The sequence below is a fragment of the Gambusia affinis genome, linkage group LG23, assembly GCF_019740435.1.
Source record: "Gambusia affinis linkage group LG23, SWU_Gaff_1.0, whole genome shotgun sequence".
Classification (NCBI taxonomy): Eukaryota; Metazoa; Chordata; class Actinopteri; order Cyprinodontiformes; family Poeciliidae; genus Gambusia; species Gambusia affinis.
In genome coordinates, this window is record NC_057890.1 from 16,713,650 (window position 1) to 16,767,075 (window position 53,426).

At 37.2% G+C, this 53,426-nt stretch overlaps 1 protein-coding gene across 1 annotated transcript; it reads left to right on the top strand.

Annotated features, from left to right (window-relative positions):
- Window positions 1-3,922: 3,922 nt before the first annotated feature.
- LOC122826650 (rho GTPase-activating protein 8-like) lies at window positions 3,923-50,261 on the top strand. Its single transcript, XM_044108774.1, has 14 exons — window positions 3,923-4,020; window positions 40,362-40,493; window positions 40,783-40,824; window positions 43,558-43,680; window positions 44,389-44,476; window positions 44,548-44,679; window positions 45,328-45,414; window positions 46,079-46,177; window positions 46,250-46,360; window positions 46,449-46,522; window positions 47,549-47,626; window positions 48,290-48,418; window positions 48,563-48,666; window positions 49,641-50,261. Exons 1-14 carry the CDS (start codon window positions 3,996-3,998, stop codon window positions 49,836-49,838), a joined length of 1,422 nt encoding a protein of 473 aa, XP_043964709.1. The 5' UTR covers window positions 3,923-3,995; the 3' UTR covers window positions 49,839-50,261.
- Window positions 50,262-53,426: the final 3,165 nt, after the last annotated feature.

Sequence of the window (53,426 nt, forward strand, 5' to 3'; positions counted from 1 at the left end):
TCCTTGAACTCTTAAAAAGTCTTAAATTTGAGTTAGTGAAATCTGCAGAAACTTCACTGAACCCAAAACCAATGAGGAATCTGTTAAAGCCAGACGGAAAACCAAAACTGAGAGTTATCGCTGGCTGCTTATTAGCCCCTTTATACCTTTTTGAAACTTCAAGGGAATTTGGGGCAGCAACCTGTCTTCCTGTTTCCAAATCCACTTTAAAGTCTTTCTTACTCATCCTCTCTCCGTGTGTCTGTCTCATTACTCCGAACCAAATCGTTTGACTCATGGCGAAATCTCAACCCCAGCTGGCTGCAGCCACTGCAGCCATACACCAGCTCATTCCCAGCATCCTGTGAGCTCATCGCCTGCAACATCAACACACACTCACACACACACACACACACACACACACACACACACACACACACACACACCTCACACACACCAGCTGGCCGTTTGAAACATTTCCCGCCACACGTTGGTGAAACATCACTCCGGTCCATCATTCCTCATGGACTGCAGCTCAGACAATGTTTCAGGTCGCTGGGAAACGATAAACATCTGGATTAAACCTTAAAGGGGCAACTCTTAACACCAAGTCAAGTTTACTTGTGTCGCACATTTTTGCAGTTCAAAGTGCTATACATCATAAAAACATAAAAATAAAGAGTCATAAAACGTCATACAGTCACCAATCTGAGAAACCTTCATCAAAATCACCATTACACATCAAATATGTTGATCAATGTTCCATTTATTATGGTTCAAAAGCAGCTCTAAACAGGTGGGTGCTCAGTGTTTCAGCTGTTTTGCAGTTATCTGGAAGTTTGTTCCAGATTTGTGGTGCATAGAAGCTGAATGCTGTTTCTCCATGCAGCTTCTTCCAGACCTGAGAGGTCTGGAAGGTTGATAATGTAGTTTGGTGCTAAGCTGTGCTAAGTGATTTATAGAGTAATAACAGTATTTTAAAGTCTAGTGGAAGGTCTCTAAGACTGGGCCGATGTTCTCTGTCGTCCTGGTTTTAGTCAGAACTCCAGCAGCAGGATTTTGGATCTGATTGATTTTTGTAGGCAGACTTGTCACAGTAATCAATGCGACTAACTATAAATGCATGGATGAGTTTCTCTGGATCTTGCTGCAACATTAGTCCTTTAACCCTGGAAATGTTCTTCAAGTGACAGAAGGCTGATTTTGTAACTGTCTTTATGCGTCTGTGAAAGTTCAAACCCAGATTTTGGGCCCGATCTCTAGGTTCTAGCTGTAATAACTGAAGCTGAGCCATGACTCTTGATTATTCTTTGTTCTGTCCAAAGATAAGACCTGAATTCATTTTATTTTTGTTATTTATCATAATTTTGGCCTCTTTAAAGTTCATGGGACACTCCAACACAGTCACCTCGTCTTCAGGTTGTTCCTGGACTGTTTCACCCACCTCTGGGATTAAAATATTAAATCTGCCCCTTTTCATATCCAAACAGAGCAAAGAGGACTTTCCCAGCCTGAAAAAGTTATCCTTGTCACCATAATGGATGTTAGAGAGCCGGAGGTTTGAACTGTGCTGTTCTGGGTCACTTAGAGGAGTTGGGCTTGAAAAATGGTCAGAAGCTTGTTGTGTTTATTCTGCAGATGTAGGATGAAGGCTCAGCTGAGCCACAGCCACATTTTATCAATATTTAGGGAGAATTTGAAGGTTTGTTCATGATTTATCAGAGTAGGTTAAGTGCTGCTTTCTTGTTATTTCATAAAAGCTGCTTTAATTCAAACAGACTTCCAGATTTACTTTAGAAAACGTCGTCAACAGAGATGTTGAGCAATAATTCAGGGGTGTGAGGAGCAGATGCTTACTGGTCCCATACATGAGACTGAATTAGCGTGAAATAGAATTAGGACATGAATGACTTGAACGCTGGACGTAAAGTGGGCCACCTCCCCACTGGTGAAATCCCACACTCCAATGTAAATGAGCCGCCGCAGCTGAGCGGTTTCCCTCGTTTTGGTTTCATTTAAACTCTGCTGACAGACACTGATCTGGGATCAGCTACTTCATAATCAAATCAGGTAAAATTAGAGAAGAAGATTTACTTTGAACAACAGCTTTAAAATCTGTTAATCTGAAATAACCACTTTTACGTAATTTGAAGAATTAAGACTTTCAGGCTTTGTGGTTTGAATTAATCTTCCCCAGGAAAACAAAACTTGTTCTAAGGTCAGACGTTGTTTTTTTAGGGTTTGCATCAAACAATTAAATCATGAAATCAGCACACAAATACGTTTTTTTACATTTACATTACATTTTATAGGATATTATAGTTCTACATTAAACTCCCCATCATTTCATTCTGCTTACTTCCCTTGTTTTTATCCCATTCAAAATATTTTGTCTTTGTTAATTTTCCTGTATGATAGGCAAAATGCATTGATTTTATAGGTCTAAGATAATTTGCAATTATTCATGAGTTAACTATGAATATGTTTTTCCAAATAAGGCAAACATTTATGTTATCAATCTGGCTTTATGATAGTTAAAAAGCTGGAGAGGCTGAATACACGACCCTGTGGAACTCCAGCAATAACAGTTACAACTAAAAATAGTTTATTTTTTATTTACAAACAGAACTTTGTTAGAAACAATAATCACATTAGGGAATCACAATGTTCTCCATTAACAGATGTTTACTCCAAGTTATCTGCTTGTAATCTGTAAAAATAATAAGAGTAATGAAAAAATAATTTAACCGAGATGCAGACAGATTCTGAGTTACATACGGTTCCGGTTTGTTACACTGATACAACATTCAGGGCCCCTGGTCTCTACAACTTCACAAAAATAGTTTTCCTATCATAGGAACCAAATATGTTATTGAAAATGTATATTTTTTCTTTTCAGTATAATCCATACTGAGGTCAGAGTCTGCTGTCCTGTGAAGTTTGAAGTTTCTCTGTTCAGTATCAGTAACTCAGGCCTGCAGGAGGATTTCCTGTTTTCACAGCTGTGTTTAAAAAAGCTTAATCTCTTCTGGTATTAAGGTTCAATTGAAGCCACTGACTGTTGGGTCAGTTGGTCTCTCTAAAGTTGCCCTTAGGTGTGAGTTTGTGCGTATGTGATGAACTGATGACCTTTCCAGGAAGTACCCCGCCTCTCGCCCAATAACTGCTGGAGAGAGTCGCCAGCCCCGCGTGTTCCTGCAGAGGATAAGACGATGGATGGACGGGTGTCTCAACTGCAGTTCCAGATATTTTCAGTTTAGCTTAATAGCAGCAACGAAAATTATAAAACAGGAAGCTGTTAGGATCCTGTGTTGTTTTGAGGTTTGTTTAGTCTATATTCCTTAGTTTCTCTTTATTAGATTAGTTTATTCCCTGCTTGACTTTAGTCCTTCCTTCATGATTCTAGTTTATTATGTTCCTTAGGTTTAGTTATTCTTTAGTGCTTCTCTTTCTCTCTCCTCACACCTGCAACCCGTTTCTAATCAGCCATCTTGTTCAGTAATCAACCTTCCCAGTTTACATTCAACTCATTCTCAGTTACTCCTTGCTGGTTCCTCCTGGGTAAACTGCCTCTCCCCTGGTTTATCCTGCTGATGTTTTCCCTTGGATTTATGTTTTAGTTCTTTGGCTCCCTATGTTCTTCTTTGTTTTTTGTAAGTTCTGATCATTTTTCTGTTAAAATATTCCTCATCTGCCTCATCTACCACATCTGTATTTTATCCACCATCAAACAAAGGCATCAACACAGAAGCATAAACACTTCCAAAAACTAAAAATTGCATTTCCTCTGCTATCTAAGGTTTATTTTAAATTGTGGATGAATCTCAGTTTCAAGCATTTTTTCCTCTCAGCATCTGTGCAGCTGTGGCGCAGCAGTAAACTGGTTTTCCTTGTTTGTTTTCTGGACACATCTACAGGTGAAGGTGACCTCAGCGCTCACCAAGGAATCACTCCTTTCCACTGGGACGCATTAGGAAATTACCCAGGTCACCCACAGACTGTCAGCATGCAGAGAGATGACATATTTTCCTGCTGCATCAGGTAACATTTGAGGTTCAGTTGTGTAGATTTTTCTGCGTTCATGTCTGCATCGTTTTACCAATCGGTCAAAGCTGTTCCGATCAATCTATCCAGTTTTTATCAATGAAAAGGATCATGTTTCCTGTCTGGTCGTCGTCACCTTCAGCCCTGCTGTTTCCGCAAATCCCTGAAATAAATCAGTTTGTGCTGCTGTTATAAAAAGCCTCCTCACATGTGCAGACGTGACCTCTCTCCAGACTCCGTTAGCACGGCCGGTGAAGCCGTCAGACCAGCGCGCGCGCCGGCGTATAAAATCACAACCGGTGGAAACAGCGCTGCGGCGTAACGGCGGGCTCGTTAGAATGGGTGGCAAAGATTGTAATCACACGCTCGATGCGCTCATGATTCACTGTCAGGGCGTCATTACAGTGTTTTTAAAGGGAAGCAGCACAAACAATGACTGCGCCTCAGTTTCCTGCCTTAATGGAGGCGATTATTCATGTGAGGAGCTGCAGGTTTGAAGACGGGTTTGCTAGAGACAAAATAAGACGCGGTCGACCTCAGGAATTGAAGGTTTTCCACACAAACAGACATTTGGATCATGTTTGTTCCTGTTCCTGAAAGGATGAACATAAATTTTGCTTTGGGTTGTTTTTCTTGTTTCAGTTTAAAAACATAAACCTAAGTGGATCTGAGTGGGCCGTGAAAAACCCCAACCTATTTTAATATTAACTGATGAAAACCTTAAAGGGGCGGTAATATGTAATTTCTAGGCACATTTTATAGCATAATAAAGTAACTGTGTTGCCTTCATTTGTTATAAAAATTCTGCATATATCAAATATGACTTAAAAGAAATTTGACATTGTAATTTAACGGCATGAGATTGGGTCTCTGTCTCTTTCTGAAACTCCACCTTCAGGAAGTCATCATAATCGGGCTCCTCTATTAACCCTTTAACAACATTTATACCAGCTTTGTACTGAGATGTAGCTCATATAATGAACTCATCAAATGCTCAGTTCCCCCAGGTCTTTGCTAATTGCTCCTGGCTAGTCTGAAGGAGCTGAGTGGGGGAGGAGCTACGTCTCGAAGGCGGAGCTAAATCCACCCAGACATTTGGCACAACTGAATGGATTAAAGGATTCCTCAAACATGCGTGAAAGAATCAAAACAGCACTCCAGGTTTGTTTTTGATGAGGGAATAACTTAAATAATATGATGTAAAGCTACAAAAATAGATTTTCCATTTTACTGCCCCTTTAAAAGCATCTACATGTCGACCGACCTGCTTCTCCTCTAACCTTGATAATATTTTGCCATTAAAAAAAGATTAGTGAAGACAGTATATTGCAGGCTGTCGGTTGACAATTTTTGGTCAATGACACATAAGAGCAACTCTGAAGTTTTCAGTGTTTCAGCAGTTTTGCAGTTTTCTGGCAGAATTACTTAGAAAATCTCATATTTTCTATGTTGTCATTTTTGTTGTTGGATTTTGCTATCAGGCAAAAGTTTCAGTTGGATACAAATACAGTATATCTGTGACTGGAGGCGGCTAATGCTACTGCTAGCTAGCTGCTAATAAACCCTTGCTAGCTAGCTTACCAGTGGGTTCTGTCTTTTTGCGTCTGTCTTGCCACTGACTCACGTTTGATGCTACATCCATTCTGTGCAAAAAGGCACTACTTATGAAATATGCAATAGTTTTTGGAAATTTCTGACATGATGTAGGTTTTAACTGTCATTCCTAACTAATGGTCTTAAAAAGTCTAAAATCTGAGTAAACACTGATAAAACAGAAAATTAAAATGTAAAAAATAAAGATTTAAGATGTGTTTCTTCATTGAAGTCCCACAAACTTTCAGATTTGTTGTTTGGAAACCGAGCACTTCCTGGTTCCCTCCCTCCGTCGTCACATTGAGCCAAACGTCAATAACCTTCATGCACCGCCGCACGTGCCCGGCTCTAATGTGACTAATATGGGGGGGGTCGCGCGTTGGATCGGTCGGGGGGCTTTGGATTCCTGCTGCTGCTGCACTAAAACAAACAATGAACGTCCTGGAAAGCCAGCTCTTATTTTTAGGGTCTGACTGGGTTTTACGTAACGGGTCACCACAGCAAGAATAGCTCCATCAATCACTGGAGCGGCAGCGTCCGAACGCTCTGGGAACGCTGGGATCAGAAAGACGAGACCAACATGGAGGCCCCTGGGCGAGTAATAAAAAGTTGCATTTACCGTCACAAATTAGTGCAAATATCGCAAATATTTCCAAATTAGTACCACAAAAACTGTGATTTTCATTGCAAAAAATTCACAAAAACAATCGCAAAATTCTGGAGGAACTGAAAAGATGTTCAGTAATATTATTTAATTTTAATAAATGGATTTTAGAAACTGTTTTTAGCAGGTTTTGTCAATATATTCTGGCACAACCGGCCCTTTAAGAGCATTCATGATCTTGATTTTCCCCAAAACGAAAATGAGTTTGACACCCCGTTATAGATTATGGGAAAAATGTCTTCTGCTCATTTACATAATCTGCTTGGCCAACTTGTGCTTTTTCAACAATGTTTTGGATTTATTGACTTAAAACAGCTCCTATGTCTTGCTGTAAAGTTACTTATGAGTTAGTTTTGTCTAGTTTGAAGGGTTCTGATCTATTTGAAATAGAAATAAATAAAAAAAATACATGGTAAGATTTTGTGTTTTTACAGCTCAAGTTGACCAAAAACACCTCTGAGTGAAATCTACAGACCAAAAGAAGAACAGAAGTTGATAATTGACCAATTGAATGATTTGTAGCAGCGTGCGGTGAGCTGCAGGATGGGTTTCTTATCGCTGCGTGTCCTTGTTGGACTCGGTTCTGGTTTTATCTATGGGCTTCAGGCGGGCGCAGCAGGACGCTGCAAGGTGAGCTGAAATAAAGCGCTGCTGCTGACCTGAGTGGTTATTATTCACCCTGCATGGGGGTAAAAGAGCTGCCTGACGCTGCTGCTGCCCTCGTCATCACCCTCACATACATCATCCCTCTTTCACATTAGCGGAGCAGTTAAAGGTAGTTCCAGCGCTGCATCACGGCCGCGGCGGCTAACTGAGGCCGGCTTATCGCCTCCGTCTCCTGCTGCCGAGCAGGAAGAAGAAATAAGGTCCAAAGGAGAATTAATTCTCAGCCTCGCTCCCTCAGGGGGCGAGGAAGAGGAGGAAGATGAGAAGGAGGTATTTTCCTACCGTGCCAGACTGCCGGTATCCGTGGCAACCTGGGGCGGACCTCCCTGGGATGGATGCTGAGCAGCAGAGATTGACCTGTCACATCCCATCACAGCCAGGATGTTTGTGCTTTCAGCTCAGAAACAAACAGAGCGTAAAAACTCGCTGCTCTGGCATTTAACAACTTTAACTTTACATTTGTGATTTCTGTTATATTCCTGTTAAACTGGATGCACCGATTCCTGAGGTTTATTATCGGCCGATGCCGATACAGAAAAACAGTTGAACTGACCTAAAACATTTCATTTTTTAAACTCAGGACCTAAATGTACTGAATTATAAATTTATTTGTTTAACTGTCTTGGGAAAGCAGAGGGTCTTAAGTCAGAGTCCTCTTGAGATCCAATGTAATACAGACTGCTACAGGAGATATTTCCTGCCATCAGCCATCACTATCTACAATGACTTTGATTGGAATATCCTAACTAATTTTCTTTAAACTAATTTAAGGAAATCAGAAGTTTTACATGTTTTAGTCATATTTTACTAGTCTGTGGTTATGGTGAACAAAAGGATTTAATTACTGAAAGAATCATGAATGAGTCAAATATTACCACATTTTAAAAATTAATCTGGCCAATAATTCTCCTTTTATGAGATAAAAGATTAAACATTCTGTTTTTAATTAATGTTTTCTGACAGAAAATATTAGCAACATTTTAATAACTCTTATTTTATTAATAATTATTGTCAATAGTGCAAAATAATCTAAACTAAGCAATGTAAAATAATTTAACTGAAATTGACAAGAACAATAGGACAAAATAAACTGCGACAAACCTTTGAAATGGTTCAGAAAGTGCAATTATAAATTCTAAGAATATAATTTAAAATAGATACTAGCACAAACCGCAGAATCAGACTGAATAGATTGGCCCTTACGGATCAGCTGCGTTGTTTGTGTCTTTTTATTCTGCTGTATGACCACTCTTGGCTTCTCGTTTTGATGAATTTGTTACCGTGGTAACGTAAAATGCCACCGGAGGTAACAGCACGACACGATGCAGCCAAGCAGAGTTTTTATCCGCACTCTGAAATGTTTCAGAGATGAAAAATAACAGTTTCCTCTGCTGCACTGAAAACTTCACCATCCTAACGTTGTTCTGTTGTCTTCGTTTTTAAATCATAAAACATTAATTTTGCTTGTATGCAGTGTTTTTATTTTACTCAAACCTACCAGCTATTAAATAGAAGAAGAAGATATGAATATTCTTCTTTGTTTCTGCTGAAAGTTGGTGCTGAACGAACAGGAAAGAAGGCAATTATTGCAATTACCCGCAGTGAGATGACCCCAGTCAGAGGCAATTATAAAGAGGTAATAGACACATAAACCTCTGATCACAACGGCTCTGAGTTTTTCCTCTGAGACGCAGCGCGCAGGTCCTTTAATGTCACTTCTGAACAGTTTTCCTCATTAACTGTTTTATTTGACCAGATTTTTCCATCTCCTGCTGCATTCATGCTCAAGGAAAAACTGTTGATTTTTACCCTGTTTGTTGCGTTCCTTTTAAATAGTTGGAAAAACAGTTGTGACCTGCTTTTTCACGAGGAAAAATCTCAACCCATTCATCCGTCCGTGTGGCTTTTATTTCCTTCCATTCTCCAGAGTCGGTATTTTCTGGAATCAGATCTACAGCTGCAAATGTTTTGGGTTTTTAACAACTTTACACATTAAGAAACTGAAATTCAGTTCTGTGTTCTTTGCAAAGAAATTCAAACTCAGTCAGATTGAGTGAATAATATATTCACTTAATGTATATAATATATGAAAACCAATTTTACCAATTGTATTATTGGCAGAGTTGGGTTACATTTTCTCCAGGGATGTCAAACTCATTTTTGTTTTTGGCCAAAATGAATTAATAAAACTTGTTCACAAACTGTTAAAATATCAATGTATTCTTAAACTTTATTAATATTTTATCTTTTCAGTCCCTCCAAGATGTTGTGATACTTTTTGATTTTTTCCCAATAAAAATCAAAGTGTCTTTGGTATTAATTTGGAAATATTTGCACTTATTTATGCTGGTAAATGCAGCTTTTTATTACTCGCTGTATAGATCAGTTAAGGCTGAGGCAGCTATTTAATGCAACTAAAGTTCTTTGATAATTTTTGACTCCCAACTTCCAATCCTGATTCACATGCAAATATTTTGAAATTTTGAAATTTATTCCAATCACCTGAGATTAAAAGTTTAACGAAGCAACTTGGTTTATATTCACTAAATCTTTTGCAAACAATCATCCAGGTTTATTCCTCTTCACAATTTTGCAATTTTTTGCGTTGATTCGCCAAAATACTTTTAGGTTTGTAGTCAAAATGTGACAAAATTTTAAAATGTTTTAGAGATGTGAACATCTTTGCACAGCTCTGTGTATTTTGGAGAATCACTATCCAGTATCCAGAGACTCGACTCTGGTGAAAATATTGAGAATGAATCCTGCAGGACCAGAAATCACTTTGAAACTCTCAAGAACTGAAAAGATTTGAAACGTGGCTAAGAGAGAAACATTAAGACAATATTCCAACAAGAAGACAGATGGGGTTAACCAGTGAATATGGGAACCAGAACTCCCATTGAATAGCCTTTTTCTGAATAAAAGTAATCTCTACAGTTCAGACCTGCTCAGGTGGATTAGCTCCCTCCTCTCAGAGGCTGAGCTGCAAGCTGCACTAATTACCTCATAAAGTGTCTCCACACTGAAGCTGGACAGAAGGTCACTCTGACAGGCGGAGCTGGATGAGTGACGACCCAAATGGACCCGGTTAATTAGGATTCATTTGTTCGAAAGAAAAACATCAGATAATCTGCTTAGAAGTTTTAGCTTTTTAAAAAAATGAATTTATTTACTGTCAATAAAGCCAAAGCAGAAAACATTTAAAGTTTCCAGGGTTCAGTGAATGCAGCAGGAAGTGAAGCAGAAGTTGTTTGGAGATGCAGATGGAAACTCTGGTTTAAGTCCAAGATGGCGCACTAACTCTGAGAGCCGTTCAGGCCTGAATGGAAGTTTGATGACAGATTTTCTGAATTGCTTTCTGCTTTTCAAAGTAAGAGGTTGTTTATAAAAACTTTCAGGTACTTTCATGGAACTTAGAGGTTCATTTTCTGAACTTACTCGATGCTTTCTCAGAACTCAGGCTCAAACATTTTAACAGATGTTGTGTAGAAACTGTTGTCCTTGAACTGGTCCAAAACCTGGCTCGGTTTCTTTTTCCTGTACTTCTGAGAACAACGTCACATCTTGTACCTTAAGGTCAGCATCTAGTCTGTTTATAGATGGTCAGGTTGTGCACAGAGGACCTACCAGAGGTGACCTTAGTCCTCCGCAGCGATGCAGCATGTGGAGGAGGAGTGCATCAAACATGTAGTTCGAGGTCTTTAAGGGAGGAATCACTTGGAGCAGAACGACTGCTGACTGCTCCTCAACTATCCCACGTATCCCAATGACAGTTTATCGAGCGGATCATAGAGAAACGTATTGAATGGTCCCCTCAGGTCACAGTTCTTCACCCTTTGTGCTAGCGCTGACGTTCAGGACGTCCTGTGGTCTCCTGCAGCTGAAACTTGCACTATCTGTCCTCTTTTGAGCAGCTTTGGCGTCACCATGTAAGGAATTTTATCCCTGAAATGTTTTCCTTTTCTCACTCAGTAAAATGACCTTGAAGTTCTTTGGCTCCTCACTGAATATATATATATTGCATTTTGCTGCCTGTCATTGAACACAAGATGCCTTTAACAGCTGACTCCAATACACAGGGCATTTGTGCATTATTATCCGACAGATTTTTTGTTTGAACCAATCATTGAAATAAGCTATTTCAATTATTACTATTGAGTTTACATCAGAGTCACAGTTTCTGCTTGGTTTTAGCTAACAAAGTTGATTTATTTGTGGGAAAAAGGAAAACTTAGAAAACCTAATTCATCATGGCATTTCTGCTTGGCATTCTGGGTAATGTAGGCGAGCAGAATGTCTGACTGATGAGCCGTAGCTGCGTCTGGGGATGAGCAGCGTTTGTCTTTCTGTCTTAGCTGCTGCTGATGGACAGCTGGCCAGGCGTCTGCAGCTGAAGAGGAGAGTGACAGATGTGATGAAGGGTTTGTAATAAATGGAGGAGTTTGTGGCCAAACAGAACCTGAAGGTTTATGATGCCGAGTCGGGAGGAAGAGGATGATGTGTGGAGGCTTTCATTGTCACGCAGTCAAATCGTTTTTACGCTGGAGAGGACGGCGAGTCTTCGATGGGGGACTCTGCGTCCTTGTCAAGGACCTAATTACCTGCAGCTGAAGGGGAGGGGGGGTAACACTGAGACCTCATTTTATTTCCTGCACTGATCCTGGGGGACAACTCAGCATTTTGCCTTTTAAAAACAGCCTTTGTCTCTGTTATAGAAAATAAAAACAGAAATTTTTCTGATCTGATCTACTAATTCTCACATCAGCTTTAATTAAACGCTAATGATTCCTCTTTAAATGCTCTCATAAAACACAGACAGATTTAGTTTCTGGTTTTTGTCTCACTTACTTACATTTAATCAACATAAAACACATTTCATGGGCGGAATTCCTGCATAAAAAAATACAACAAGGAATGTTCAGCATCTTGTGAAGTTATACATTGGTAAAACCTTTGCAGATAATATTTAATGAATTAACCTTTTAGGACATCAGCATCAAATTATTAACAAAAGCTGGACTTTGAAACATTCATCCAAACAATTGATTGGAATAACAAACAATTGTTCTTCCATGGAATGAAGTGGTCACATCAGGAGCTTTTTTTTCATTAAAACAATTTAAAAAAAAGATTTTTTCTGGTTAAATTACCAAAGGGATGATTGAAATAGAAGCCAAGTCTCCAAAATATTTTCTTTAATTTGTAATTTCTTTTTTAGAAAAGAAAGCAAGATTTTTTTAAAAAAAACAACTAAAATTGGTAATCTACGACGCAATATTAAGGCGATAATAATAATAATAAAAAAATAAATTATGAGAATAAAGGCAAAATATTAGAAAAATATTATTATGACAATTGTAATATATTATGTAGTTTTTTTCTTGTATTATTCCTCATAATTTTATATATTTTGGTTTTCTTGGCATGGCCCTAATGCTCTGTTGTGGAAATTGGATCTGATATTTTAAAAAACTAATATAATATTTTTAATCCATGAGCAGCTGAAACCAAAAGAACACAAAGGCCCGTCTCACATTTGCCAAAAAAACACCTTGATATTCCTCAGGAAAAATGTTCTGCAGTCTGAAAAGAACGTTTTAGAATGGCCTAGTCAAAGTCTGGACTTGAATTTATCTGAGATTCTGTGGTATTCATGCTGGAAAACCCTCCAATGTGCCTGATAGAAATCAGTCATGCCCACGTTGATGTAAAAACCCGCCTGTAGCTGTTTGTCCCTGTTTCCCTGAGGCTGCAGCTCAGGTGCAGCCAGGTGTCTGCTGCCTTCAAGCGGCGCAGTAATTCACAGCGACATGCTGTCATGCATATGAGCAGAGGGAGGTTAAATAACAGCAGATGTATGACACCAGTAATGGGAAGCCTTTAGCACAACAATTATCATCTAATTTTATCTGTGCTCTGCGCCTCTGGCTGCCTGTTGTTACTACTGAGGCGATCATGACTCAGCGCTGAGCCGCCTAATTGGTTCTGTCACCAAACTTATTGTCAACATTTGTAATGTTTGGCCCAAAATGTGGAGCAAATTCAAACTATTTATATCATCTTAATATGAGCGACTTCATTTCCGCGAAAGTCACACCTGTCAGAAATACACTAATAACTCGTCCTCTAATAGAGCTGCTGCTGTTAATATTTATGATTACAGTCTAACAGGATTTTTTTTATGTAAATTTAATCTTTTCTGAAGTGTAATCAAACAGATTTAACCAAACTGATTTTTCTCATCTGCTTCCCTTCGAGTTACCAAATCTAAGAATGAATATAAAAATACCTGATTAAAAACCTAACTGGTGGTATTAAAGAACAGCTTTAACAGATCAAAGCTATTAAAGGGCTTCTGTTCATTTTAAGTATCATGACTTATACAATAATGTGTTTTGCTGGACAATAAATTGCCCCAGAATTATTGTGATAATCAATAATATTGTTAGTTTGAGGCAATGGGAATCTGCAGACCAATAAATTTTAATTTTACAAAGTTAACTCTAGAAATAGAAGATATTTTACACACCCAAAATAAAACACTACAACAACAAAAACACACACAACAGAAACCATAAATAAAATGCATTATGACATCTTTGTAAACAAAATCGCAATAAAAGATAAAATTGTTATTTTGAAATCATCTTCATGTAATATAATAGTAGTAATGACATAATAATGTTTAGCAGAGATCAATAAATGGAGTCAAACACTGGAAATGGAATACATTTTAAATATCCAAAATTAATAAACAAACCAACAGAAACAACAAATAAAATGCATTTTGAAGAATCTGCAAACAAAATATTCCTTCAACAGAAATTGACATTAAAGCACCAGAAGACTTTTTCATCAGCCAGTTATTGGTAGGAAGAGAGAAAAGAGAAAATTGACGAATGATGCAAATGGAAATTATTGATCTTGTTTTAATCTATCATGTGATTAATTGATTTATTAATTATTGTGACAGGCCTCGATTCACCACTGTGCCTCATTGGAACTTAAAAAGAAATTTAAAAAAAAACAACCGCTGGAGTGAAAACTGGATAAAACAGAAAAGTTTGGCAGTATTTCAAATATTTAAAACAATAATACATAATTATTGCTGTCGACTGATATGAAACATTTATATCATGATAAGTTTTCAGCCGTAGTTTGAGCATCGAGACGATTTATGGTTTGATTGTGAGTTAAAAGTTTCTCAGTTAGTTCAATAAAGCCAGAAGAGTCTGTTTGGGTTGGTGACTGTTGCTGTAACGTCCTACGGCCCACGAACGCCTCATCTGTGGCGAAGCAGCTTCCTCAGCTCTTTGTAGGTGTGACCAGCAGGCTGACGGGTGGAGGACAGGTGCAGCATGCGCTCAGTCCTCTAAGTTTAGACTCCCACAACTCCCAGCAGCACCAGTCCAGCATTCCCGTCGCCGCGGGGAAAACAATGTGGCGGCTCGGATGACAGATCCTGGAAAGCCTCTCCCTCCGCCGTGTGACACCTCCCGCCTGCCGGTTGTTGCAAAACAAAAGTCCTCCTCACTTTCAGCATCACTTTCATGTAAACTTTTGCCGTCATTCGAGCTCAAATCAGAGCCGCTGATGGAGTTCAGTAGAGAAAACTGGATTAAAACAAGAAACGGATCAAATGTGTAGAAATATTCCTGAAGATAAATCTGTCTGACTGACTGACTGAACAGAGCGCTACAGCGCCACCAGCAGGTTAAAGCTGGAAGTGGACTGCTGAATGGTCTTCATGATAATATTCCAATAATAACAACTCCAGATGTTTTTAAATTCTACATTTATTTTCTATAGATGTGAATCATTTAAAATGTTTAAACTATGAAACACAGTGTCAATATTTAATAAAAATAACAACAGTCCATCCATCCATCCATCAGTTAAGCTTTAACAATTTTCAGAAACAATGTAAAAACCTTAAACACTTATTAAACTTTACAAACAAATTTTTAAGTGTAACCTTGATAATAATTTTCTATTTATTCACTTTATGTCTTTCTACATCCATACAGACAAACCTAAATAAATCCAACTTGTTTTTCACATCAGTAAAGTATGTCAGTATTAAACACATTTAATCTCAGCGCTATAGAGACCATAAAATAAAACCTAAGTGATAATAAACATATCTTTAGCCGCCTGTTCCTGCATGAACCTGATACAAAACAGGAAGTGACGGAGTCGCTGCGATCGGACGTTTAGGCCAAACCTGCATGGTCCTCTGCTTTCGGACGTGATTTTATCTACGGAGCTCCATGAGTCACGACCGTCTGAGGTGCTTGTCACGTCTCTTTAGGAGTCTGGCTGACTTAAACAGACAGAGCAGAGCAGAGTGTTTGCATACCAAGCAGGGATCAGGATTTATCCTCCATCCTGACTCCGCTGGAACGTCATCCTTAAACCCCAAACTGCTTCTTTCAAGCAGCTTCCATCATGTTTATGTTCAAACTATATTTCTGCATTTCTTCTTTAACTTGTTTTTTTTTTAGTGTACCATTTTATCTTGCTGTTAGTAAACCGGTGATTTATAAGTCCCTCCAGGAAGGACTATTTATTTACATTTAGCTATTATTCACAGATTTTGCCCAGAATTTTTTATCTTTCTGCAAATCTAATCATTCAGTCACCTTAACATTTTTAGATTTACGTCTTTTTCTGGCCAATCACTGCAACTCGGCTGAATTTTGACCAATCCCTTTTGCCCTCTTCTAATTTAACTTCTAGCACAAATTTGAGTCATGAAAAAGCCAAAACTCCAAGATGAAAGTATTTGTAACGCTAAATGGTAACATTTACCCTTTTTTTTGGCAAAAAACATTTTGAGATGTTTTGTAAAATTTGCACATACAGAATATAAAGTTCAGGTTAACTTCAATGCCCGAGATCGAATTCTTCATCTTTCATCAGAACATGATTTTATTTGTATTAAGGTTGCTACTTTAAGAACTCAAATTCAAATTCAAACACACTTATTTGATCCCAAACAGAAGTTAAATATAGCAAAAATGTGAAAGGTTTTGCCAAAAATCCATCCAGTGACAGTATCCAAAACAAAAAGGCAGAAATGAAAGTTTGAAAAAGAGAAAAAATCTCAGTGAAAGTACAGAGCTGCTCCAACGTGCTGCCTGGAAGCTACTGGAAAATATGATTAACACTTTAAATACTAACCAAAAAATCCTTTGTGTTTAGGAGGAAGGTTATGTGCAGCAACACCAGAGCAAAAATAAAAGTTACAAAATGTGCAACTTTTTCAAAACGGTTCCAGAAAATCAGTAATTTTAAGTTGCAACAATCACTAAGAATATTGCAACACCCTGGAATGACTGATTAAAATCAGGAAAGAAAGAATATATATCGCCATAGAAACATGATCAATATCAATAGATAATGTGTCTGATAGAATATTCAGTAATTTCACCGATCTACAATCAAGAACCGCACAGCATTCTGGGAAGTGAAGGCAGAAGTAAAACTGTAGCGTCAACTAACTCACTCACTCTCTGGTCACCTAGCAACGACTCACTCAATCTCTCTCTCGTTCTTTGGTTACCTAGCAACATCCTGTAAAGCAGGGGTGTCAAACTCCAGTCCTCGAGGGCCGGTGTGTTGCAACTTTTAGATATGCCTCCACTGCACCTCACCTGAATAGAATAATTAGGTCATTAAGGCTCTGAAGTACTGATCTACACAAGGAGGAGGTAATTAAGCCATTTCATTCCAGTGTTTTGAACCTGTGGCACATCTAAAAACTGCAGGACAGCGGCCCTTGAGGACTGGAGTTCGACACCCCTGCTGTAAAGTAACCAGGAGTTTCAGTTTTTGGCATTGCGTCTCAAGTTTCATATTTCAAAAACGTGTTACTGATCCCAAAGGGAAATTAAATGTTGTTGTGACTCATTAATTCAAACTCTTCAGAGTTTTTGTAAATAACTTCTTAATCGGTGTGGAGTGAAAACTGTGGATAAACCAGAAAAGATCATGTCATCAGTTTTTCAGTATTTAAAAGTATTTCATATTTAAAGCAAATAAACTAATCAATAATTATTGATATCGACTGATATGAAACAGTTATGTTGTGATAAATGTACCTCTTGTTTGCGTCTTGTCAGTTTAGGAGTCTCTGCTGGTTTATTGCTCTTTCCATTTTTAGCTGATGGATTTGAGTTGATTGTGACTTTGAGTCGTCAGGATTCCTGATCCTCAGTCGCCTCCTCAGGACGGCTGTGAAACGTTACACGCATTGATCTGCAGCCTGATGGAGCTGCTTATAGACGCCTGGGTCCGACCGGCTGACGGTCAGCAGGGATGCAGCTGAAGGTCTCACCCTGTTAGTCAGGAGAACCGTCCATGATGCTCCCTCACAGCGGACCGGCCGAGTTAATTAAAGCTACTTAAAGCTTTGATTGGCCCTGAGGGGACGATCAGCGATAAGAGCCAAAGCTTTCAACCATGTCATGATGTTTATGTTCTTAATTAACGTTTGTCTTTTGAACACTAATGTGAAATAATATTATTTTAAAAAGCAGTTTTATGTTGGACCTTTTTATAAGCGATTATGTTAGAATGGAAATCATTGGCCTAAAACTGTTTCAACTGTGGAGGCTCCAGTATGAAATCTGGATATCTGATATTAATGTTGCCCATCAGTGGTGGGCACAATTTCATAAATGTTTTGTTTAGCACTTTAGCATGTTTGCTAAGTTAACATTCCCCTAAATTAATATTTTCAGGTACATTTTAAAGCTCCCATTTACTGGGCTGTTTTGTTGACTTTCAGTTGAATAAAGTTGAACTTTTGTGTTGAAGTTGGTTTGTGACAGTTAAGGATTCTTCAATATCAACATTGTTGAATTTAGCGCTGTAGCATTTTAGCATCAGCTTCTGCTAAATACCATGTTGCGCATTAGCATGGCTACTGTAATGATTAATGCTTTACATAACTTTTTAGAAGTGGCCACCACTGTTGGCTAATAACTGATTCTATAGATGTTTGCCACACAGAGTCCATCAGTGTGATTCTGGAGCTTCTGCAGCCGGTTTGTCCTCTGATGTTAAGAGTTTGACCTCCTGGTCCCAGAGAGACGAGGTCAAACGTCTGCAGCAAGACTCAATTAACCACAAGATGTTGGAGCAAATGATGCAGATCTGAGGAAATTACACAGTTTTAGGAGCAGAATGACTGAACACTGGTATCTTTAGTATCACACAACTCTGGAGTCAGAAATATAACTCTTTACACATTTTCATGACAAGTTCCAAATATGCGCAGAAACATATTTACAGAGCCCTAAATAACCTGTGTAGAGGGTTTATGCAGGAGGGACTGGTGCACTTTACAAAACACATGACATCATAAGGAAAGAACATTATGGGGACAAATTGAAGCAACATCACAGCATCAACCAGGAAGTTAAAGTTTGGGCTCAGATGGTCTTTCAGTGACACTGACCCTGTAAGGATTTGGGTTTTTCTGTGTTGATTTGAGTTCTCTGTGTATTTATTTTGAGTTTTCTGTGTTTCTGAGTCTCTGTGTTGATTGTTCCCAGGTGTGTCTCGTTCTGTGATCTATTTAACCCCACCTGTGTTCCTCGTTCCTCGTCGGGTCCTTGTCGTATGTTGAGTCGTGTGTTGTCTATCCTGTCCTTCGTATGTCCAGTGCTACCAGTACTGATCCCTGGCTTCCTCCCAGCTGTGCTGCCTGGATCGTGGATTGTTTTTGGGTTCATTCCCACTTTTATTTCACCATTAAAACCATCATTTTCACTGCAACCAGGATCTGCTGCGTTTCCCTCACTGCAATCTACACCACTTCATGACAGACCCTCAGATTATTAATAAATTGGTTTCAGCTCAAAGTCGATCACAAATCCCAGATTTCACTCCCAAAATAAATATATTGGCACATATTTTCTCCAATTAAATACTAACAATCAATCAACTGAAAATGTATTTTATTTTTAGGATTAAAAAATGGAAAAAGAACCAAAATAATCCATCGTTATTGTTTTTTCCTGTACCAGTTGTGACAGTTGTTGCGGCGTCAGCTTGGCTCGTATGTTATAAGGATATTATGAAACTGACATCCTGTGTGGGTCAGAACCGACCTGACGTAATTCCTGCCTCAGGGTTCCTCTGTTCGCTCTTCTTCGGTTATTTATACGGTCAATTATGTGAGGTTGACCGAAGGTCAGGATCTGAACGTGTTGGTGGTGCTGAAGTTTTTCTATCACTTATTGATTGATGATCAGATTCATTTCTTGGTGGATTCGGATCAGTTTTATAGTTTATCTTTAAATGTAACTTCACTCTCCTCACTAGTCATCTGAACTTCAACAAATATCTGTTAAATTGTTAATGTCATATTTCCTGTTGCTCTGCTGTCATTTTATAAAATTTACTCCCTGATTTCTTTACATTTTCCTCTTTTCTGAAGATCAGAAGTGGTTGTACTTAGTTACATGTAGTGGAGTAAGTTTCTGGAGAAAATTTACTGTTTATGGTTACTTGAGTAACGTGAGTGAATAATAAAACAAAAAATACATGAAATACAGACACAACTACAGCTTAAACTTTAAGACTTTTTGTTTTTCTAATGTTATTTTCCACCTTCTGGGTTATTTGGCACAGGAAATATTAACATACAGTAAATTTGTTTATATTTATAGTCTTTAAAGACTGTTGCCTGAATCTGTTATTTTGTAATCATGTTATTTATTTGTATCATTATTTTTATTTTAGTATTTAAATGCTAAATAATAATTTGGACATAACTTTACATTTTTCTCTTTCTGATCTAATTTTTAATATTAAATCTGATGTCCTGATCAGTTATTCAGTACTTTAGTAACATTTTAACTAGATACCATCAGTTGCTTTTTACTTTTGGATAAAAATATGTCGAAGTGCTTCCACTTTTACTGGAGATTCACCCAGAAAATAAAAGTAAATAGAAAATAAAAGTTTGAATTTCTAAACATTAAAGATTTAATCCACCGGAGTTTGAAGATGCTTACAGTTTTATCGCCTCCTTAAAAATAAAAAGACCTGAAGCATACTCACACACACCCACACACATTTTCTTAAATAAACTCTACCCAGGCATGTTATCTGGTTTTAGAACCATTATTGATTTGACTTAATGCAACAGGAGATTTTAGGGCCTCTGAGGCACGATGAGTAACTCTGACATTTTATGGGAGGATTTAAATAAATTTCAAACATTAAGCAGGATGTAAAGTAACAGGAACATGATGCTCTTGTTTTATTTTGAGCATGATATGTTAACTGAAACTAAAAATCTGTATTTTCTCTTCTTTCTTATGCACTTCTTGTTACTGTGCACTATTTTATTTTTATATTTGTATCATGTTCGAATAAATTTCATTTCATTTCAAAGTATTGACCGTCTGCAGGGCTAGTATGCAAACTTCATCTGATAAGTTAGTTAAACTTAAACTGTCATTGATCGTAAATGTAATGTGTGTTAGTGCAGTAAATACAAAGGTTCTGTTTTTCTGACTTCCTGATGTTGGCTTTAATGTGCAAATAATTCCAGTAAACTTCCTAAAGTATAAAATAATTCAAGTGAAATAAAATGATAACTGACTCAAATGGAAAAAACAGCAACTGGGCAGAAAACTATAAATAGTCTGGAGAAACAGCAAATTCTAAAAATCATCTTTAATACGTTAGGATCCTGTTATTGTGATGAAATGTAACTTAAAAGTTTCATTTTTGTCTTTATTACCAACCTGACTCTTATTTTTACTTCCTTTATAAACAATTGAGCTACATTTGTTGTCTTAGAACCACATTGACCTGAAGTGTTTCACTTCAACCGTGTAAATAACTTTTATGTGAAATTATGTTTGTTTTTTAACATGGACACTGTTTTTGGGGTTTTGTGAAGCTTGAAGACAGAAGTTCAGGAGCAGCTGGGAGAAATTTAATAACAGAAAATACGAAGGAATGAGGGAACAGACAGAAAAGCAAAGAATCAGCTTGGAACAATAGAAATGAAAATCTTAAATGCAGAAGAAAGGTTGACTCAGTGAGAATATAGAAAAACTGCAGGAAGGGGATTAATTACGCAACTTTATTGATCTCAGAATTGGAATATTATTATTTCAATGTTTAACCCAGAAGGAGCTGAACTAGACAACAAGGAAATGCAAATAAGAGAATAAAACAAAATATAGAAAGAAACTCAACAAAAGAACTACAATTGAAAGACATTTTAAATAACAATAATGACCAAAGGGGAATAATTTGAAGATGGCAAGACCTCACTAACATAATAAACCCTAAAATCATTTAAAACAAAACAAAATAGAACCAACATAGTTTGATACAAATATCAGAAATAATCAGTGAATGTTAAATACCATGATTGGCAAATTGAATTTTTGTTCTGATTTGAGCCTTTATGCATTTTATTCTTCATAGCAACCAGTTATGAACTTAAACTGTAATAAATAATTTATAAGTTATTGCAGCACACTAAGTCATAAGAATAAAATACTCTTGAGGAGGACCTGTTATGTAAAATTCACATTTTGCACGTTTTTGTTCTTCTGTTTGGGTCTCAACTACTTCTTTAAAAAAAACATTCAGCCGTTTTTTTGGCAATAAATTAATATTTTTTGGTGTCTGGAAAATGAGCCTTTTCAAAAACCTCCAGAATGTAACGTCACAAATCAGTAGGAACTACCCGTTACCTAGCAACCCCAACAATGTTTAGCCCATTACCTAGCAACTCCAACGGTCCAACCAAACATTTATTGAGCTTGGTTCTGACTGAGCTGGTTAAAAGCTTCTTGTGGATTCTTGGGTTGTGGTTCTGTCTTTCCGTCCCGGTACACGGCTGAACCAGGGACTTTGGGGGAAGGACCCGTCATAGCGGCTTGATCAATCAGAAACGCTAAATGAGAAATATAGATTCAGTTATTTTCTTCTGCCACCTTCTTTATACAGGTGATATGTAAACTTTGTCCCGTCAATTTGTTCACGGAGGTCATTTAGTTTTGATGAGGAAGCATCCAGTTAATTCCTCCAGATCTGAAAAGGATTAAATTGTCGGTTGGATTAAAATTCTCAATTAAATGCTTTGGAGTTGCTGAAGTTTCAACTTGCTTACAGCATGTAACTTATGCACTTTCCTTTTGATTCAGTGTTTTTGTCTCTTTTATCAGGTGGTCATAAAGTCAGGTGAAAAGACAAACATTAGTCAGGATGTAAAACTAGGACAAGGATGTTATTAATTTTATTACCAGCAGAACTTCTGTAGCTGAACTTCAAACTGTTATCTGATGGTTTAAGTAAAGATCAACGTTTAATCTGGGCCATAAAATAAAGTCAGAACAGGTGTGTGTCTGCAAAATTAACCATAAAAACATTTCTGCTTCTCTGAATGTTCATAGTTTCTCATGAGGTAGAGAATGATTCAACTGACGCTTAGCTGGGATTTAGGAATAAATATGAATCCTGGAGTAGAAATTATTGTTATCTCAATTTTTGGAGAGTTTTAAGAAATAATCACTGGAGGAATAAAAAGTGAACTCAGCATTGTTATTAGTTTTAAGGATACACTGAAACTATCAGCAAAAAGTCTACATTTCATTGTCGTCCTCAGAGTCATCCATCTGGGAAACTGAATCTCCCATTTCATTTCCATCTGCTAGTTAACAACATATTTGACACCGGATCAAAGAGCTAGGCTGATATTTCCAACCTCAACATCCAGACGGTTGTGCATCTAAAAAAAGACCAAACCTCATAATTGCTCTGTAAATCCCAGTAAAGCCACTTTACACAAACAGCAACGTGCTGAGCACCAACACACGACCCAGGAGGTTTCACAGAGTGACAAGGACAGAGGGTTTCCCTTTCCTGCATGTTTTCGTCCTGGATAGTCAACATAACGCCTGGATATATAACACATTAGGATTATTTTGGACCATCCTTTAGCTTTGATTTAATCACAAACCAGGATGTTCCATTTTCCACCTTAATTTGGACTAGATATTCATCTGTTTCTGTATTTTAGGCTGTGACAACATAAGAAGTTGTCACAGGTTTTCTATCTAAAATCTTTGCTCATTTTTAGCTCTCCATCATTTTATAATGTTATTCCCTCATCAGAAACATACCAGGAGTGTTGCCTTGATTCTTTCATCCATGTTTGATTAATCCTTTAATCTCCATGGCAACCATTTAGTTGTGGAAAACGCCAGTGGACCTAGCTCCGCCTTCGAGCTTCTACCTCTACCACAGCGCCCCCCAGTGGTTTACAGCCAGCAGCCAGTGTTAAAGTTTATCATCTAGATGTTAAAGCTTCATCGTCATTCAGGATTTAACTTCTCATTTAAAAAGAGACTAAATATATTTGTTTGTTTGCTCTGAGTGTGGTAGGAACATCAAGGTATCATCTGCATAGCAATGAACGCCGTATTATATTTCTTACAAATCAACCCCAGCAGCAGTAACTGATGAAAACAGCATTGGATCTAAGAAGGAGCCCTGTGGCACACCAGAGGAGAGGAGCTGTAAGAAAAATCACCTAACTGGACTGAGAAACTCTCTCAGGCTGGACCAGTCAAGACTGAATGAACAGAGCAGAACCTCATGGTCAAAAGTATCAAACGGAAACATGTTGACTTGTGTAGATACATTTTTTAAAGATTAGAGTCTTTGTTTTGAACATTGAAGTTCCTGAACAAGGCTGCACAGTGGCGCAGTTGGTAGAGCTGTTGCCTTGCAGCAAGAAGGTCCTGGGTTCGATTCCCAGCCGGGGATCTTTCTGCATGGAGTTTGCATGTCTCCCTGTGTATGGTGGGTTCTCTCCGGGTTCTCCGGCTTCCTCCCACAGTCCAAAAACATGACTGTCAGGTTAATTGGTTTCTCTAAATTCTCCCTAGGTGTGAGTGTGTTGTGTGTCCTGTCTGTCTTTGTGTTGCCCTGCAACAGACTGGCGACCTGTCCAGGGTGAACCCCGCCTCTCGCCCGGGACACAGCTGGAGAGGAACCAGCAACCCTCCCGACCCCATTAGGGAAGAAGGGTGTTCAGATAATGGATGGATGGATGGATGGATGGAAGTTTCTGAACAGCCAGACATTCCCTCCATTATTGCTCTCTTGCTCAGAACGTCTCTGTTAGGTCTTTGTAAAACTCAGATTATTGGAAAAACCCAGATATGTTTGGTCAAATACACAGAGAGATAATTCTACAGGATTCCACGTCCGGGGCGTGCTGTGGTGGCGTAGGGGATAGCGCGACCCACATTTGGAGGCCTTCAGTCCTTGATGCGGCTGTCGCGGGTTCAATTCCCGGACCTGGCGACATTTACTGCATGTCTTCCCCCCTCTCTCTCCCTCTTTCCTATCAGCCTGCTGTCATATAAGGGACACTAGAGCCACAAAAGTCCCCTGGTGGGGAGAAAAAAAAAAGGATTCCACATCCAGCCATAATCTGTGCAACCGTTCCTGGATCCAGATGTAAACGTATTCAGAGTGAATTTGACTGTAAACCAAACACTGAGGGAGTTTCTGGTGTCTCAGATTGAGCAGGTGACTTCAGCCGACGGGTGGCGATGAATGTCTCTTGGCAAAGCATTGATTTTATTGGGCAGCATGGTTTGCTTTTATCCCAGAGCCCAGCCGGCCCCGTCCGGATAAATAATAAATTTCAGAGCTGATCCCAGTGTGACTACGCTGAAGAAGAGACTCAAGTTTACAGCTGTGATTAAAATAATAAAATAATAGAGCTTTGGAAAAGTATTCAAAGCCACTGAACCTTGTGTAACAGTATAAACAGCTGCTAAAGACACACCTGACAAGTCAGGGAGAAAGTTTTTACACATTTGTGTTATTTTATCTGTCCGACCAAACTGGGTCAACAGAACAAGAACAATCAATGTGTTACAATGGCCTAGTCAAAGTTTTCACCCCTATGTGATGAAACAAATGTCTGGAAACTTGAGTGTGGACCAAAATGTCTCCACACCATGTGACAGAACATCGTCACTTGGTGTGACTCTTGGTTGTAAACTATATTTGTTAAACTTTCTTTGGAAGTTTAGTCTGAACTTTTACTTTCAAACTAAAGTCAGAAGCAGAAAGAGGTGAAAAAGTGGAGTTGGGGTGAAAGTAAAAGGTGTGTTTGGAGCTGCTGCAGGACATTATGTAATGACTAAATGAGCCCTCACAAAGGTTGAGCTCTTTATAATTACCAGGTGGAGCGTTGGGATAAATATAGTTCAGCCAAAGGCAGACAGAAAACAGAGATGCTTTCACAGCTTTTGCAGAAAACATTCAGGATGTGATTGGTGAGTTTACTAACAGTCTGTTAATGATGGACACGTTTAGTCACTTTGTTCAGTCATTCCTAATGAAAATAAACATTTCAGACACATAGAAACAGGAATTGCGCCATATTTAACCTTTAAACCCAATAAAATGCAGCATTTAAGAATCCAAACATACCAAAGTTGTTTTTGAACTTTTAAAACTTGGTGAAAATCTACTCTTAGTTATTTAGATCCCTATTTGTGACTCACGTTTCTAATTTTCTTAAATATTTACATCATCCGTTGTTGTTTTGCAGCTGTTTTATATTATAAAACCCTGTTATGTTTTATTAACGAGCTCTAGATTAAAAAAATATGTAATTTTAAACAAAATGACTCCAACAACACCTCAGAATTTAAATATACAAATTTATGTCTACAACAATTTAATCTTCTTATTTATTCAGAATAATCATTTAACATAAATTTGACTGGTTTGGTAAAATGTATCATGTGGATAAAAATAGTTCAGACACATTTTCACATATTAAAAAAACATTTAAAAATCTGCTTTCTGGTGAATAATACAAATAAATGGTTCCTAAATTGTACACAAATAATACATTATAAATAAAAAATTTAAAAAAAATTTTTTTTAAATGCCTCTATAAAATAAAACATCAGATCAAATTGTTTTATTGTGAAAAGTAAATAAATTGAAGTTAAAATAAACAATTAGAAAGTAAACAAATAAATAACAAATAATAAATGTATCAATAAATGAAAGATAATTAAATATATATATGTATATATAAAATTGATCATTGTTTATTTTTTATTTTATCTCTGAGTATCAATTTAGCAGAAATTATTTTACCAGAAATGAAACAAAGAACATTATAACTCTGTTTATTTTTTATTACAAGATAAACATATTTAATGCTTATTTACTTATGTGAAAAAAGTAAATAAGTTGAATAATAATAAGTAAATTATTAACCAATGTTGACCTGAAACCCATCTGATCTAGACAGAACTGTTGCTGAGATTTTTCTCTTTTCGTTTTAAAAGCAGTTTGTTCTGCTAGTTTAAACAGAATCAAATCAAATCATCTTCTTCAGTGTCTTGGGGGTCAAATTTCCATTAGGAAGCCTCTAAAAGTGCCTTTTAATTAACTGATTCATTAAAAGATGAGGGATGGGGTCATTCATGAACACATGGTGGGCTGCAGCTCTGGTCCTGCAGGGAGGTTCGGGATAATTAGCGCTGCGTCATTTTAAGAGTTTGGTTCGTTCCTGGGTTTTTATCAGGCTGTAAAGCCAGACTGAACGCATCCTGTCAGCTCCTCCAACATGTGAAGCAGCTTTTCTCACTCCAACTGCGAACTGCAGGGGGAAATGATGCTGCTTTGGCGTGATGAGTGGTTCCTAGTTGGAGATCAGGGTGGATATTTTTAGCTGTGTTTTCTAAGCGAAGGGGATTTTTCCGAAGAATTACAGACAAAGATTTTGGCTTTGGTCCAGTTTCACGTTGTAGTAGAAAAAACAATTAAGTCAAGTCTGAGCCATGAATGCCGGCCTGCTTTTGCAAAAAATATGCAAAAAGATTGTATCTTTTTTTCTGAGAAAACCAGCCCTTGTTACTTTTTCAGAAATGTGTTTAAGAAACTTTTATCAGCATAAAATAAATTAAATCTGGTTTTTTCAGTCAATATGTTGTTTATACGTCATGTTCAAATTAAAAAATACTTTGTTGATCCTAAAGAAAAATTAAATGTTGTTGTAACTCGTATTAATTCTGATTCTTCAGAGAGTTATTATAGATAGTGATGGATGTTGGCAGGAAAGAAATCTTGTAGCAGTGTTTATTACAGCGAATCTGAAGAAGCCTCTGACTGAAGACAGTTTAATGATAAATATTTTAAAGTATTTACTCCCCTCCCCAAAAACTGAAATCTTTGTTTCAGTTTTTTTTTCAATCCCACTTAAATATTTCAGATCAACGAAATTTTTTTTTATATCAGACAAAAACCACTAAAAATGCTTTTATTTTCCATCCAACACCTGTCAAACTAAAAGATATTAAACAGTCAGGGCCCTTAAAAAAACCCAGACGTTTTTTGACAATAAGGTTATGTTCTTTGGTGACTGGAAAATTAGCTGTTTCAAAAACCTCCGGAATCTGACGTTGTGAATTAGCAGGCACTGCCCGTCACCTAGCAACCCCAGCAGATTTACGTCCGTCACCTAGCAACCCCAGCAGATTTATGTCCGTCACCTAGCAACCCCGGCAAATTTACGCCCGTCACCTAGCAACCCCAGCAGAGTTATGCCCGTCACCTAGCAACCCCAGCAGAGTTATGCCCGTCACCTAGCAACCCCAGCAGAGTTATGCCCGTCACCTAGCAACCCCAGCAGAGTTATGCCCATCACCTAGCAACCCCAGCAGAGTTATGCCCATCACCTAGCAACCCCAGCAGAGTTCCAACAACTTTAGCCAGCTGGTTTTACTGCTGTATGTGCTGTAAAATGGCTGCTGTTATTGACTTACTGCTGATTTCTCTGCCTTGATAGAACAACTAACAGCAGAGAATCAAACTAAAGTAAAAATAGTAAAAGCTAAACTACTGCATTAAACTGAGAAATATTTAGTCCAACCTTGAAGTGAACTCATGACCTCAGCGTCCTCAAAGGAGCCTTTACTCCTGAAATTAAAGCATTGAAACATTAATTCCCAGCACTGAGTAATTGCTGAAGGGAATAAACTGCTGGGTGTGTCTGTTATAATGTTGTTTACTCAGGAAAAGGACACTCCAGATAGCAGTCACTTTTCTAAGAAAATAACAGCAGAGCTGCACTTGCACACTGAGCGCGCTCTCATTATGTTTTTCCATGGTGGCCGGCCGAGAGAGGCCAGAGCGCCGCCGTCTTCCTGCCAAATGTTCACCGCGGTTGCCGTTGGCAGCTCCTTGCAGGCTGCGGTCCAACGTACATGGAGCACCTGTCAGCTCCGACCGGACAGTACAGCCCTGTTTCTGCCGGACAGGAAAACAACGCAGCACTGTCGCTGGGAGGAGGCGCACCAGAACTCAGGACGCGTCGGACGACCAACATATTACAGCACGGAGAGGCAAAGTAAATCTGCAGGAATGAACAATATTACCTTCTGTAACTTGTTAAAGTTATGCTTCCTTGAACAGGTTGGCAAAATTAACCAACTGCAAGACGGCCAAAAAACCCTCATGCTAGCGGCAAAACTTTCAAGTTTTATCAAAATTGGTGTTTCCATTAACCAGGCTTACTTTCAAAATATTGATTTGAGCCATTAAACACCTGCTACCTTCTTTTTATCCAGGACCGGGTCAGAAACCGAGCTTGAGAACGCAGAAGAAATGGTTTTTACATTTCGTCAAAAACCATCTCTAAGGTTTACAGAAAATATAAACAATTTTTGGCAATTCCAATTTACATAGAACAAAAAGCAAATTGGTTTGATTTAACTTCAGAAAACGAGAAAAAAAAAACAAGTCTGTGTCTTATGAGGTGTATGAAAATATCTGGTTTCATCCGTAAATAATAAACTCGACTTTTAATCTGTGCAGTTTGAATATCAAGCACTTACCAACCTCAAAAACCACAAAATGAAATTCAAGCGGTTTCTGTTAGTCTAAAATTTCAAGTTTTTATCTTTAGTATTGTTGCTCAGATGAAAGTGGAGCATCGTTTGTTTTTGGTTTTGACTTTGTGGGGAGCAGGATGGATGTTTTCATGCGTAGTGAAAGTGGATACATGCACTGAAAGTGAAGGTGCTGGTAAATGATTCAGCACAACAATCCATCTAAAAATGCCTACTGATTATTAGAGGGAATCTACGATGCAGAGATTTATATTTTGCATGTTTTTAAACTTCCATTTGGGTTTCAACTGCTTCTAAAAACAGACCAAAAGCTTAAAAAGAGAGCTCAGCCGTTTATAGTAATAAGTTAAAGTCTTTTGCTGTCTGAGAAATTAGTCATTTCAAAACCCTTCAGAATGTAACGCCACAAATCAGCAGGTTACCTAGCAACCTGCTGTAGATGCCCATTACCTAGCAACCACAGCATAGTTCATCCTGTTACCTAGCAACCCAAGTTGAACTACAATGGCTGCTGGAAAAGATAAGTGTTTTGTTGCTGACTTACCATCCAGATACCACTTGCTGCATTCTTATTGGCTGTGCAGAAGGCTCCACTTTTGCTGTTCAAAGATGTCCATTTGTGTAATTGCACATCTGTTTGCAGTCATTTTCATGTGCGAGTGTAAATGTTGAGTTTGTGGGCGTGGTCAGCAACAACTTATTTGGACTTAAAGTGACAAGAGGCCTAGACCAGCTCATTCTGAACCGACTAAAGTCTCTGTTGTATAAGAACGACTTTGTGCTGAAAATGTAATGAACATGTTTTGTATAAGCCATCCTAACCTGCAATAGAAACACTTTGTTTCACACGAGTCACATGATCAACAACCAGATGTTACCACTGGTGCAAACCAACAAAGAAGACAACAGGAAGTAGTTCCACTTGTGATTTTTATTGTTTCGTATTTAATGGAAAGCAGTTTTAGCAGAAAATCAACACGTTTTTTCACACATTTGTATTGAAAACCAGTGGATGGATGTTTTTACGAGACTAAAACTCCTGTACAACGATGCAGAATACTTTGTGTATGACTCACATTTATCTCCACATCTATCTTCACACTATTGGTGGTAAATCAGCAGCTCCTCTCCTTCAGATGTGAACTCCTTCGGGGGAGGATTGCAACAACGGAGCAACAAATTAAACCAAACAAATCACTTTGATAGAACCTGTTGGAGGTTCCTGACGGCCCTCTTTAAACTCGCTTCAAGGAGTTTTACAAACAGCGGCGTTGAATCAATAAAAGAGCCTCCAGCACCGTGATGCACGGCTCCATCTGACGGCTGCAGCTGTTAATAAGGAGTCTGGGGCGAACATGCAAATACCTGGTCGCTTTGAAGAACACCTTGTTGTTCTTTGATGTTTCCTTTGATTTCTACGCTCTACGCTTAATGTCTTCCAGATTCAAGAATCGATTTCAGAGGTTTATTTATGAAGCACTGAATTACAGAAAAAACCTGAATCAGGTCCAACAGATACAAACCATCAGATTAGGTTTTTAAATATTTACTCTTCTTACAGTAACTGTAGTAAGTATTCACTCCATTTTATTAATACCTGTTTGCAATCATTGAAGTTTGTAACATGACCAAATGTAAAGTGGTTAAAGTACAGAGACATAAATAAATGTGAAAAATTTATGTTCTCAAACAGAAGAATGACGGAAAAAATAACTAAAGAATTCAGTCTGAACTACAAACTTTTACCACGTATTTATGTCTAGATTCTAGTAAAAATTTATTAGTCATGTTGAAATGAGACAAAACTGTCTCAGAAGTAACTTCTCAGCAAGAAAGAGGGGCTTATTTTAAGTCTGAAATCTGGAAAAGGGGAACAAAACATTTTAACTTTTAATATGAAAAAATTTATTATTCCACTGGCAGACTAATTCACTTGTAACTAATACTTTTTCATCAATATTAAGTAATTATTGGCTTAAATCAAGCTTCTATATTGTGCTGAAATATTACACATTTGGGTAAGTAAATTTAAAAACTGTCAGTTTGACGAGTCAAAAAGTTTTAACTGTTGAAACTGAGAAAATTTCACGTTTTTTTTAGAGTTTTTTTTAGAGATTTTTCAATTTGTTTTTAAAACAATTTGTAGCAAATTTTTAACTTTTGAAATTTTCTTGTTTTTTCTAGAAAATGTCTGAGGTCATTCTCAAAATTTCAGAATTTTTTGACATAAATTCACTCTTAGTCGTGTTTTATTTCAAGTGCACTCAGATATTTGCAGTAGAAACTGGACCAGAGATACTTGGGAAGGTTTTGTGATTTTTGCAGCAACAGAAACAAGAAGCAGAAAATCTTTGCTTTAGGAGGAAATGAGGCGCTTGCAGCAGTCGGTCCACGTTTCACTCTGGATGGAAATCAAGCAGGCCGAGTCGGACCTGGAGGATGTGACCCGACCCGACCTCATGGCCGTCCTCACCTCCTGCCATGCTGGACGGCAGATGGCCTGTTTCCACGACAACGTGCAGCGCTGCAGCGAAAGGTCGAACCTCCTTATCCGAACGGACGCGGCGGCCGGAGGCAATCTGTTTTTAGGTTAACGGTCGTGGAGGAGGCAGCGAGGAGAAAACAAACACCTGCTTTAAATACGTCCTCCACAAATACAGTTTAAAATACAGTTAGTGCATCAGTGCTCCACCTGTTGCCTCATAACCAGCCATCCATCTGTTGGTTATACATTTTCTCTCATCTTCCTTCTGGCTTTCTGGGGATGATTTCTGCTTCTTTTGTCAGGTTCTATGTTTTTTGGTGTATTTATTTCTAGTTTCCTGTGTGGCTGAGTCTCTGTGTTGTCCTGTCTCCCCTTGATTAGTCCCCAGGTGTGTCTCGTTCCCTGATTACCCTCTGTGTATTTAGTGTCACCTGTGTGTCTGTGTCTTCGTCGGGTCCTACGTCTAGGTAACGTCTCTTCACGTCTGTTGTCAGTTCACTCATATAACCTGTTGCTACCGGCGTTTGAGCCTGGAGCCAGCTCAGCCGTGCTGCCTGTGTTCGTGGACATTTTGGACTATTTCTTGTCACCATTAAACCATCATTTAACCGTACCTGGGTCTCTAGCGTCTACCTCACCACCTCATACACCGCAAAACATGATATCTTTACTAATGCTGTTATTATTACACGTGACTTTTTTCTTAAGTTCATCTACCTTTCTGCTCATAAAACCTGATGCAGCTTTCAAAGTGTTAAAACAGAAATAAAATCTGGTTTCGATTAATTTATCTATGAATTTTTTGCTGAGCAGTTCTTTATCCAACTCTTGGTTAAAAGCCTAAATTTGGAAAAGTTGTTATCAGTTGAAACCAGAAAAGGGTTTTAATTTAACGCGACAGCTAACAAAACCTTTCTTGAATGCTAGTGCTAGTTAGCATAGCGACTGATGATGATAAACGGTTTTCCAGGAACTCGTTTCTCCACCATTAGTACGTTTTACAGTGTGTAGGTGAGGGTGATTGACAGCGCTAAGACCCGCCTCCAGGCTCTGATTGGTTGTTTTTGGTCGGAGCAGCAGTCGTATCTCCTGGAGAAGATCAATGATTTCACAGATCATCCGTCTCATTTTATACTGTAATTACATATTGACAGATTTAATGAATGTGTAAAAATCACATATTTTTAAAAAAAGTTACTGCAGCTTTAAGGGACGTGTCACTAAATATTAGTGGGTGTTTACAAGACTGTGATGAAAAAAACATTTGCTGGATGATAAACTGTCCCAGAAGAGATAAATTATGATGTTGTTCCTTTGAAACCATTTTAAGTAAGTAATGTTAATGGCATAATAATGCAAAAACACATTCTTAAAGATTAATAAACTTTAAATTTAACACTGGAACTGGAGGAAATTTTAAATAACCAAAATAAATAAACATCAAAAACAACAGATAAAATAAATTATGAAAAAGCCTAAGTGTGTTCACAAGTTAATACAGGAAAGAATAACGGCTGGATGGAAACGTTCTGTACTTTTTGTTGCACATGGATCTGGTTGTTCCTGCGGTTATGAATGTTGAGGGGAGTCGTTCTGTGACAGCTGGAGGTTTCCCTCGTCTCGGTGAAGAGGCCGATTAGCGCCAGCGAAGCTGCAGCTCAGCTTTGATGTCCTTTTTAACTCTGACCGCTCTAATCCAAGGGCCGGAGAGGAAACCGGGGCACAGCGGCTGCTTTCTCTCAGGCGCATCCTGAAATGCGGTTTACGGAGCGATTCGCTTGTCTTCTCCGTTTTCCCCAGCCTCATCTTTGAGCTGCTTGTGTTTTGGACGAGGAACAGTTGGACTCGTCTCCCAACCCGGGCAGCAAACCAAACATGAAACCCAACAGAAAGGCAGCGCTGCCTACATGCAGATTATATTTAGTGTCTGTGCCAAACCTCCTGTACTTCACTCATACCTACATGTGCTTTTATCTCCTAACCATATTCCACAATTGTTTTGTGTTATTTTTCTTTTGAATTATTTTTAAACCATCTGAGTTGAGCATACATGTTGCGGTTGTTTTGTTTCTGGCAGGAAACAAAACTAAAACGGTTAAAACAGACTAAATAATGTGTTTTCTCCATTTTAAATAATTAGCTTCGAAACTACATATTTATTTCCAAATTATATATTTAGGTAATTAGTTAAATATTTAACTTAGCAAGTAGGTATTTAGCTTCAAACAAAATATTTAGGTTAGTAACTAGATATTTGGCTCCAAATTAATATTTAGCTACAAACAAAATAGTTAACAGTCTAAATGTTTAATTCAAAAACTAAATATTTAACTCCAACTACGGCTTATCTGGGACCAAAAACTGGTATTTTTGGTTGTGATTATTTACACAATATGCGAAGACACACGACATAAAAATCTAAATAATTTCCTGCAAAGTTAATGTGAAATAAAATGAGTTGTTGAAGCAGAAACAGGCCGTTCAGCATCGTTGTCGCTGAAGCTTTGGAAAGTTTCCTCTGCCCTCCAGGCCGATCTGTCAGTTTCACCTTCCAGCAGGAGTTTCTGGATGGAAACTTTCTGCAGATGAAACCAGAGAGTCGGGCAGGAAGGTCTCTGTGTGGGTTTGGATTCACTGACCTTCGCTGGAGTCGATACTGACGAAACAGAAAACCAGAAAGCTTTTCTTCAAGGAGCAGCAAACCGAGAACGCTAAAAAAAGACGAGCGTTTGAGTCAGAATCTGTCCTGATTCACCTTCAGCACGTTTGAGCTTTCTGTTCTGTTTTTATAAATTAATGTTTAAATAATAAGACACTTGTTTATTAGAGATCTGTTATGACCTGTTACATTCATAAAATATAACTCCTAAAAACAAAGATAGCTTTTAACTCCAGTATTTACATTTTCTAGGAATAAACAGAGAAGAGTTTTTTATATTTTACTTTTTAAACAAATATAACTTTTCATTTGAGAATTGTATCCATTTATTTCACATTGAGTTAATTCAGACACATTAGCATTTGTAAATATTCAAATTTCTACCATTAAGACACATTTTATTTTGGTAGTTAACAAACCTACTACATCCTGTTTATTCATTGTATTAAAGCTGATTGACTCTAAAGATGTAAATCCCTGATTAAATACCCTTGGAAAATAATCTGCAATCTCCAGGTACTTTCCTTGATTTTCCTTGTTCCTTGAGTATTCAGTGAAAGTTCCTGGTAAGTTCTGGAAACCAACATCTATGTTCTAGGAAAGTACTTGGTAAGTTCCACTAAACTTGCATGAAAGTGTTTTTAAAGTACTTAGAAAGTTTCGGAAAGTAACCTGTTAGCGCAGGGAAAGTACCAATTGCATTCTGGGAAATGTTCCAAGAACGGACCTTGTAAGTTCTGGTAAAGAGCCTCAAAACTTCCAGCAAATTGTTGCAGTGCAGCCAGTTTCCCTTCTGTGCAACAGCCAGAACTGTTTATCCGTACCGACCAAAACCCCTCAGTGTCATTACCTTGAGAAATAATGAGATTTGGCTAAGAGTAAAACAGACTTTAATGCTGAAAATGATCAAATGTTGCAAGCCATACAATTCATACAAATGGAAAAGATACAGAATGACATTCACCATCCAAAGCTAAGGTTAGCACAGCTTAGGGATGACTCCAAGTGAAGCAAAGATTGTAGCTCGAGATCTGTTTTTATCTTCTCCTCATTCTACATTTTCTATAAGAAGTGTTGGTCTGCCAGCTGTGGATTTAAATGTTTCTGTAATCGTAAAATAAAAAGGGAAAGTAAATGTGGGCGGAAAGGGATAAAAAGGAAAGTTGTGTTGCTAGAAAAATGAAAAGCCTTTGAATAGGACATTCAGAAATGCTCTGCTGTCCTGATGATTTACGTATCGTTGGTCTCCATGTTTGAAGGTTGATTTTGATCTTCTGATTCTGAGCTTACAGAGATTTGCTCCCACAGCTTTTCTCCGTAATACATCACAGATGTGGAGATGAACCAGTTTCTCTGAATGTGCTGCTGCGATATGAGCAGGAAAACTGAGAATAATTCGTCTTCAGTTGGGATTGTTTCTGTTTGGACGGGTTCTGTTTGGGAGTTCAGAGGCCTGCAGGGGGAATAAATCACACAGACACCTGAGAACGGGGAGCCGTTATCCTGATAAACACAGGAGGAGGCGAGTGTTTCCAGCCGGGGGTTCCTGGCGGATCTGAGCATGCTCAGACGAGGCGACATTAACCACCTGCAGAGCTGATGGATTTTTAAATTTAGTCTAATTTTGCGTCTGGAGGAACCCGTCCGTTCCTCACAATGGAAGTGGAATTAATGTAACTGGAGCTTTTTTTCTCCGTAGTGTTTATATTCTCTCAGTAGGTGGTGATTGTTTTCAGCTTTTTATGTGATTTTGTGTTTTTTCCAGTCAGTTATTCTGTGATGAATTCATTCAAACCATCAGAGCCCTGAAATCACAACAGAACTTCAGTCAACGATGCAGAGCAGCTGGATGTTTGGGGCCAAGATGGCCGCCCTGCAGGGGTCAGACTGACCAAACATCTGGACGAAACAGGAAGTGGCAGCTGGAAGAACGACCGTTTGGTTATTGATGGTTTAGTGGAGTTATTATTGATCAGATTATTGGTTCCGAATGGAAAGATTTAATTTACATAAAGAGAAAAAGGTGGACGGACGGACGGACGGACGGTTGCTAGGTAACGGTCACAGCATGCTGATTTGTAGTCTCACATTCTGGAGGTTTTTGAAACGGCTCGTTTTCCAGACACTAAAAAACATAAACTGCTAAAAAAACAACGGCTCTATTGTTTTTTTTATTTTGTTTGTTTTTGAGACAGTAGAAACCCAAATGAAAGAATAAAACCATAAAAAATTTGAAGTTTTGAACTCTGGAGTGTCGCTCTCCGGTCCCTCCAGCGTTCCTCCAGGTCCGCCTCTTCCAGGCGATCCGCTGCTGTCCGGTCCAGACCCGGTTCCTTTCAGCCTGCTGACTGTGGCAGCGTTCAGGCGGCCGGATTCATGAGCCTCTCCGGAGTTTCTTTCTTATCGGCTCCAGCAGAAACGGTCTGCTGCAACGTTGACATCTGCTGGCTGCTTCACCGAAACGCAGGAGGTGGATGACGGGTTTCAAACTGATAAAACATGTGAGAGAATATTATGTTATTATTGTTTTGAATAAATGTTTCTACTGACTGGGTTAGGACAACAACTGACCTGTTAGTAATAGATTAATCTGTTGATTATTCTGAAGATTAATCAATTAAAAACTTCTACAGATTTTTCATTTACTTTAAACTTTTTGTATAAAATACTAGAAATGCATTAAAATGTGCAAATAAACAATTTAATTTCGTTTTTCAAATGAGAAAATAAATTTTTTATTGCCTAAAATACAACATTTTATTTAATAGTGGGTGAAGCTAAATCTGTGACCTGAGGAGTTTTAGTTAAAAAAATATTTACAAAGATGTTTTTTGTCTTAAAAGCAAATTACAGATATTTTTGTGCAGTTTTGGCTGAATTTCTGTTCTGAATCTGATGATTTTGTCATCAAATGGACTTTGTTTTGAGTCTGTACACTCCAGGTAACGAGTAATCAATTACTGAATTAGTTGACAATTATTTGAGTAATTGATTAATCATAATTAATAAAATATTAATATCCAATAAAATAACCAATTGTAATTTGACTGGCTATTTAAATAATTGATCACTAATCAGTTATTAGTAATCAATTATTTGATTGCTAATAATTTCCGTAAATAATGAATTACTGAAATAATAGATTAATCACGACTAATCCAATTAATCGTTTCATTAATAAGTTTTAATTGTGAACCTGATCAGTTCCTCAGATAATTAAAACGTGAAACATTTTCTGTAAGTATTGTTATTATTGTATATACTGATTATGATTTAATTCTGTAATTAATGTGTTTACTTCCTGTTTTGGTGCTTTTGCATTGATTTTTATTAAACTTGGTGTCTCATCCCACCTTGTTGGGGTTTTAACTTTGGGCTCTGTTTCATCTGCTCATCATGTCTTCACTAAAGTGTTTTAAAAATAAAAAAAACTTTTTTTTTTTTTGGAAATAAGTTTAAGATTTTTTTGTTGTCTGGAAGACGAGCCATTTCAAAAATCCTCAGATTACAAAATCACTTTCAACCAGGTACTGCTCTGTTACCTAGCAACCGCAGCGGATCCCCAGCACATTTGGTCAGCTATGTTTGCTGATGTACAATGGCTCCTGGAAAAGACAAGGGTTTTGTTTTTGGCTTACCAACCAGAAACCACTTACTGCATTCTTATTGGTCGTGCAGGAGGCTCCACATTTGCTTTTCAAAGATGTACAGTTGTGTAATTGTAAATCAGTTTGCAGCCATTTTTTTTTAAGTGTGAGTGTAAAAAACAACGCAATAAATCTTTTCTGCGCAGAGACGCATCCTAACCTGCTCAAGGTCACTTTTAGTAAAAGATAAAAGCTGAAACTGAATAAATGTTTCCTATAGAGTCTCATCATTTCTCCCACATCCTCCCAGCGTTCCCCTCTTCTTTGTTTCTATTTGTGGAAGCTGCTGGAAACTCGTCTTAATGAACAGGATCCTCAGCCCTCACCGTTTCTGCTACATGTAGCCGTGTGTTTTCCACTCCTCCAGCTGGATGTAATCAGCACTTCTGGGAAGAGTCCCACTTGTGTTTCCTTTCATTGTGAAGCGAAAGCTTTCTGTTTAAAATAACCACATTTAATAACAAACATAGCCCCCAAAAATCGAATAAAAGTTAAAAGTAACATCTAAGTCCTTCTCTAATAGTTTAGCATGTAAATCTGTTTTTTCAGCCGGTATTTTTAGCATGGGGGTTATTTGTAGTCAAACGTTGAGTGGAGGTGTCGAGGATCTTCTGCCTGCAGCTGAGCTCGTCATTATTCTCCTCCATATTTGGGTCATGTCGTCCCTCTGTGGCGGCTTCATTTGCATAATCAGAGAATACTGTATCAGAAGGCTTTGTTATTTATTTTTTTGGCTCCATCATGGCTGCGTTCAGTAGAGAAAATCTGTGTTTTTATGAGCGGAAGCATGATGGATTTTCTCTATTTTGCTCTGTAAAACATTGTTTTGGTTGTATTTTACTGACAATTTGCTAAACAACAGATATTTTGTTTTTTGTAAAGGATTATAAAGCTCAAACTTTACTTTTAATAAACCAGACAGTAGAGTATCTAGAAAAATTGCACATTTTTGTTAAAAGTGAATCATTTTTGCACAACTTTATTGTGACATTTATATTTTATAAATCAAATAAATCTGTTGACGCAGAAAATAAGAAACCTGCAAGCGACTTGATTTTATGATTTTACTGACATCAGTTATAATGAATCTGACAAAAATATAAACAGAAATTCAGCTTCCAAAATATAATTTCTCAAATATTTGCTTATTTGCTGCTAAAAATAATCTACAGAAGCCATTCTGGGTCGTTTTTGCAGACCAATAATGAGCTGAGTCACAAACAGTTTCTATTTCAGAAAAGGTCACTGGAAATTCCAGTGAAAATGTAGCACTTCTTCAACATATTTTTACTCAAAATAAAACGTAACTGTCCAAGAAATGACTCAAGATAGAGTAAAAATATAAAGTTAGGTCCAACTTTACATTTAGACATTTTCTTTTTTATTTTCTCTAAAATGAAAAGGAAAATTAATTAAATAGAATGATTACAGAAGGACCTACTCACAGTCTGCGTTGTTTGTCTTTCCCTGGCTTCATTTCTCTGTTTCTGTGTCGCTGTAACGCTGTGGGATTCGAGCCAAAAGATGAAAACCTCTTTATCTGAATTTCCCCCGCAGCCTCAGACGGATTTACATGTTAAATGTGTTTGTGAGTAAATCCTGCACTTCAGGGGTTTTTTTCAGTTTCTTTCCTCCTTATTCAGGTTTTTATGATGAGAATACTCAAATTAAAAAAAAGAAAATTCAACAACATGTTCATTATTATCTTTATCTGACAAACAAAGAGTAATCAGTAACAAAAAAAATAACTAATTTGAAAATGTTCTAACTAAAAATGTGGGAGGTGTGTAATTTTATTTGATGTTGTAAATAAGCCATTAAAGTCACTTTTGTTGGATTTTTTTCCTGCTTCAAAAGGTAAATTTATCGTTGCAGTACCAAACTGTGTCCAGCAGATGTCAGGCTTTTACCATTTTACAATAATCTGGTATTCTCGTTTTTGTCCTGATAAAAATCAGTAAATAAATATTTAGATGCAACAGTTTCCTGCTCACATCTAACCTTATATTAATATCACATTATAGGGTGAGTCGAACAAAATTCAAATATGCTATTTTTTATTATGCGTTGTTTTATTATTTTTAAAAATATTTCAGGTTTATTTTTCCTAATATTTTTTCTTTATTTAATATTTGTTTATTGGAATGATTTTTATGTTTTTGAAGTTTATTTTATTTCATATAAACATTTTTAGTTCTTTCTGTTTCATTGTATTATTTTGCTTATCCAGTACTTTATTGTATTTTAATTTTTTTTAAACTTTATTTTACCTTATTAATTGTTTTGTATTTTTATTTTATATCATCATTTTTGCTTTTTTTCACAAATTAATTTTTTTTATTTACAGTTTAATTTTGGCCTCATTTTTTATAGTTTGTCACTATAACATTACATTGTTTATATATATATATATATATATATATATATGAGGTTTTTTCTGAATTGATTTTCATTTTATTTCCTATTGTAATTTTATTTTATGTTGCTGTTTTTTTAAACTTTACTATATTTTGCGAATTTGTATTTATGCATGGGTGATTCCAGTTTTTTTGTTTTTGTTTGTTTGTTTTGTTTTTTTTTTACATGTATTCAATAAAATTACTTCCCGTTTATTGTAGAAGGAATTTGTTGTATTCTTATATTATTTTCATCCTATTTAATTAATTTATTTATTTATTTTTCTTTCCAGGGGAAAACGATCTGAGCATGCGCAGACCGTTCCGGTTAGTTTGGAGGAAGTTTTGGATCGGCTGCGTCCTGCTGAAGTTTCTCCGCCTTGGTTTCGTCTCTGGATTGAAGTTGGATTTAAACTTCCGCGCAGGTACAGTGGAGGCTTCACCTCACGTCTCGGTGTTGTTATTACTGGAATATGAACTTTTATTTCTGCGGTAAAACCCGCACTAACGCGTTAATGAGGCAGGCCAGGTGTTGCTCCCCCGCTCATTACTCCGTGTTTTACCTGTTGGCAAGCAGCGAGATCCTTTCTGGGTTTTCTCAGCGGACATTTTGACTTTTAGTGGGTTTTTTTTCATCCTTGCGTTCTTTATCCGACATTTACAGGAGTTAAAATTCAACCGAGTTTCTCTTTCCTTTCTCTTTTGGCCCGTCAGGAATGACTAACACGTCAGACCTGGAGCAGCTGGCAGAAATAGGTGAGTTTACACTTTACGCAATGTTTTCCCACGAAAATAAATTGTAAAATTACAACTATTTATCCCAGAATTATGTGTTGATGATCGGAGACCAGCTCAGATTTCTTCGTAAAATGTAAACATAAGTTCATTAATATTAAAAGGATATATAAAAGGTTATTAATTCTTAAAACATAAATTATTCCAAGTGTAAACAATCTTCTGTAGTTGGATCGGTAGAGCTGTAAGGTAAAAAGTATGCAAATGTGAAGCATAGTGGTGGCTGAATAATGTGGCAACTTTAAAGTGAATCAATATACCTTTTTTTTTAAAAACATTAAAATATCTGAGAATGTTTTCTAGTTTGGTTAAAATGAGTTTCATCTGGAGGAAAAGCTGGAAAACTTACTGATTAAACTTCATGTACTTCATCTTTAACTGTTTACATCTGTTGGTACTGAAAGTGTAACATATTTACAGTTTTTATCGTCCCTGAAGTCTGAAAAAGCTGTAATTTAACAAAAGAGGAGTAGAGCTGTCAGGTCAGTTTTAGAAATGGAAAGCACGGTAGTGGCTGCGTTGTGGTGGGGGGAAGAGATTACATGTTTTATACCAAGAGGACTTTAGATGCGTTTTGTTTCAATGAAATGATGAAAAAATAGAAAAACTAGTAACTTTAATGAAAATGTTGAGGTAAATCTATGAATATTAAACGTACAAAATGTTCAGGAGAAGAAACTCTGAGTCACGCTGCTTCATGAAGAGAAACTTTCTGTTCCTCCAGGGAAAAACGCTGAGCTCATTTCCCAACACTTTGTGTTTTTATTTTTAAAGAAAAGATAAATATCAGAGAACGTTAAAATTTCTCAAAGTTGGACTCACGGTTGAAACCAAAAGTTTATAAACACTGAATAAAAAGATGTTTTGATCTGATTTACATGACAGAATATCAGGCTGAGGCTAAGAAAAAATATTAAACTGAGAAAAAAAAGTCTTAATATTACACAAATAAAGTTCTACAATAAGTCAAAATAAGATTAAAAAACATTTTAATAGTTTGGGAATAAAGTTGCATTATGAGAATATAGTTGTACTACAAGACTAGTTGTAATAATACTTGAAAAAAGTTGTAGAAGTCGAGATAAAACCAGAATAAACTCATTAGAAGAAAAAATTCATAACAATATGAGAAAAACGTAGAACAGAAGTGAGAAAAATTGAGGAAAATTTTACCTTATTAGTCATAATAATACAAGAAAAACTACTTTCAGAAATAACTCCTACTTTAAAATCATTTAGGAATTAAAATGTTGGGCATCATGTGAATTTATACTTTGGGATCAGTAAGAAATATTTTTAACAAATCAGCATCTAATTATTAAATAGCAGGAATTTGAAACGACTGAATTCATTTATAAAGAAAGAATCAAAACTGTTTTCTTCTGGTAACATTTTATTCTGCTAATATTAAAACTTTATGGTTGCAATTTTAAAAAATAAGAAGATCAAATTTAACTTAAAACTGAGGAAAAATGAAGGATTTGTGTCTTTTTCTGTATTTAACTTGTAAAACATCAGAACTACTGAATATGAATCTTGTTGGTGGATAAAAGTCACTTCTGAATTCATCATAGAGGATGTTTTCTTTTCTTTACGCCCAAACGTCTGCAGACACAGTTCAGGTTTCGGGTTTTTCTGCAGACATTTTAACGGCTCCATCTTTGTTTTTTCCAGCAAACTGAGTGCAAATCATTTCCTCTCCGTTATCAGAGCCGAATGTTTACAGAAAACTTCCCTCTGAGCTGCAGACAAACGGCTGGAACTTCACAGAGTTTCCTCTCTTCCTGATGCCTCCCGGTGGTTTCTGGGAAACGAAAAGGGAGTCGTTTACGGAGCAGCTGCTGGTTTCCTCCCAGTTTAATCTGCTGCATCACAGGATTTGATACAGGAATCCAAATATAGCTCCTTCACATATCAGCTGTTAAATTAAATAAAAAAACTTTCAGCCGGATTGAAATCAAATGAATTCCAGTAGCAGTCAATCTTCCAATTAATCTGGAGAGGCCTCTGACTGAAGACTGTTGCTGCAGTTACATTTACTCAATTATATTTACTTGAGTCACTTTTTTATTAAATGTACTTTTAGGAGTATTTTTACTTTTACTTGAGTGATATTATTATGAAATACTGATTAGAAAAAAAAATTGTTTGCCTGATTTTGTTGTTTTTGTTGAATGAATTATTGTCATTTTTGCTCTTAAAATAACAAAATTTCCACTCTATTTATCTTTTGTTCCATCTGAAGATGTCATTTTTAAATATTAAATGATTGATAATTTGATCAGTTACTCAGTTCTTGAGTAAACTTTTTACAAAATACTTTTAAACTCTTTACTTGAGTAATTTCTTGGACGGATACTTTTTACTTTTACTTGAATAAAAACTCTTTAAAGTAGTTCTGCTCTTACCTACAGGGAGCAGAGATGATATTTTTATATCTTATAACAAATTCAAATATTATTTGAGCTTTTGAGATGCTAATCAGCTTTTTATGTGGGGTTTTTGTTGTTGTTGTTTTGTTTTGTCTGCATCTTAAATATAAAAAAACGGGCATAAATCCTTCCAGCTGCTCTGAGAGTATCGGTCCGAACAGGCAGCGCCTCGGGGAAACCTTAGAAACATAAAAAATGAGAAATAACCGATCTGCTCCAACATGCTGGAGCAGATCGGTGAAACTGTTTCACCTCCTGGCAGAGCTGCAGAAAGAGGAAGAGGAGGATGAGGAAGAGCAGAGGGCGGTTCCTGACGGTCCCAGCAGAACCGATCCGTCTCATCCGTACTACGATGTGGCTCGACACGGAATCATCCAGGTGTCAGGTTCGTTTTTTATCTATCAAAGATCCAGAAAAGTGAAACTGAGAGTTAATTTACTGCAGCAATAAAGCCAAACATTCATTACTCGCAAATTATTGTGATTACAAAGTTTATTTTTTTTGGTTTTGATGATTTTATTCCAAAAATGTTCTGCTCTACTAACTTCAAAGTATGTTCATAGAAAGTTGAGTGGAAGGAAAAAAATGTGGTTAAAAACTTTTTTTAAAATTTTTGAGTAAAGAAAAAAAAAAAAGTCAAATATTTATGTGAGTCAGGTTGTGGTTTTCAAAGCTAATCTGTTTGTTTTTATTTGTTTTTTTAAGGAACAAATAATTCTGAAAAGATAAATGAGTCACATTTATTATTTATTTAGAGTATTTCCTCACAACCAGCTCTAAATTTTAAATCTGCTTTGATTCAACAAAGTGTTGTTTTTACACTTTGAATAGAATCAACAAATGTGGATTTTGGACAAAAAAATTATAAAAAAACAATTTAATATCAAAGTAAAATCTAATTTTATCAAAAATATTAATTAAATGCAAATATTTAACATTTTATTTTACTAACTTTTATTCAAATAACTCTAGACATTTTCTTTTATTATTATTGTAGAAGCATTTTGAATGATGGCAAACTGGGAGGATTTAGAGGTCTGACCATAAAAGCAGCATGTTGTTCTGGTTCTGACTCTCTGACCGGGTTCTGCAGGAGACGATAACTACGGCAGGAAGCTGATCGTCTTCAGCAGCTGCTGCCTGCCGCCGTCTCACCAGCTCAACCACCGCCGCCTCCTCGAGTATGTCAGGAATCCCACCTGCAGCGACTCGGCGAGGCGTTTCCGCTTCTCACCCTGTTCTGCCGCTGCAGGTACCTGAAGTTCACGCTGGACCAGTACGTGGAGATGGACTACATACTGGTTTACTTCCACTACGGCATCAGGAGCAGCAACAAGCCGTCGCTCCAGTGGCTGCGCGAAGCCTACGGCGAGTTTGACCGGAAGTAGGTCCTCCATATTTCTTTGCTTCCATTTGGATCATAAATGTTTCTTAAAAACAAAACAAACACTTAACAAAAAACAAAACATCTGTCTTTTGGCAAGAGTTTAATTTCCATTGTGAAGAAAATGAGTCTCTAGAACGTAACGTTACATTCCAGTGCATTGCACCGTTACCTAGCAACCTCAGTGGAATTCCACTTGTAACCTAGCAACCCAGACAGAGCTCCAGCACCTTTGGTCAGTCGGTTTTACTGCTGTATGTGATCTACAATGGCTGCTGGAATACATAAATTTGCACATTTGCTGCATTCTTGTTGGTTGTGCAGGAGGCTTCACGTTTGCTTTTCAAAGATATACGGTTGTGTAGTGGAGCATCTGTTAGCACACATGTGAGTATAAACAATGAGGGGGCGTGGCCAGCAGCTTATTTGGACAGTGACAGAGGCCCTAAAGCAGCTAAAATCTCCTTTTTTAGGAGTTACTTTTTGCAAAAATGTAATGAACATGATTTGTTTAAACCACAGACTTATTCTAACCTGTTCAAGGAAACATGGTAGGTCACCTTTAAAGCATCAGTGTGGAGGAAGTCATCTGGAAGTCAATAGATGCAGTAGAAACTAAGTAGTTGAATTTCCTGCTTTCATCTGCAGATACAAGAAGAACCTAAAGACGCTCTACGTCGTCCATCCAACTAACTTCATCCGGATCGTCTGGAACATCTTCAAACCTCTGATCAGGTAAAACCTTCAGTTTCTGTTCAGGACCCATCGAAGGGAAGAGAGTTTCCCTCCTGGTAGTCTGGTAGGCTGTTTGATCGGGAACCAAAGTTGCAGCATTTGTTACATTTTCAGCCGCTCTGATTGTTTTTCCTGTTTTATAAAACCTTTCCCCCTCCTCGGCTGTGAAGGAAATGACACAAAAACCTCTGAAGGAGACACTGAGCTCAACTTTCTTCTTCGCTAAATGTAAACAAAAATGGAGAGGCGTCAGATTTGATCAGTTCACTTCAACCAAACCAAGACCGAGTTTGTAGGAGGACCAGAATTTATGTTTTTGGACAATTTTGCAAACAAATCTGACTTTTTAGACAAACAAACTGGAGTTTGATTAAAGTGGACTAAACAGGGGGCGTGCTCCGGTGGCGTAGAGGTTAGTGCGCCCCACGTTTGGAGGCCTTCAGTCCTCGACGCGGCCGTCGCGGGTTCGATTCCCGGACCCGACGACATTTGCCGCATGTCTTCCCCCTTTCCTGTCAGCCTACTGTTGTATAAGGGACACTAGAGCCCACAAAAAGATCCCTGGTGGGGAAAAAAAAGTGGACTAAACAGAGCTGTTGTAAAATCATCCCTAAAATAAAAATCCTCCATTTGCATCATCAGATCTCTCCTGTTTCTCTCTCAGTCGCAAGTTTGGGAAGAAGCTGAAGTATGTGAACTACCTGGCGGAGCTGCGGGAACACCTGAACTACGACCAGCTCTTCATCCCTGCAGACGTCCTGAGGCAATTTTCCTCCTCTAACCCAGGTTTCCTCTCTGTTTTCATCTTCCTCATCATGTTTCCGTTTCATCGCAGGCATGACGAGAAGCTGCGGGCGGCTCAGAAGGGCGGACCGCCCCCGCCTGTGAAGACGCCGCCTCCTCGGCCGCCGCTGCCCATGCAGCAGTTTGGGGTCAGCCTGCAGTAGTGAGTGGCTCGTTAACCAATCAGCTCGTTAACGTAACGGCTCGTTAAAGATGAACTCGTTAACCAATCTGTAACTCTGCTTCTGCAGCATCAGGGAGAAGAACCGCGAGGCGATCATCCCGCCTGTCATGGCTCAGACTGTGGCCTACCTGAAGGAGAAAGGTGAGCGTCGCCTGATCACATGACTTCCACCTGGATTTCCACCTGCCATCAGTAAATGTTTAAGTTTTAATGCAGCAGATAATTAAATATGTCAGAAAAATCTTTCACAACAACCTAGCTGTTAGCCACTGAAAAATTCAAGATGGCGGCCAATTTGAAAATAAATTTTTGCACTACAACAACCAGAAGAATATTTTTGGTGTAAAATCATACGTTAGTAAACCCATAGAAATGATATTTTCTGATAATTTTTTAAAATCTCTTTTCAAGACAGCTACCATGGTTGTCATGGAGAACAAATTGTTGCACCAATTGGATGAATGTGTTTATCAAATCATATTTTAAACCATAGAAATCAGACATATTCTCAGGATCTTGTTTTTTTTCTGGTGAACATTTTCAAAATGGCTGCCTTGATCGTAATGGGGAATGTATGTTTGCGCTAAAAAAGGCGGTTGCTATTAGCAACAGCTAACCAACATGTTGGTTCTGTATCCAATAATTTGCTAAACAAGAATCTTAACTGTTTTAACACAGAACTGCTAAAAACTTTATCAGATTAGCAGAAGTTGACACCAAACTGTGAAACACAAAAAAGGTTTGTGGGAACAAATGCTAAACTGCTAAACAGTAAAAAATGACTGGACGCTAACTCTAAACCTCTACACACATTAAATATGAGCAGGAGCTAGCACTAAACCGCTAAAACAACTGGTTCCCAGTCCGACACATCTTTATCTGATTCCAGTTGATAACTGGTGACTTTGACTTGCTAGCAGTTTCTCATTTTTTTACATATTATCACTTTAAAGTTTTTTGAATAAGATGACCAAAGTTGAAAACGTGATGTGACATAAAGTTCATACAAGTTATGAAAATTGTTACCGTTTTGTGATAATAGATTTAAAAAGGTCAAAAACAGCTGCCATTGTTAAATTCAAGAGAAATTAGCATAAAAAATGTAAATTTTTATGTTTGTTTTTCAAATTTGAGGGATTTTTGCAGTAACATGCTGCACTGTTTCAGGTCTGAGGACAGAGGGGATCTTCAGGCGTTCGGTTCGGGTTCAGATCATCAAGGAAGTCCAGAAACTCTACAACCAGGGTGAGCGGGGTCTCCTCCCCCAACCTGCAGGGGCCCAGCTGAGGAACCTGCAGGAAGTCGCAGGGAAAGTACCTGGAGATGTTTTAATGGGACTTTCTGGAACTTTTACCTTTTCAAACATTCACATGTGTCTTTGTTTGAATCTCCAGGTTACTTTTTACAACTTTTATGATCAATGTTGCTTTCTTGGATTCTTTCCTGAAATCTTTTTTTTACTCTATATGTTATTTGGAATTTGCAGATTACTTTGTTACATGTTACTTTTGGTTTTGTAAAATCTTTTCTTTTCCTGATGTCCCTTTTTGGGATACTTTTGTAAAACTTAGAGGGTGGTACTTTATTTTTATTAATCAGCTGCTGTGTTAAAACATTTTAGATACTTTCTTGGAACTTGCAGGTCGTTTACTGAACATTAAAGACCCATTTACTGAAGACCTGCAGCAGAGTTGGGCGATAAATGGAATTTTTTAAAAATTAGGATTTCCAAGAACTCCCATGTTGTTTGATGTGTTTTGCAGCTTTTTCCCTGATTTTAATTAAGATCAACTTACAGAAGAAATTATTCAAATAAAATCAGATTTTATTTTTTATTACAAAATTAAAATGTTTATTCTTCAGTCAGCCTGTTAACATTTTTCTTTTTTTTAACTTATTTTTCTTCAGGTAAGCCAGTGAACTTTGACCTCTACCAGGACGTTCACGTTGCCGCGGTGATCCTGAAGACGTTCCTCAGAGAGCTTCCCGAGCCGCTGCTCACCTTCCGGGTCTACAGCCAGGTTCTGGAGCTCCTGGGTGAGTTCTGGTTCTGGGCTGTCTGGTTCTGGACTGTCTGGTTCTGGACTGTCTGGTTCTGGACTGTCTGGTTCTGGACTGTCTGGTTTTGGGCTGTCTGGTTCTGGACTGTCTGGTTTCACCGTCTCTTACTGGATCTTCCAGGTGTGGAGACCAGCCTTCGTGCCACCAGGTGCAAGCAGATCGTAGAAAGTCTTCCTGAACACAACTTCATCGTGTTGAAGTTTCTGCTCTGCTTCCTGAACACGGTGAGTCCAAATCGTCCCGGTTCTGGTTCTGGTCCAACAACAATTAGCAAAAATTTTTCCACCTGATTTCCACAAGGATTTTTATCTTCAAACACTGAACAGAAAGGACAGAAAGTATTTTGGAACAGAAATAATTCTTCAAAAAGTTAAAACCAGAGTCAAAGTTCAAGTTTGGGTATAAAAGGAGTTTTACAATTTTTTTATCTAAGTAATAAAAATGGACAGTACAGTTAAATTTAGAATTTCTAATTATATTTTATTTTATTTAACCTTTTATTGCAAGTTTATTCAAGCCTTTTGTATTTTTCTTTAAATTGTGTATTTATTTATAACATTTGTAAAAAAAAAAAAAAATGCTCTAATTTATCTTTCTGTATTTAAATTTTTCTTATTATTTTAATAAAATTTCTCACACTGTCCATTTAGTTTCTCCTTTGTAGGATCATATATTTTATTTGTAATTTTTTCTTACTAATTAAACTTTGGCTGGTTAAAGTTGTTTGTTGTTTTGGCTCATTATTCTCAGAAATTAATTAGTTATCAGATTTGAAAGTATAAAATTCAGGATGTTTTATAGAATCTGATCTAATTTCTAAAGGAATTTGTTTTAAAACATTTTTTATTTCCATTTCAGTCAGAATTTCTTGTAAAAACATAGTTTTGACTATAAATTAATGTCTGTTGGTGTCTGAAAAACGAGCTGTTTTAAAAGGCACGAGGACTGTGCCGTTGCCTAGCAACCCTAGTGGAGTCCTCCTGTTACCTAGCAACACAAGCTGAGCTCTAGGTCATTTGGTCAGCTGGTTTTACAGCTGTATTTGTTGTACAATGGCTGCTGGAAGGAACAAGATTTTTCTTCTTGACTTGCAATCCAGAAACAACTTACTGCATTCTTGATGGTTGTGCAGGAGGCTCCACTTCTGCTTTTCAGAGATGTATAATTGCACATCAATGTTGTTTGGGTTTTCCTCCAGGTCTCCCAGGAGAGCCTCAGCAACAAGATGAGCGCCTCCAACCTGGCGTGCGTCTTCGGCGTGAACCTGGTCTGGCCTCGCCACGGCTCCATCTCGCTCAGCGCGCTGACGCCCATCAACATTTTCACCGAGATCCTCATCGAACACTTCGCCGCCGTGTTCGGTTCACGCTGCCCACCTGCTCAAGTAACCCCGTGACCCCACAGCTGAGGGAGCCTGAAAGGTCAAGCTGAAGATCTGTTACACTACCAGCACACTAAAAAAACTAGTAATAATAATAATGCAAATGCAATATGATGATTTTTGTTTTATGTTTTGTACAGAATATATTTAACGTGTGAATAAAACCCAAAGTTGTCAAATAATGGCTGGATAAAAACCGTTTCTGTAGCTTTACTGTAAAAAACAAACTTGAAATGTTTTGTAAGTGGAATTTATATTTGGTTTTAATAAACTGTGACTTAATGAAGGAAAGAAAATCAGTAAAAACCCTTGTTTGAATTTGTTAATTATATTTAGGACTTTAAAACCCAGGATCAAATAGGCTGGATTAATTTTATTTTTATTTTAAATTGTCAAATATAACTGTTTTTTTTCCCAAGTTTCATTTTCAGAAAATATGGGATTTTTAAGACAAAGAAGTTTAAAATGGTTCGATAAAAAGGGAAAAATTACAAAATATTTATTTTGTGCGTGTACAATTATTGAATTTAGATTAACATTTACTTTAAAATTTGTTAATTTGTCATTTGTTAAATGAAACATGCTGTACTATGACCAAAAAAAACATGAAAGAATGACACATTTTTCCACATTTTTTTGGTCATAGTATAGCATGTCATTTTTGCGCGTTTTTTTGGTCATAATATAACGTATGTTCTTTTTTCCTGTTTTTTTGATCGTGTCGGTTTTTTGCACATTTTCGACGCCATAGTATAGTATGTCTTTTTTTTGCATATTTTCCACGTCATAGTATAGCATGTCATTTTTTGCACATTTTCGATGCCATAGTATAGCGTGTCATTTTTTTAGACATTTTCGACGTCATAGTATAGTATGTCGTTTTTTTACACATTTTCTACGCCATAGTATAGTATGTCGTTTTTTTTGCACATTTTCGACGTCATAGTATAGCATGTCGTTTTTTGCACATTTTCGACGCCATAGTATAGCGTGTCATTTTTTTAGACATTTTCGACGCCATAGTATATTATGTCGTTTTTTTTGCATATTTTCCAAGCCGCAGTATAGCATGTCGTTTATTTGCACATTTTCGACGCCATAGTATAGCATGTAATTTTTTTGGACATTTTCGACGCCATAGTATATTATGTCGTTTTTTTTGCATATTTTCCACGCCGCAGTATAGCATGTCGTTTATTTGCACATTTTCGACGCCATAGTATAGCATGTAATTTTTTTGGACATTTTCGACGCCATAGTATAGCATGTCGTTTTTTTAGACATTTTCGACGTCATAGTATAGTATGTCGTTTTTTGCATATTTTTGACGCCATAGTATAGCATGTCGTTTTTTTGCATATTTTCGACGTCATAGTATATAGTATGTCCTTTTTGGCACATTTTCGACGTCATAGTATAGCATGTAATTTTTTTGGACATTTTCGACATCATAGTATAATATGTCGTTTTTTTGCACATTTTTGAAGCCATAGTATAGTATGTCGTTTTTTGCACATTTTCGACATCATAGTATAGTATGTCGTTTTTTGCACATTTTCGACATCATAGTATAGTATGTCATTTTTTTTGCATATTTTCGACGTCATAGTATAGCATGTCGTTTTTTACACATTTTCGACGCCATAGTATAGCATGTAATTTTTTTGGACATTTTCGACGCCATAGTATAGTATGTCCTTTTTGGCACATTTTCGACGTCATAGTATAGTATGTCGTTTTTTACACATTTTCCACGCCATAGTATAGTATGTCGTTTTTGGCACTTTTTCGACGCCATAGTATAGTATGTCGTTTTTTTGCACATTTTCGACGCCATAGTATAGTATGTCGTTTTTTTGCACATTTTCGACGTCATAGTATAGTATGTCCTTTTTTGCACATTTTCGACATCATAGTATAGTATGTCGTTTTTTTGCACATTTTCGACGTCATAGTATAGCATGTAATTTTTTTGCACATTTTCGACGTCATAGTATAGCATGTCGTTTTTTGCACATTTTCGACGCCATAGTATAGCATGTCGTTTTTTACACATTTTCGACGCCATAGTATAGTATGTCATTTTTTTGCACATTTTCGACGTCATAGTATAGCATGTAATTTTTTTGGACATTTTCGACGTCATAGTATAGTATGTCATTTTTTTGCATATTTTCGACGTCATAGTATAGTATGTCATTTTTTTGCACATTTTCGACGTCATAGTATAGCATGTCATTTTTTTGGACATTTTCGACGTCATAGTATAGCATGTAGTTTTTTTGGACATTTTCGACATCATAGTATAGTATGTCGTTTTTTTGCACATTTTTGAAGCCATAGTATAGTATGTCGTTTTTTTGCACATTTTCGACGTCATAGTATAGCATGTAATTTTTTTGGACATTTTCGACGTCATAGTATAGTATGTCATTTTTTTTTGCATATTTTCCACGCCATAGTATAGTATGTTGTTTTTTTGCACATTTTCGACGTCATAGTATAGCATGTAATTTTTTTGCACATTTTTGACGTCATAGTATATCATGTAGTTTTTTGGACATTTTAGACATCATAGTATAGTATGTAGTTTTTGCAACATTTTGAAGCCATAGTATAGTATATGGTTTTTTGCACATTTCCACGTCATAGTATAGCATGTAATTTTTGCACATTTTGACGTCATAGTATAGCATGTAATTTTTGGACATTTTGACGTCATAGTATAGTATGTCATTTTTACATTTTCACGCCATAGTATAGTATGTATTTTTTTGGCACTTTTTCGACGCCATAGTATAGTATGTCGTTTTTTTGCACATTTTCGACGCCATAGTATAGTATGTCGTTTTTTTGCACATTTTCGACGCCATAGTATAGTATGTCGTTTTTTTGCACATTTTCGACGTCATAGTATAGCATGTCATTTTTTTGCACATTTTCGACGTCATAGTATAGCATGTAATTTTTTTGGACATTTTCGACGTCATAGTATAGCATGTCATTTTTTTGCATATTTTCGACATCATAGTATAGTATGTCGTTTTTTGCACATTTTCGACGTCATAGTATAGCATGTAATTTTTTTGCACATTTTCGACGTCACAGTATAGCATGTCGTTTTTTGCACATTTTCCACGCCATAGTCTAGTATGTAATTTTTTTGGACATTTTCGACGTCATAGTATAGCATGTCATTTTTTTGGACATTTTCGACGTCATAGTATAGTATGTCATTTTTTTGCACATTTTCCACGCCATAGTATAGTATGTCGTTTTTTTGCACATTTTCGACGTCATAGTATAGCATGTAATTTTTTTGCACATTTTCGACGTCATAGTATATCATGTAGTTTTTTTGGACATTTTCGACATCATAGTATAGTATGTCGTTTTTTTGCACATTTTTGAAGCCATAGTATAGTATGTCGTTTTTTTGCATATTTTCGACGTCATAGTATAGTATGTCGTTTTTTTGACATTTTCAACGTCATAGTATAGCATGTCATTTTTTTGCACATTTTCGACGTCATAGTATAGCATGTCATTTTTTTGCACATTTTCGACGTCATAGTATAGTATGTCGTTTTTTTCACATTTTCC

Bases quoted from the DNA above. Each gene is read 5' to 3' on its own strand.
- LOC122826650 (XM_044108774.1), top strand. From the start codon at position 3,996: ATGACATATTTTCCTGCTGCATCAG. The intron at 45,415-46,078 runs GTAAAACCTTCA...TTTCTCTCTCAG, and splicing joins ATCTTCAAACCTCTGATCAG to TCGCAAGTTTGGGAAGAAGC. The intron at 47,627-48,289 runs GTGAGCGGGGTC...ATTTTTCTTCAG, and splicing joins CCAGAAACTCTACAACCAGG to GTAAGCCAGTGAACTTTGAC.